Raw genomic sequence first — 72,089 nt, forward strand, 5'->3', positions numbered from 1 at the left:
AGAGAGAGAGAGAGAGAGAGAGAGAGAGAGAGAGAGAAAGAGAGAGAGAATAATCATGTTGTCAGTCTTCCAAGACAATCATCCCTGGCTCCTCAAATTCATTCTCATTTCTTATGATTTCCACTTTCCCAGTATTGCTAATATATCTCTCCCTTTCTCAGTTCCCACAGCTGCTACCCTGCTTAGTACCTCATCACCTCTTGTCTGAACTGTTGCAAAAATCTTCATAGTTGCCATGCTCCTTCAAATCTCTCCTCTCTCTAATCCTTTCTCCACTCATCTAGCAAGATGATTTTTCTAAAGTGTCAGTTTATCCATGTTACCCCTCCAGTCAGTGAAGTCAAATGATTCCCTGCTACCTCCAGGATCAAATATAAACTTCTGTTTGATATAGAAAACTTTTCCAAATCTGAACCCTTTCACCCTTTCCAGCTTTTCTTCATCTTATTCCCTACCAAGCACTCTATGATCCAGCAACAATGGCCTACTGGTAATTTTTCCAGCAGGACAATATATCTTCCATGTCTGTGCCTTTGTGTTGACTGCCCCCCATGCCTAGGATTTCCCTCTCTTCTCACATTTGCCTTTTGACTTCCTTCAAGACAGCCCAAATCCTATCTTCCCCAGAAGGAGTTTTTGTCCCTCCCTCCCTATCTCTAGTTGCCAAAGCTTTCTCCTCTTACCCTTATTGACTCTGAATATATCTTGTATAAACCTAGCTATTCATATATACAGGTTCTGGGGATATGTCATTTGGAAACTTTTTTACCCAATAAACTAGGCTTGAAATACCTTGTCCCTTTCAATAGAAAATTAAAGCACAATCTCCTAGCTAGTTAACTAACGAGTTCATTTTTTTTAAAACATTTACTAGGTGCTACGCACTGTGTGAATGCAGGGGATACAGATACAAGCAAACAGCAGTTTCTGCCTTTGAAGAGCTTATATTTTAATGAAAAAAGGCAGTAAATAAAGAGGAACTGCAAAGGGCAGATGCACAGGAAGTGTCATGGATGCCTGCTCCGTGGCAAGATAAGACAAAAACTTGCCTATTCTAATAGCAGAGCTGGGTTAGTCAGGGATAAAGACCAAGGTGCCAGTAGTGGAGAGATGTGGATAAATATTAGCAGTCTGGCATGGGTATGGCCAGGAAAACCTTTCCTGATCCTTCAATTTATTAATTTCAATTTCAATTTATTAATACTCTTCTTCTCTCCCCTAAAATTTCATTCTGTTTGTGCTTCACATGTATTTTGCATTTACTTACATATACATATATATATTTCATTTCCAACCCCATCCCAACTCCCTTAATTGTGAACTCATGAAGACAGAGATTATTTTGTTTTGCCATTGTATCCCAAGAGTCTGACATCATGCTTAGTACATAGTAGGCACTTGATTGTCATTGGTCATGATAGTCAGACTCATCATGCTCCAAGAAATGAATGGGAAATAAAGATATGTAATCAGGAGATTGGACAAAAGAGAAGGTTTGTTTTATTTGTATCTGATGCCCTAATTCTCTGGCTAAAATCTTGAGTTTTCCACTTCGTCACTTCTCCCTTTAGGGGATTATAGATAACCACTCAGCTAGAATAATGAGCACAGTTCAGAAAAGATGAAGCGTCTGACAATTTGGGGAGGGATTCTTAACTGTATCTGTATCACAGAACCTTTCGGCAATCTGCTGAAGCTAAAAACTCTGTTCAGAATAATATTTTTAATTAGAACTACAAAAGAAAGCAGTTATATTGCAATATTGTTGTTGTTCAGTCATGTCTAACTCTTTGTGATGCCATTTGGCATTGTCTTGGCAAATATACTGGAGTGGTTTGCTATTTCCTTCTCCAGCTCATTTATGTACATGAGGAAACTGAGGCAAACAGGCTTTAAGTGACTTCCTCAGTTTCACATAGCTAGTAAGTATCTGAGGCCAGATTTGAACTCAGAAAGATGAGTCTTCCTGAGGTTACCTGACACTCTATCCATCACGCCACCTAGGTACCTGAGTATTGAAATATAATAATTGATAATTAAAAAAAAAAAGAAAGGAAACAAGCTCATGGGTTCGATGTTAAGGACTCTTGTTACAGGGAATTAGACTCAAAGAAATTTTGATCATCTTTGCAAACATTTAATTATACATAGTTGTGCAAGTTCAAGTTAAATCTTCTCCAAGTCTATGTAAATTGCAATCTATTTTGGTATTAGACAAATATGGGTTGTTTAAAAAAAAAAAAAACATGCTGTTACAGCAGATGCAAGACTTGAAGGTCAGGTTAGCAATTAGTATCGCTGTAAATCTTTGCAAACCCCCATGCAGAGTGCTTCCCTTACATACGTCATATTGTATCAGATTGATTTCTACATTTGATATTTTGAACTTTATACAAATAACACAGTTTGTGTTCATTTGGGAGCATACCACTTAAAATATGGATATGTTTCATTGTAATTGCTCTAACACACCCATTCATTTATTTATTCATTCAGTCACTCAGTCAGTCATATATGTAGGCATTTAAAAAATTTCCTTTTTTGTTGTTCATAAAGCATGTGAACTAAATGATCTTAAAAGTCATAATTAGGAATATTTTCACATAGACTAAAAAAAAAATTGAATGATATTGAGGGGTAAGGGTAGAAGCTGGTAGCAAAAGATAGTCAAACTTATGATGAAAATGCTATCCATATCCAGAGAAAGAAAGGACTGCTAGAGACTGAATACAGATTGAAGCATACTTTTTCATTTCCTTCTTTTTTTCTTTTGTCTGTTTTCTTTCACAGCATGGCCTACATGGAAATGTGTTTTGTATGGGTAAGGAGGGAAGGAAAGAATTTGGAACTCAAAATTTGAAAAAAAGAATGTTAAAATTGTTTTTACATGTAGTTGCAGAAAAATAAAATATTTTTTTTAAAAAGAAGACAGTTCAAAGATAATAGGGAACAATTGCCCTAGGGAAAATGAAATATCCAACCCTCTCCAGGAAGGCAGAAGCCTCAAGAAAAATTCAATAAGAGTAGAAGTTGGGAGTTGGGGGTGGGAAGTGGGCTTATCACAGCTGCACCAGCATAGGCTAGAGTGGACTATAGGAGACAATGCAAGATGTGAGTGAGCATGATGGTCATCTCACTATGACACACTGAAGAAAGTAAGTCCCTCCCCTCACCCCACAAATATTAGTGCCCTAGCACAAAGTGGCATTCATCCTGAATTAGTTATGGCTTTGATTATTCTCTCAGTTCCCTGACAACTTTAAATCTGTGATCCCATGGTTGGATGCATTTGCTTAGCATATACTACACGCGTATCCCTGTGCTAGGTCCTTTGAAGGAATATAGATATTTTTTAATAGCTTAAAACGTAGTTTAAGTTTCAATACCCTTAAAACTGCATTGAGATACCTGATATAACTCAGGCTTCCCCTTTTTAAAGAAGTTCACTCTCTAGTTGGAAAACTTAAGATAGATACATACATACAAAAAGTTACATAGAAATTCAAGGCAGTATATAATTAAATATTAAATGAATCATAAAAGCTATATGCTATATTAGAATTCAACAAAGAAAGTAAAGAAAGTACTGTGGAAAGCAATGGAGGAGATGGGAAAAATTAGACCTTGAAGGGTATGGAAAATTTGGATAAGAGAAGAGGAAAACATGGGACTCTCTAGAGAAGCAACAGCAGGAGCAAAACTGCAAAAGCTGATGTGAACAGGGCACATGTGGGGGACAGTTCCCCGAAGTGGTTCCTGTGTGCAGTGATGGCTTTTTTCCTTTTGATCTCATGCACATTGACCTTGATGTACAAAATCCAGGTGCAGTCACTATTCCCATAGCATATAACACTAGCGAATTCATCCCAGAGACAGAAGCATCCTGCTAGTAAGACTGTCAAGTCTCATATTTGAAATTTACAATTCAGGCATGATGTAAGCAGTAAGCAATCTGCTGAGACCACACCCACTTGGCCTGTCAGAAAGCCTATTATTTCTGAAAGATGGGCACTTATGAAATTTGCATGTAGCAAAATTCAAGTGGTAATAAATTCCCTATGATTCCTTGGAACTCTCTGTACTTTATTGATAACTCCCAACACTAATGCTCTTCCTGTGGTTATTATTCATTGTCAAAAAGAAATTTTAGATGTTTTTCTCCCATATGTCTAGAGATTTCATGGGAAAATGGGTTACAGGGTTTTTCCCCTCCTTTTTTTTTCTCAAAATCATTAAAGTGTTAGTGGGCACAAAAACTATTTATTAGCCATCCTATTCTGATAAGCACAGCTCCCAAACCTATACATTTCCCTCTAAATACAGTCTGTTTGTACAGAATAAAGGACTTTCTTTCCCCTTGGTTAGTTTTTAGAAGTTAGCACAAAACAAAAGTTTCCACTGTAACCACTACTAGGAGGAATATTTGCTTTATGGGGGTAAAAGGCAAAACAATATCTCTCCTTTTGTAGTGAATTTCTAGCTTATTTATTGTTCTTCACTGAACACTGAAAGCCCCTTTAAATGCAATGTGATAGAGCACTGATTCTCTTGTACTCTGGTGATGTAAACAAAGTACACCTGAAAGCAAGATTTATCAGCACTAAAATGTGTTCTTTTTTCCCGTGACCTATAAAATCCTATACACTCAGAGCTTTGATGTCAAAATTCTTTCCCAACCCCACATTACAATTTCAAACAAAAAAGGAAGGGAAAAAAAACATTTCTAAAAAGTTATGTTTCATTTAGCAGGAATAATTAAAATCAGTCCAAGGGTACTCACTAGTCCAAGGGTAATTGATTAATACATCCTTAAAAGACTTTGTATAGAATTAGGCAAATCCAATTGGATTAGATTATGGCATACATATTCCATGGGATGTTTGAGGAGAAAAGTGTTTGCCATACATTTCTAAAAATCTTGCATAATTGCAGAAATTTGCCCATATTACAAAAATAAACACACAAAAATGTTCTTTTAGTTATTTGCTAAGTAACATGCATTTCCAAATGATAAAAGAAGTAATGAGTTGGAACAAACTTGATATGAGATATGTCATCTACTTTAATTAATATAAATTTTAAAAAGAACAACCACCTAAATTCTTCTTAATTGGAGCTCTCCAATCAGTTGTTTGATCTATTTTAATAGGGCCAGTTTTAAATTACTGGCAACAGCTGGGAAGAAGCATGGTGTATATGGACCTTACCTCCATTATACCTCAGCTATTTCCTCCTTTTTACTCACACAGATTTTACCCTACTCCAGGCTCTCACTGCCTCTCATCTCCTAATCTCCAGCCTTGCTTTTGGTCTTCCCTCTTCTAGTTTTCCTCCACATGGTTACCAAATTGATATTCCTGCCCTAAGCCTTGCTGTAAAGATTGATCTGACCTAAGTAGCCTACTACACTTAGACTCTGGCTAATCTTCCCTTCACTCCCCTCCCTAGAATTCTCCTTATCAGCCACCATTTCTGTATCTCTCCCATTCTTCTTCTAGGTCTAGAACTATAATCAAATCCACTGTACCATTACTCTTAGAAAGGGTGTCTCAATCTACTTCCCTATTGGTCCATTCACCATTCTTGTAATTATCCAAACTAAAATATCACTCACTGGCCAACATTCCCCCATAAGTCGTCTACCCCAGTTAGAATGTAAGCTTCCTGAAGGCAGGATTTGCCTTTTCTTCTGTATTTGTATCCCCAGTACATATACTCCATAGGGTACATGACTCAGGGTTTGGCAATAAAAACTTTTTCATAATTAATTGACTCATACATTCACAGACCATTTCTAGATACATAGATCTCATCAACTCACCCCTACTCAGAAATCTTTAAACTTTCTCTAACTTGTAAGATAAAATTCAAATTCTTCAGCCTGACACCTAAAGCCCTCCATGGTTTCCAATGACTGTATCCCCTAATCAGCTGTATGTGCTTCTGGGAAGAGAAATGAATCTTTTCACAACCTGAAGATCAGTTGAATGGTGGGGTCAATCTTTCACATCTTCTCTCAGAGCATTTCAACATTCTCTGGCTGAGTGGGTGGATATTCTGACCCTTTTAGCCACTCTCAGGTCTGGGAAAACTATGCTTTCCATCAGTTTACATAAGCCTATATGGGACTACACCTGACATGCTTTCCACTCTCCATCTCTGCCTCTTCAAATCCCCATCTTCATTCAAATCTTTGTTCAAGGGCTCCCTCCTGCATGATACCTATTTTGATCTCCCCAGTTTATAAGCATTTCCTCCCTTTTGAAATTAGTTTGGGGAGCTCTGTATAATTTATTTGTGTGGTTTTATCTGTATATATAAAATGTACATATTTGTTTATTTCCCTTCAGTAGACTAGAACCTCCTTGAGGTCAGGAATGATTTTTTTTCTCTTTGTAATTTTACTGGATAGTACAGTGTAATCACAAGGTGATTATCACATTTAAAAATTTTATTTACATGAAATGAATCCATATACCCTTCATATGACATGAGGAGGAGAAAACGAGGAAAGATATAGTTGTTTCTCTGCTAATTCACTCTCTCCTTTGTTTTCAGTGGGGAGAAAAATATTGTAAGGGAAGGCTTTCCCCCTCTCAGAGATATATCTGCAACCTCTAACTCCCTGTCCTTTAACAGGACTCCACTAGGAATTTAGGAGGGAAAGCCTTTGACAAAAGTAGTAGCAGAATTAAATTGTTTAGAGAAGTGTAAGTAATAGCGGCCTGCATGTCTCGGTAATGGGCCAAGCTCTGAAATTAGATTGGCAATATAGTTGTTTCAGCAAAAGGAAAGAAGCAATGCACGGATTATGAATCGGCTCATCAAATCCGAGCCGTCACAGCAGAACACTATTTGGCTGGTTTCCAGAATCAGCAATACTGAGGACTCCCTGGCCTAAGCACAGATGTCCTACTTTATCCTCCACTGTGTAATGTGGACCCTTACAAAGCTACACTGCTCCGACCTTTCTGTTGTCAAAAATGCTATGAAATAATGCTAAGAAATGCCCCCCAACCCCTATTGTCAGACAAGCATGAGTCTTGCCAAGAATTTGTGAACTAATTAAGGCATCATCTTTTCTTTCTTTTTTCTTTCTTTCCAGATAGTAAATTTTTTAAAAGTCTCTTGAACTGAATTTTGGGATACTTGAGACTTCACGGCCTTTGTCACTGGTGGTATTAAAACTAAACATATTACCCATAGCTCCAAGCATTCTACTTCACCTGCTTCATCTGCCTTCATGGCCATTGGAACAATTTGTTATCATCTGCCCATTCCACCAGGGGAAATCTTCACATGCTTGGGGTAGACAACCCCCCCCCCCAACTCACCAATGAATTTGAGATCCCCTGGTTACCCTGGTTTGGCCCATATGCCAAAATGGTTTACTGGTGTGTGGCCACTGCACATGCTTCAGCTTCTTGGAGCCACAGGTGATAATTAGGTGGAACAGGTGGACACCAAAGGTGGAAAGAGCCCTATAATGGGCTTGGCAGCCATCACACCAAAGATACTGTTTCTCCCTGAACACACCCTACACCCTACACCCTACACCCCATACATGGAACCATCAGTTATAACAAGTGGAGAAGTTTTGAATGCTGTGGATAAGTTCACTTACTTTGGTAATGTACTTTCCAGGGTTGTACACGTTGACAATGAGGTTGACTTACACATTGCCAGAGTTAGCTCAGTGTTTGGGAAACTCTGAAGAAAAGTTTGAGAGAGAAGAGATATTAGACTGACTAGCAAACTGAAGGTCTACAGAGCCTTTGTACTGACCTCACTGTTGTATGCCTGTGAAACACGGACAGTCTACCAGCGCCATGCCAGGAAACTGAATCACTTCCATTTGACCTGTCCTAGGAAGATTCTGAAGATCATCTGGCAGGATAAGGTACCAGACACTGAGGCCCTTGCTCAAACTAAACTGTCAAGCATTCAAACTATACTTCTGAGAGTGCAACTCTGATGGGCTGGCCATGTTGTTTGAATGCAAAATACACACTTTCCAAAAAGACTATTTTATGGAGAACTCTCATGGGGCAGATGATCACATGGTGGTCAGAAGAAATGATACAGGGACACTCTCAAGATCTCTCTCAAGAACTCTGGGTTTGATTATACACCATGGGAGACACTGGCACAGGACCATTCAGCTTGGTGTGCCCACATCAGAAAAGGTGCTGTGCTCCACAAGCAAAGTAGAATTGAAACAGTACCAAGGAAATGTAGGATTCCCATATTTGGAGTATCCACCCCAGATGTTCACACAGACTATCTTTGCTTAATCTGTGGTAGAGCATTCTTTGCTTGTATTGGTCTAATCAGCCACAGTCATACACATTGAAACTTCACTTTATCATAGTGATATCATTTTGGTTCTCTTTAAGAACAAAGGACAACAACCACCATGACCACCACATTACCCATTCACTCAAGGAAGAAGAGGGATTTTTATGAATTAAACACATTCCCTGGAAGTAGATATACATGACCTTTTTTATGTTTTGTCATGTGTTTTGTCATGTGAGCTTGATTAGTTGTTATCCTTCTTTCTTGAAGAGGACCAAAATTACTATGCTAGAGTCAAGTTTCATTGTGTCCAACTGTGGCTGCTCAGACCAATACAAGATTGCAACGTTCTACCACAGGTCAGGCATAAAACATTTGAGGTGGATACTCTAAATTTGCACATCCTGCATTTCCTTTGAATTGTCTCATTTCTGCCTTGCTGATACAACACAGCACGTTCTCTGTTGTGTGCACTCCATGCTGCGCGATCCTGTGCCAGTGTCTTCCATGTCACACACTCAATTCCAAAATTCTTAAGAGAGACCTTGAGAGTGTCCCTATATCACTTCTTCTGACCTCCATGTGAACACTTGCCCCGTGTAAGATCTCCATAAAATAATCTTTTTGACAAGCATACGTTTTGCCTTTGAACAATGTGACTAGCTCATCAGAGTTGCACTCTCTGAAGCAGAGTTTGAATGCTTGGCAGTTTAATTCCAGGAAGGACCTCAGTGTTTGGTATCTTATCCTGCCAGGTGATCTTCAGAATCTAAGACAGTTCAAATGGAAGTGATTCAGTTTCCTGGCATGGCACTGGTAGACTGTCCTTGTTTCACTGGCTTATAACAATAAAGTCAGCACAACAGCTCTGTAGAGCTTTAGTCTGGTAGCCTGTCTAATACTTCTTCTCTCTCATACTTTTCTTCAGAGTCTCCCAAATGTGGAACCACCTCTGGCAATGTGTGTGTCAACCTAATTATCAATGTGTAGATCCCTGGAAATATACTAACAAGGTAAGCGAACTTATCCACCGAATTCAAAACTTCTCCATTTCCTGTAACTCATGGTTTCACACATGGATGGTGCAGTGCTGTCTGGTGTAGCACCTATGTTTTCTTGGTGCATTTTGTGAGGAGAAAAGACCACTGGAAAACCCAACTGATGTCATTAATTTATTCCACAAAGACATGGCTCTAGCATCTTTGTGTTGGAAGGGGGCATCAGAAGCCCTCTGGTTCAACTTAAATCTGATGAATAACTTTCCTTATCATGTCTCAAGTAAGTAGTCATTCAGTCTCTCCTTCAAAACTTCCATTGAACACAGATCAAATATACTTTTTTTACTTTGTTTTTCTTGGGTTTTTATTTTGGTCTATTAATTTTGGTTCTATTTTATTTACAACATGAAGAATATGGAAATATGTTTAGCATGGCTATGCATTTATTACCTATATCAAATTGCTTGCCTTCTCAATGAGGGGAAGAGAGAAGGAGGGAAAGAATTTGGAACCCAATTTTTAAAATGGCTACTGAAACTTGTTTTTACATGTAATTTGGAAAAAATAAAATGCCAAACTAGAAAAAAAAAAAAAGTTCCATTGAGTTCCACTGAGGACAACAGTTAATGAGTTCTTCCTCAGGTACTTCCTTCTACCTTTGCTCCAAATACTGCCCTGTAGGGATCCATGGAACAAATCTCACTTTTTTATCACATTCCAATCCTTAAAATATTTGTTCACATGTTTGTACATTTATGCATGAGATGTATCATCAATAAGACATTGGGCTTAGTGTCAGAGAGACCTGAATTCAAATACCACCTTAGGAAGTTACTAGTTGTGAAATCTTGGACAAGTTACTGAACCTCTCTTTGTTCTAATTTTCTACTCTGCAAAATGGGAAAAGACAATTTGACTCAATGATCTTTAAGGTTCCTTATGGTGTTAAATATAAGACAATATGTACAGGGGACATTTATGACTATGCCCTCCATAATTGGCAGTGAAGTATTGCAGTGAATAGAGAGCTAGGCTGAGAGTTAGGAAATATTGAGTTCAAATCTAGCATCAGGCATTTCCCAGCCATCTGACTCTGGGCAAAACACTTAACTTGTTTGTCTCAGTGTCTTCCATTGTAAAACAGACATCATACCAGCACCCATCTCTCAAGGTTGTTATGAAGACTACATGAGATAATCCTTATAAAGTGCTTACCACAATGCCTAACATGTGGAAGGCACTTAAGAAATGCTTATTCCAACCTGATCCCTATATCTTTTCTTCTCCAAGCTTATAACCATTTCATGCAAACAATAATCACAAAATACAGCATACAGTTGTCCTCCCCATGTGAGTCACTTTTCTTTGGATGTTTATCAATGTACTTCTTTTTTTTATTTCTGTTTATTATGAATTTATTTGTTTTCAGTTTTCTACAATCACTTCCATAAGTCTTAGATTTTCTCCCCCTTCCTCACTCCCATCTCCTTGAGACAACATATAATCTTATATGGGTTCTACACATACATTCTTATTAAGCACATTTTCACATTAGTCAAGTTGCAGAGAAGAATTATGGGAAAAGCCCAAACAATACATAACACAAGAGAAAATATTCTGCCTCATTCTGTATTTCAATTCCATAGTTGTTTCTCTGGATGTGAATGGCATTTTGACTCGAGTCCTTTGGGAATATTTTAGATCCTTGTATTGCTGTGAAGGGTTAAGTCTACCAGAAAAATTCCTCCCATACTATGGTTGTAATTGTGTACAATGTTTTCCTGGTTCTGCTCCTTTCATTCAGCAACAGTTCACACAAGTCCTTCCAGGCCTGTCTGAAGTCTTCCTGTTCATTATTTCTTATAGCAAAATAGTATTCCATTACACTCATATATCGCAATTTGTTCAGTCATTCCCCAATTGATGGGCATCCCTTCGATCTCTAGCTCTTGCCAACCACAAAGAGAGCTGCTTGAAACATTACTGTATACATGAGATGCTTTTCCATTTTTATGATTTCTTTGGGATACAATCCTAGAAGCGATCTGTCTGTGTTTGTCCTTCATTTTCAAAGAAGATCATGACACCAGAGAAAGGATGACATGACTTGCACTTTGTTTTGAGTGAGGAGAGGTTGTGTGAGGTCAACAGCCTCACTTCTCTCTCCTGAGTCATTTGGATCCAGTGACCAGATATTCATTAAGATGACCGGAGAAGGCCCAGGACCTTGGCCTATTCAGTACTCACTTAGAGTGAGGTAGCTGCTATTCAGTGAATAGGCCTCTTTAAGAAGTAATTAGGGAATGACCCCTTTAATGAGCAAAAGAAAAAAAATAAGTAAATCAAGCTTGGAGGGAAAGAGCAACCGTTACTACTGATAATAACTCTGAAGCCAAGAGAATCCTGAAAAGATATATTAAGTGGAGTTTGGGCATGGACCTATTGTTGTGCAGTGTATGGGCTTCAGAGTGTACTGGGTTTAAAATTTGGGGAAGGAAGAAGGAAAGAAGGAAGGAGGGAAGGAAAGAAAGAGAGAAAGAGAGAGAGAGAAACAAAGACAGAGACAGAGAGACGGAGTGAGAGAGAGAAAGATGGCCATAAACCCCAAGTTAACTGGGCATCCTCTGGCTATCTAAATTTACCTTCCTGTGGGGAAGAAAAGGAAGGAGGGGACAGAAGAGAGTGGATGCGCTGAGTTACCCAGTTAGCTAGGTCCCATTCAGATAGCTCAGGATACTCACAGGTTTGTGTTGATTTGAGGAAGACCACAGGAGGGGATTTTTCTAATGCCTAGAAGCAATACTGCTAGGTCAAAGGGTATGCACATTTTTGTAGCTCTTTGGGAATAGTTCCAAATTGTACTCCAGTGGAGCTCACAGCTCCACCAACAATGAATTAGTGTTCCAACTCTCACACATCTTCTCCAACATTTATCACCTTCCTGTTTTGTCATGTTAGCCAATCTGATAGGTGTGATGTGGTACCTCAGAGTTGTTTTGATTTGCATCTCTCTAATCAATAGTGATTTAGAGCATTTTTTCACATAACTATAGATAACTTTAATTTCTTCCATGGGAAACTGCCTGTTCATATCCTTTGTCCATTTACCAGCTAGGGGATGACTTGTATACTTGCACACTTAACACAGTTCTCTATATATTTTAGAAATGAGGTCTTTATCACAGAAGCTAGTTACAAAAATTCTTTCCCAGTTTTCTGTTTCCCTCCTAAACTTGGTCGCATTGGGTTTGTTTGTGAAAACTTTTCAATTCAGTGTAATCAAAATTATCCATTTTGCACTTCATAATGTTCTCTGCCTCTTGTTTGGTTGTGACTTTCTCCATTCTCTGTAAATCTGACAAATACACTATTCCTCACTCCCCTAATATGTTTATAGCATCACTCTTTATACCTAGATCATGGATTTTATTCTTGGGTATGGCATCAAGCATTGATCTATGCCCAGTTTGCCCCATGCTGTTATCCGGTTTTCCCAGCAGTTTTTTCAAACATTGAGATCTTATCCCAGAAGCTGGGACAATAGAATGCTATATTCATTGGCTACTGTGTCTTGAGTGCCTAACCTATTCACTGGTCTATCCTTCTGTTTTTTAATACCAAGTGATTTTGATAATTGCTGGTTTATAATATAATTTAAGATCTGGTATGGCTAGGCCATCTTCCTTGCATTTCCTTTCATTAATTCTCTTGATATTCTGAACATTTTGTTCTTCCAGATGAATGTTGATATTATTGTTTTGTAGCTCTATGAAATATTTTTAGCAGTTTGATTGGTATGTCATTGAATAAGTAAATGAGCAGCTGTTTTTCCAATTATTTAGATCTGACTTTATTTCTGTGAAAAGTATTTTGCAATTTCTTTTCATGTAGTCCCTGTGTTTGTTTTGACCAGGAGACTCCCAAATATTTTATAATTTTTACAGTGACTTTAAATAAGATTTATCTTTCTATCTCTTGCTATTAGGACTTTGTTGGTAATATATAGAAATGCAGTTAATTTATCTGGGTTTATTTTATATACTGCAACTTTGTTAAAGATTTTGTTATTATTTCAAGTAGTTTTTTGCCTGATTCACTAGGATTCTCTAAGTATATCATCATATCATCTGCAAAGAGTGATGACTTAGTTCCTTCTTTGCCTATTCTAGAGCCTTCAATTTCATTTTCTTCTCATTGCTAAAGCTAGTATTTCTAGTACCATATTGAATAGCATTGGTGATAATTGACATCCTTGTCTTACCTCCAGTCTTAGTGAAAATGCATCTAGCTTATTCCCATCACATATAATGCTTGCTGATTGTTTTAAGTAGATGCTACTTATCATTTCAAGTAAGGCTTCATTTATTCCTATGCTCTCTAGTGTTTTCACTAGTAAAAGGTATTGTATTCTGTCTCAAGCTTTTTCTGTGTCTATTGAGATAATCTCATATGGTTTATGTTAGTTTTGTTGTTGATATGGTGAATTACACCACTAATTTTCTTAATATTGAACCAGCCCTGTATTGCTGATGTAAAAGCTACCTGATCAAAGTGTATTATTCTTGTGATAAGTTGCTGTAATCCTTTTGCTAATATCTTTATTTAAAATTTTCACATCTATATTCTTTAGGGAAGATGGTAGATAATTTTCTTTCTCTGTTTTGGCTCTTCCTTGTTTAGGTATCAGAATCACATTTGTATTATAAAAAGAATTTGGTAAGACTCCATCTTCACCAGTTTTCCCAAATACTATATATAGTAGTGGGATTAACTGTCATTTAAATGTTTGGTAAAATTTACTTGTAAATCCACCTGGATCTGGAGATTGTTTTCCCAGGGACTTCATTGATCATTTGTTCAATTTCTTCTTCTAAGATGGGGTTATTTAATTATTCTTCTTCCTCTTATGTTAATCTGGGCAATTTATATTTTTGTAAATATTCATCCATTTCACTAAGATTGTGAAATTTGTGGGCATATAATTAGGCAAAATAATTTCTAATTAGTTTTAATTTCCTCTTCATTTGTGGTGAATTAGCCCTTTTCATTTTTAATGCTGGTAATTGTCTTTTCCTCTTTCTTTTTTTTTTAATCAAATTGACCAATGATTTATTAATTGTATTGCTTTTTTGTATAAAACTCCTCTTAGTTTAATTTATTACTTAAGTAGGTTTCTTAATTTCAGTTTTATTAGCCTCTCCTTTGGTTTTCAGTATTTCTAATTTGGTATTTAGTTGTGAATTTTCCATTTGTCTTTTTCTAGCTTTTTCAGCTGCATGCCCAATTCATTGATCTCCTCTTTCTTTTTTTTTATCCATATAAACGTGCAGAGACATAAAATTTCCCTAAGAACTGTTTTTGCTGTATCCCATAAGTTTTGGTAGGCTATATCATAATTGTTATTCTCTTGAATGAAGTTATTGATTGTTTCTGTGATATGTTGTTTGACCCACTCATTCTTTAGGATTGGATTATTGAGTTTCCATTTAAATTTTGATCTATCTTTCCATTGTCTTTATTATATATAATTTTTTATTGTATAATGATCTGAAAAGGATGCATTGAATATTTTTGCCTTTCTGCACTGGATTGTGAGGTTTTTATGCCCTAGTACATAGTCGGTTTTTGTGTATGTGCCATGTGCCACAGAGAAAAAGGTGCATTCTTTTCTATCCCCATTAAATTTTCTCCAGAGGTCTATCATATCTAACTTTTCCCGAATTGTATTCACCTCCTTAACTTCTTTCTTGTTTATTTTGAGGTTAGATTTATCAAGTTCAGAGATGGGGAGGTTGATGCCCCCACTAGTAGAATTTTGCTATCTATTTCTTCCTGTAACTCCCTTAAGTTTTCATCTAAGAATTTGGATGTTATACCACTTGGTGCATATGTCTTTAGTGATGATAATACTTCATTGTCTATGGTGCATTTAGCAGGATACAGTTTTCTTCCTTATCTCTTTTTTGATTCCATCTGTTTCAGCTTTTTCTTTGTCTGAGATCAGGAATGCTATCCCTGCCTTTTGTATTTCTGTTAAAGCATAATATATTTTACTCCAGACTTTTACCTTTACCCTGTGTGTATTCCCCTGTTTCAAATGTGTTTTTTTGTAAATAAAATTTTGTAGATTTGCAGTTTTTAATCCATTCTGCTTTCTGCCTCTGTTTTATGAGGGAGTTCATCCCATTCATATTCACAGTTGTAATTACTATCTGTGTCTTTCCATCCTAACCCTCATTTATGTTTTGATTCTCCCTTCTTCCTTCCCCTCATCAAAAGAATTTTACTTTTGATCACCACCTCCCTCAGTCTTCCTTCCCTTCTATCAATCTCCCTCCATTTTCTTTCTCTTCTCCCTCACTATTTCTTCCCTCCCTTCTAACCACCGCCTCTCTTTTCTTTCCCCTTTCCCCTCCTGCAGCTTGCAGGGCAATTTAAATTTCTATACTTAACTGAATATTTTATCCCCTCTTTGAACCAAATCTGATGAGAGTAAAGTTCAAATAATGCTCATCTCCCTCCCTTCTTTCCCTCTGCTATAATGTTTTTGTGCCTCTTCATGTGATATAATTTACCCTTTTCTGCCCCCTCATTTCCTCTTCTCCCATTACAATCCCTTCACACCCCTTAATTAGGTTTTTTTTTATCATCACATCAATTAATTTATGCCCATACCCTCTATCTATGTATATCCCTTTTAAATGTTGTAATAAATATACAGTTCTCAAGATTAACAAGTATCATCCTCTCATATAGGAATATTAACAGTTTACCCTTACTGACTAACAAGCTTTTTTTTTTTTTTTTTTTGCTCTTTTTTCCTGTTTGTATGTCTCTTTTGAACCTTGTATTTGAAGATCAAATTTTCCATTGAGATCTGATCTTTTCATCAGGAAGGTCTGGAAGTCCCTTATTTCACTGAATGTCCATCTCATTGCCTTTAATATTATGCTCAATTTTTCTGGGTATTTGATCTTTTCTTCTCATCAAAGTCCCTTTACTTTGTGGAATATCATATTCCCATCCCTTTGATCTTTTAATGTAGAAGTCTCAAGGTCCTGTGTGATCCTGCCTGTAGTTTCTTGATATTTGAACTGTTTCTTTCTGGCTGCTTGCAGTATTTTCTGCTTTATCTGATAATTCTGCAATTTGGCTACAAAATTACTTGACATTTTCACTTTGAGATCTCTTTCAGAAGGTTATTAGTGGCTTCTTTTGATGACTATTTTGCCCTCTATTTCTGGGACCTAGGACAGGGCAGATTTCCTTGATGATTTCTTGGAAGATACTGTCCAGATTCTTTTTTTATCATGGCTTTCCCAGGAATTCTTAGATTTTTCTCTCCTGGATCTATTTTTCAGGTCAGATGTTTTTCCAGTGAGATATTTTAAGTTTTCTTCTATTTTTTCCATTCTTTAGATTTTGTTTGACTGATTCTTGATGCCTCATAGAGTCATTAGCTTCTACTTGCCCAATTCTAATTTTTAATGAATTGCTTTCTTCAGTTAGTTTTTGTACCTTCTTTCTTATTTGTCACATTGTTCCTTTTAAGGAGTTCTTTTCTCCAGTTAGGTTTTTTTACCTCCCTATTCAGTTGGTCAATTTACTTTTTAAGGAACTGTTCTCTTCAGTGATTTTTTTTTTCATTTTGTCAATTGTATTTTTTAAATCATTGGTCAATTTTTCTTCTACTTCTCTAATTTGGCTTTTAAAATCCATCTCGAGCTTTTCCAAGAATGCTTTTTGGACTTGAGATCAGTTCATATTCCTTTTCCAGATATGGGTATAGTATCAATGTCCTCCTCTTCTGAATTCATATTTTGATCTTCCTTGTCCCCATAATAAGATTCTATGGTCTTTGCTTTTCTGATTTGCTTCTTGCTCATGGTAATTGCCTTTTTCATAGCTTTTAAAGTGGATCTCTGTTTCTGGGGCACAGGGGACTCTATTCCATATTTCTTGTGCTGAGAGGCCTGGTTACTAGTTTTGTGTGCTGTGGCTTTTGGTTCTTTCACCTAGAAGCTATATAATGCTGTAGCTTACCTGATGCTGACCTGACTGATGTGTACCAAGGCTGAGGTCTTGTGAAGACTTTCTGAGTTTCCCCAGGGTTACACTGAAGTTTGCAGCATGAGGTGTGGTCTGGCTGCTGGAGGTCTCCTCCTCTCCTTGAGTTGTGCTAGGACCCCTGCCTGCACTAGTATCTGCCCAATTCCCCTAGCTGTGCTAAGGCACTCCTGGGGTCTTGGTGTTGGTGCTTACTGGCTCCATCCCTGGGGTTCAGGACCTCTTGCTGGTCAGATCAAGTATGGTTTGCTTGGACACCTCTGGTCTTACACTGGTCCCCTTCAGCCACAGCAAGAGAAACCCTTTCCATTGATCTCCCTAATTTCCCAAGCTAAAAGACTACTGTACCCCTTCTACTAGCCCCACTATTCCATGATTTTTCCTGGGGCAATATTCTCTGAGTTTGTCAAGGTCAACAAGGGAAGGATGAGAGCACTTACAGTATGCTCTGCCATCTTGGCTCCCAGAAACTTATGTAGATCTATTCTAATCACACTTATTTGTATATAATCAATTCATTGAAAATTACTAACCAGTTATAGCCTACACTTCTCCATCTTTTAAACACAATAAAGCACTTAACACAGTGCCTGGCATATAGGTAGTATTTAATAAATGTTTATTGATTGACTTTCAAATTCCTTTCTGAAGTCTGAGATTCCATGTCTATCAAATATCCTTGATCTACCAGTTTAGTAATGTTGTTGTTTTAAAAAAGACACTAAGTTAGTCTGGCATGACTCATTTTTGACAACTGTATTGGTTCTTGATGATGCCTGCATGCTTTCTAAATGTTCACAAACATCCCTTTAAAAATATATCCTACATCTTTTCCCCAAAGTAGAATAAAACTCAGAAATTTATACTTTGTTGCTTCTGCTCATTTCTGACTTTTGAAAAGGAGCACAACATCTGCCCTTTTCCAGTCCAATTTCCCAATATTTCTCAACAACTAATAGGATCTCAGTCATAATACTGTTTCTCAGGATCCTGGAATGTTATTCATTTGGACCTGATAAATTTAATTTATTGAGGGCAGCAAGATGTTGTCATGCTGACCCTTATGTATATTGAGTTTCCATTCCCTGCCAATAATTTTTATTGTATCCTTTCCAACATAATTTTCCTTGGAAGAAAAATTGAAATTAGAGTTAAAATTTGTAGCCATTGCACAGTTATCCCTTATTATTATACTATTCCTCCTCACCAGTAATGCTATCACTTCATTTTTTCTCTTACCTCCACCATAGCTAAATCAATTTTGTAGTTTTTCTTATTATTCATTCCTAGTGTGAATACATTCTGAGACCATTCTTCTAACATTATCCATAGATACCTCAAAATTTAGAATTGCAGTGGACCTTAGTAGCCACCTCGACTAATTCATACATGAAAGGAATTCCTGTTATACCATATCTAACTAGGGCTCATCCAGCCACTGCTTGAAAAATTTTTATTATAAAGCCTTATCATTTATCTCTATAACTACATATAATCTTGGAGTTTGCTTACTCCAGACACAAAAACTGCTTTGTAAGATTCATCAGAGTATATCTGTGTGCTTTCTTTTTTTCTCTTCCTAAATTACAAGTCCATGTATTTCTGATTTAGTTGTTTTCCTCCAGCCACCAGTATTATCCAGGACATTCCAAAATAACCTCCTGAAAAAGAAGGTGGTTATATGTTATACAGTTATGTACCATAGATTACAATTATAGAATTACATCCCACAGGTTGTGGCATCTCAGGCAATCATTCAGGGGACATGAGCTCCCTACTCTAGGATGAGAAACAAGTACACAAGATGCCTTGCTTAAAGTACAGGCATATCTCAATTGTTCCACAATTATTTTCCTGGTCAATGTGTACCCTTGTAGAGGACACAAAACACCTAAAAGAACAAAAGACCTCAGTTACCTCAGTTTTGAATACAACTTTTGAATACAACTGTCACATTTCCCATGGCCCAAAGGAGTAATTGAATCAGTTCCTCTGCTTATTGACCCTTTAATTATGCAAAAAAGTAACAAGCTTGTAACCAGTTTTATACTCATCAGCAATACTGACATCCTTATTATTCTTTTTTTAATTAATTAATTTTGAGTTTTCAATATTTACTTCCATAAGATTTTGAGTTTAAAATTTTCTCCCCCTCCTCAAGATGTTGTATAATCTGATATAGGCTGTAAATATATATATTAATATTGAACATATTTTCACATTAGACATGTTGCAAAGAAGAATTAAAACCAACGGGAGAAACCATGAGAAAGAAGAAACAAAATAAGAAGAAGAAAAAGGGGCAAATAGTATGCTTCCATATACATTCAGACTGCAAAGTTCTTTCTCTGGATGTGGAAAGCATTTTCCATCATGAGTCTTTTAGGGTTATCTTAGATATTTGCATTGCTGAGAAGAACTGAGTCTACCAAAGTTAGTCATTTCACAGTGTGCAATTGTGCAAAATTATGTAGAATATTCTCCTAATTCTGCTCATTTCATTCAGCATCAGTTCATATAAGTCTTTCCAGGTTTTTCTGAAGTTCACTTGCTCATCATTTCTTATAGCACAATAGTATTCCATTACGTTCATATACCACAATGTGCTCAGCCATTTCCCAATTGACATGATTTCCCTCAATTTCCAAATCTTGGCCACCACACAAAGAGCTGCTATATACTTTTGTATATGTGGGTCCTTGAATACAAAGCTAGAAGTGGTATTGCTAGGTCAAAGGGTATGCACAATCTTATAGCCCTTTGGGGCTATAAGATTGCCCTCCAGAATTGTTGTATCAGTTCACAACTTCACCAACAATGCATTAGTGTTCTGATTTTCCCACATATTCTCCAGTATTTATCACTTTCCTGTTCTGTCATCTTAGCCCATCTCATAGTTGTGATGTGGTACCTCAGAGTTATTTTGATTTGCATTTTTCTAAGCAAGTGATTTGGAGCATTTTTTCATATGACTATAGATAGCTTTAATTTCTTCAGCTGAAAACTACCTGTCCATATCCTTTAACCATTCATCAGTTGGGGAATGACTTGTATTCTTATAAATTTGACTCAGTTCTCTATATATTTTAGAAATGAGACTTGTCTCAGGGACCCTGGTTATAAAAAAAAAATGTTTCTCATCTTTCTGATTTCCTTTTAATCTTGGTTGCATTCATTTCATTTGTACAAAAACATTTCAATTAAATGTAATCAAAATCATTTACTTTGCATTTCATAATGTTCTCAGTCTCTTGTGTGGTCATAAATTCTTCCCTCTCCATACATCTGACATGTAAACTACTCCTTGTTCTCCTAGTTTCCTTATTATTTCAGCCTTTATATAAAAGTCATGCACCCATTTTGACTTTATCTTGGTCTAAAGTGTAAGATGTTGTTCTTTGCCCAATTTCTTCCATACTGTTTTCCAGTTTTCCCAGCAGTTTTTGTCAAATAGTGAGTTTTTATCCCAAAGGCTACTGTCTTTGGATTTATCAAACACTAGATTACAATAGTCATTAACTACTGTGTCTTGTATACCTAACTTATTCCACCGATCTACCAATCTATTTCTTAGCCAGTACCAAGTAGTTGTGATGATTGCTGCTTTATAATACAATTTAAAATCTGGTATTGCTAGGCCACCTTTCCTTACTTTTCTTTCATTAAACTTTCTTAATACTCTGGAACAGATGAATATTGTTATTGTTTTTCTAGCTCTGTAAAATAGTATTTTAGTGGTTTGATTGTTATGGCACAGAATAAGTAATTTAACTGAGGTAGAATTTTCACTTTTATTATATTAGCTCAGCCACCCATGAGCAACTGATATTTTTCCAATTATTTAGAACTGACTTTATTTGTGTGAAAAGTTCCTGGGTTTATTTTGATAGTTAGACTCCCAAATACTTTACAATGTCGGCAGTAGCTTTGAATGGAATTTCTCTTTCTATCTCTTGATGTTTGGCTTTGTTAGTAACATAAAGAAGTGCAAATGATTTATGTGGGTTTATATCCTGAAACTTTGATAAATTTGTTTATTTTTTCAAGCAGTGCTTTGCATCATTCTCTAGGATTTTTTAAGTATATCATATCATCTGCAAAGAGTAATAGCTTAGTTTCTTTGCCTATTCTAATTCCTTCAATTTCTTTTTCATCTCTTATTGCTAAAGTTAACATTTCTAGTACAATATTGAATAACAGTGTTGATAATGGACATCCTTATTTCACTCTGATCTTATTAGAAATGCTTCAAGCTTATCCTCATTACATGCAATGCTTGCTGATGGTTTTATGTAGATGCTAATTATCATTTTAAGGGAGACTCCATTTATTCCCATGCTCTCCAGTATTTTCAATAGGAATGGGTGTTGTATTTTTTCAAAAGCTTTTTCTGCATCTATTGAGATAATCATATGATTTCTGTTAGTTTTGTTGTTGATATGGTTCATTATGCCATTAGTGTTCCTAATATTGAACTAGCCCTACATTCCTGGCATAAATCCTACCTGGTCAAAATGTATAACCCTCAAGATAAATTGTCATAATCTCTTTGCTAATATTTTATTCAGAATTTTTGCATCTATATATCCATTAAGGAAATTGTTCTATAATTTTCTTTTTCTGATTAAGTTCTTCCTGGTTTAGGTAGCAGCACCATATATGTATAATAAAAAGAATTTGGTAAGACTCCTTTTTTGCCTATTTCCCCAAAAAGTCTATATAGCATTGGAATTAATTATTCTTTAAATATTTCATGAAATTCACTTGGAATTGATCCAGTCCTGGAGATTTTTCCTGTTTATGGAGTTCATTGATGGTTTGTCCAGTTTATTTTTCTAAAATGGGGTTATTTAAGTATTTTACTTCCTCTTCTGTTAATCTGAGCAATTTATATTTGTATAAATATTCACTCATTTCACTTAGATGGTCAAATTAATTGGCATACAGTTGGGCAAAATAGTTCCTGATTATTGTTTTAATTTCATCTTCATTGGTGGTGAATTCACCCTTTTCATTATTGATACTGGTAACTTGGTTTTCTTCTTTTAATCAAATTAACTAAAGGTTTATCTATTTTACTGTGTTTTTCACAAAACTAGCTCTTAGTATTACTTATTAGTTCAATATTTTTCTAATTTCAATTTTATTAATGTCTCCTTTGGCTTTCAGAATTTTTAATTTGGTATTTAATTAAGGATTTTTAATTTGTTCTTTTTCTAGCTTTTTCAGTTTCATGCCCAATTCATTGTTCTCTTATTTCTTTATTTTATTTATGTAACTATTGAAAGATATCAAACTTACCCTAAGAATCACTTTTGCTACAACCCATAAGTTGTAATATGTTGTCTGGTTATTATCATTCTCTTGGATGGAGTTATTAATTGTTTCTAGGATTTGTTGTTTGACCCACTCATTCTTTAGAATTAGATTATTTAGTTTCCAATTAATTTTTAGTCCATCTTTCCATGACCCTTTATTATACACACATACACACACACACACACACACACATATACATATATATATGCATCATAATCTAAAAAGGGCATTTTTAATATTTTTGGCTTTCTGCATTAGGTTGTGAGGTTTTTTATGTCCTAATACATGGCCAATTTTTGTGTTGGTGTAATGTACCTCTGAGTAAAATGTATATTGATTTCTATCCCTATACAAGTTTCTCCAGAGGTCTATGATACCTAACTTTTCAAAAATGTTATTCATATCCTTAACTTCTTTATTATTTATTTTGTGTTTAGATTTATCTAGTTCTGAGAAGGGAAGGTTGAGGTCCCCCACTAGTACAGTTTTATAGTCTATTTCTTCCTGTGACTCCCTTAACTTCTCCTCTAAGAATTTGTGTGCTGTACCACTTGGTGCATATATGTTTAGTAATGATATGACTTCTTTGTCTATGGTAATGTTTTTACGAGGATGTAGTTTCCTTCCTTATCTCTTTTGATTAGATCTATTTTTTCTTGTGCTTTATCTGAGATTAGGAATGTTACTCCTGCTTTTTTTTTTAACTTAAGCTGAAGTATAATATATTCTACTCCAGTCTTTTAGCTTTACTCTGTGTGTCCCCCTGTTTCAAATGTATTTCTTGAAAACAACATATTGTAGGAATATGGTTTTTAATTCACTCTGCTATTTGATTCCATTTTATGTGAGAATTCATGCCATTCACATCCACATTTATGATTACTATCTATGTCTTTCTCTCCATCCATTTTCCCCCATTTATGCTTTAATTTCTCCTCTCTCCCTTTTCCTCCTCACTAGAGTTTTGCTTTGGACCACCTCATTCCTCAATCTGCCCTCCATTCTATCACCCCTCCCTTTTCTTTCCCTTTCCCTTTCCTACTTCTTCCTTCGCTTCTATCCACCCTCCCTTTTTCTTTCTCCTTTCCTATCCTACTTCCTGTAGGGTAAATTATATTTCTATACCTAGTATGTTATCCCCATATTGAACCAAATCTGATGGGAGGCTCAAATAATGTTCATCTTCCTCTCTTGTTTCGGTCTACCATAATAAATCTTTATGCCTCTTCATGTGATGTAATTTATACTTTTATGACTCCTCCTTTCCTCTTCTCCCAGTATAGTCCCTTTTTCATCACTTAGATTTTTTATTGTCACATAAATGTCAGCTTATAATCATGCCTTATATCTGTGTATATCCCTTCTAAATGTCATAATGAAGATACAAGCATCTTCTTGCCATCTAGGGATATAAATGGGTTGCCCTTATTGAATAACATGGTTTTTTTTTTCCTGTTTAACTTTTTATATCTCTCCTGAGTCTTTCATTTGAGGATCAAATTTTCTGTTTAGTTCTGGACTTTTCATAAGGAAGGTTTCAAAGTCCCCTATTTCATTGAATATCGATCTTCTCCCCTGAAAGATTATCACTGGGTAGTTGATCTTTGTTGTAATTCAAAGTTTTTTGCCTTATGGAATATTATATCTCATGCCATCCAATCTTTTAATGTACAAATTGCAAGGTCTTGAATAATCTTGATTGTTGTTCCATGATATTTAAATTGTTTCTTTCTAGCTGCTTGTAGTATTTTCTCCTTGACTTGATAATTTCAGAATGTAACTACAATATTCTTTTCTGTTTTCAATTTCTTATATGTTTCAGAAAGTGATAGGTGAATTTTTTCAATAACTATTTTACATTCTGGTTCTAGGAACTCAGAGTAGTTTTCCTTGGTGATTTATTTAAAGAAGCTGCTCAAGTTCTTTTTTTTGATCATGTGTTTCAAGTAGACCAATAATTTTTAAATTATCTTTCCTGTATCTGTTTTCCAGGCCAGTTATTTTTCCAATGAGGTATTTTACATTTTCTTCTATTTTTTCATTCTTTTGATTTTGTTTGACTTATTATTGATGTCTCATAGAGTCATTAGTTTCCACTTACCTAGTTCTAATTTTTAATCAATTTTTTTCTAATTTTTAATCAATTTTTTTCTTCAATTAGCTTTTCTGCCTCCTTTTCCATTTGATCCATTTTACTTTTTAAGAAGTTGTTTTCTACAGTCAATTTTTGTCCTTTCTTTTCCAAGGTATTGACTCTCGCATACTTTTGATTTCTTTTCCCAATTTTTCTTCTACCTCTTTTATTTGATTTTTAAAATCCTTCTTGAGTTCTTCCAAGAAGGCTTTTGAGGTTTCATACCAGTTCATATGCCCCCTTAAGATTTCAGATGTGGGTATATTGACAATGTTGTCCTCTTCTTAATTTGTGTTTTGATCTTCCCTGTCCACATGGTAAGAATCTATGGTTATTATCCATTTCTCCTTTTTGCTCATGATGTTTGCCCATTTCCTAACTTTTAAAATTGAGCTGCCCTGCTGGAGGACAAGAGACACTGACTAAAGCTTCTTGTGTTGGGGGCCTAGGACCTGGTACCTAACATTGTGTGCTGGGGCCTCAGGTGATGGTAGCTTCAAGCTGTAGGGATCTGGCAGTTGACCTGGTAATCAGTAACACTGAAGCTCTTGGGGGTCTGGCTCCTGGAGGATAGCTACTCTAAAGTACTAGAATGCTTGGGTACTGAAGGATGCCTGCCTTTCTGGACTTGTGCTTCCTGGAGTTGTGCTGAAGTACCAGGAGATTTGGCTGCTAGAATCTACTGATTCCCCTTCCTGTGCAAAAGCACTCAGGGGGTCCTGGTGTTGCTGCTTGCCTGTTCCACCACTCTGAAGCTCAGGATCTCCCACTGGTTTGCCAGGATGGGGCTTGCTCCTGGCTTTCTGGGATGCCTCCATACTGTATTGATCCCTTTTCAGCAGAGCAAGAAGGACTTATCCTGTTAATCCCTCCAACTTCCCAGATTAAAAGATTGCTGAATCCTGTCTTTCTGCTGGAACTGTTCCAGGATTTTTTACTGGGGTGATATTTTCTGGGTTTTTAGAGGTCAAAAAGGGAGAGTGAAAGAGATTTACTTCTTACTCCACCATTTTGGCTCTCAGAAGTCCCACCAACTCTCTGTTATTTTTTACAATACTTACCTAAATAGACATTACCCTGGCATAACAGAAAGATAGCTCAATAAACATCAACTGCTCTTTATACTTCCATGGATCTGTGTATCTTCTAGTTAGTATGCTGAACATGCTTTCCTGTTTAGGTTTTTGTTTTATTTATTTATTTATTTATTTATCTATCTATCTATCTATCTATCTATCTATCTATCTATCTATCTATCTATCTATCTATCTATTTGTTTATTTATTTATTTATTTTTAGCTCATGCCATTTTCTTTACAATGGAAGAATAGATTCAAATGCATTAAAGTAGGAAAAAAATAATATCCTTAGAGTCAAGAGCTGACTTTCCTACTAGGTTTTCTTTGTAACTCTTGCAAAATAGAATTAATTCAGTTTCTTCCTCTGAGTGGGCCAGATGATATCAAAGATACCTTCTAATTCTAATTCTCTGATTATACAATGAATATATATGAAGCAAAAAGTTCCAAATATGAGGAAAGCCTTGGGGCAGCCTTAGCCAGCAGCAACATGGTGGACTGGTGGAGTGGCAGCCCAAGATGGGATATCAGTGGAGCCAAGTGAGTGACAGCCGCTGAGCCCCAGGTATCAGCTGCAGCTCTCCTGAGACTTTCAGCCCGCAGACTAAACATCTGGGAGTCACCTACTTGAACTTTCAGAAGCCAAAACAGTGAAATGATAGGTAAATGCTCTCTCTACCTCCCCTTGTTGACCTCAAAAGAACCATAAAATATTTCCCTAGAAAAATCCTGGATCAGTGGGATCAGTAGAAGGGGCAAACAGTCTCATAGCATGTGAGGTTAGGAAAATAGCTAAGAGGGATTCCTCTTACTGTAGCAGAGATCAACCAGAAGGACAGAAGACCCAGAAGGGCGTGGACACTTGCACTAGGACCCAGGCATGCCTTAGTGCTCCAGAGGAAACAGGAAAACTATAGAGCAGCCAGGATCACTATGCACTGAGCTTGTCTTTGCTCTAGCTCAGCTGAGGACATCTCCCCTCATCAGACCATCTCTCACCCACTCTTAACAAGCTAGCTCCAGGGCTGACCTGGGGAAACACAAAACAAAAAGATAAAAAGGTACCTACTCTTAGCTTTTTCACACCAGTCAGCTCAACACCAGGTTCTCCAGCTTCTAACTGAAAGAAGCAGAGGCCACAATACACAAAGTCTCACCATCCTGAGCAAGAAAAAGCAAAGCAAGAAAGAAAAGACCATTGAATCTTTCTATGGGGACAAGGACCAAAACACGAATACCAAACAGGTCAGTACTGAGACTGTACTCCCATTTGAAACTTCAGAAGGGACTATGAGTTACGCACATACACAAACAGCTCTGCTTAAACAGTTGAAAAAGGAAATAGAAGAAATACTGGCCAATAATTTTAAAAGTATGAAAAAATAATTCACTGAAGAGAATAGTTCTTTAAAGAGGAAAATTGAACAAATGGAAAAGGAAGCACAGAAATTAACTATAGAAAATAATTCCTTAAAAGGAATAATTGAAGAGATGGAAAAGGAGATGAAAAAGTTAACTGAAGAAAGCACATTGATAAACATTAGAATTAGGCAGGTAGAAACTAATGACTCTATGAGACATCAAGAATCAGTCAAACAAAATGGAAAGAATGAAAAGATAAAAGAAAATATAAAATATCTAATTGGAAAAACAGCTGGCCTGGAAAATAAATCCAGGAGAGAAAATTTAAGAACTATCAGCCTACTAGAAAGCCATGATGGAAAAAAAGAGTTTGGACAGTATCTTCCAAGAAATCATCAAAGAAAACTGCCCAGAAGTGCTAGATCCAGAGGGCAAAATAGTCATTGAAAGAATCCCCTATTCACTTCCCAAAAGGAATCCCAAACTAGAAACACCAAAAAATATTGTTGCCAAATTCCAGAACTATCAAGTGAAGGAGAAAATAGTACAGACAGCCAGAAAGAAACCACTCAAATATTTAGGAGCTACAGTCAGGACCACACAGGACCTTGTAGCTTCTGTATTAAAAGATCGAAGGAATTGGAATATGATATTCCATAAGGCAAAGGATCTGGGACTACAACCAAGGATCAGTTACCCAGTAAAGTTCAGCATAACATTTCAGGCAAGGGGATGAACATTCAATGAAATAAAGAATTTCCAGACGTTCATGACAAAAAGGCCAGAATGCAATAGAAAACTCGATCTTCAAATGCAGGTCTCAAGGGAGGCATAAAAAGGTAAACAGATGAAAAGAAAAACTTCTTACTCAATTTAGGCAAACTGTTTGCCTCTCCATAAGGGAAGATGATACTGGTTAATCTTGAGAATTGTACATCTATTATGAAAAATAAAAGGGATATAAAGGAAATGGGTATAAATAAATGATAGGATGATAAAAATGTGATTTAAGGGTGTAAGGGGATTATAACCGGAGATGTGAAAAGGAGAAAGCAGAAAATGGTAAATTACATCACAGGAAGACATACAAAATTAAATTATAACTGAGGAAAAGAGGGGAGAGAGATGAGCATTGTTTGAGAGGTACTCGCCTCTGATTTGGATCAAGGAGAGAACAATAAACTTAAGTATATGTATCTAACTAGCACTATAGGCAGTAGGAGGGGAAGGGGGAAGAAAGGGGAGGGGAAACTAAAAGGGAGGGAAGAAATAGGAAGGGTAAAGGGGAGTAAAAGAGAGTGGAGTAGAAAGAAGGAAAGGAAGACTGAGAGAGGTGGTGGTCAAAAGTGAAAACTATTGAGGAGGGGAAGAGAGATAGAAGAACTAAAAGCACAAATGGTGGGGGAAAGGATGGAGGGAAAGACACAGGTAGTGATCATAACTGTGAATGTGAATGCAATGAACTCTCCCACAAAACGGAGACAGATAGCAGAATGGATTACAAGTCATGATCCAACAATATGTTGTTTACAAGAAACGCATTTGAAATGGGGGGATGCACACAGGTTAAAGGTAAAAGGTTGGAGCAGAATATATTGTGCTTCAACTGATATAAGAAAAGTAGAGGTAGCAATCCTAATCTTAGACAAAGCAAAAGCAGAAATAGATCTAATCAAAAGAGATAAGGAAGAAAACTATATCCTGCTAAAAGACGCCATAAGCAATGAAGCAATATCATTGCTAAACATATATACTCCAAGTGGTATAGCATTCAAATTCTTAGAAGAGAGGTTGGGGGAATTGCAGGAAGAAATAGACAGCAAAACTATACTAGTGGGGGACCTCAACCTCCCCCTCTCTGAACTTGATAAATCTAACCTCAGAATAACCAAGAAAGAAGTTAAGGAGGTAAATAAAACTCTGGATAAGTTAGATATGATAGATGACTGGAGAAAACTGAATGGGGATAAAAAGGAATATGCGTTTTTCTCAGTGGTACATGATGCATATACAAAAATTGACCATATTCTAGGGCATAAAACCCTCATAATCCAGTGCAGAAAGGCAAAGATAATCAATGCATCCTTCTCAGATCAAAATGAAAGAAAAATTATATATAATAAAAGGCCATGGAAAGATAAACCAAAAATTAATTTGAAACTAAATAATCTAATCCTATAGAAGGAGTGGGTAAAGCAACAAATCTTAGAAACAATCAGCAACTTCATTCCAGAGAGCTATAATAATGAGACAACCTACAAAATCTTATGGGATACTACAAAAGCAGTTCTTAGAGGAAGTTTTATATCTTTGAATGCCTACAGGAATAAAATAGAGAAAGAGGAGATCAATGACTTGGGCATGTAGCTGAAAAAGCTAGAAAAAGAATAAATTGAAAATCCCCAAGTAAATACCAAATTAAAAATACTGAAATCTAAAGGAGAGATTAATAAAACTGAAACTAAGAAAGCTATTGAACTAATAAAGAAAACTAATAGTTGGTTTTATGAAAAAACTAATAAAATTAATCAACCTTTGGTCAATTTGATTTAAAAAAAAAGAAAGGAGAAAACCAAATTACCAATATCAAAAATGAAATGGATGAACTCACCTCCAGTGAGGAGGAAATTAAAACAATAATTAGAAATTACTTTGACCAATTTTATGCCTATAAATTTGACAATCTAAATGAGATGGATGAATATTTTTAAAAAACATAAATTTCCCAGATTAACAGAAGCATAAGTTGAACACTTCAACAACCCCATCTCAGGAAAAGACATTGAACAAGCCATCAATAACATCCCTAGGAAAAAATCTCCAGGACCAGATGGATTTACAAGCAAATTCTATCAAACATTTAAAGAATAGTTAATTCCTATACTATATAGACAATTTGGGAAAATTGGAGGAGTCCTCTTAAATTCTTTTTATTATATAAATATGATTTTGATACCAAAATCAGGATGAGAAAAAAACACAGGAAGAAAATTATAGACCAATTTTTCTAATGAATATAGATGCAAAAATTTTAAATAAGATTTTAGCAAAAAGAATACAGCAACTTGTCACAAGAATAATATATTATGATCAAGTAGGATTCATACCAGGAATGCAGGGCTGATTCAATATTAGGAAAACTATTAGGATTATCGATCACATCAACAACAAAACTAACAGAAACCACATGATTATCTCAATAGATGCAGAAAAACTTTTGAAAAAATACAACACCTATTCCTATTAAAAACACTGGAGAGCATAGGAATAAAGGGAATTTTCCATAAAATAATAAACATTATCTACCTAAAACCTTCAACAAGCATTATATGCAATGGGGATAAGCTAGATGCATTTCCAATAAGATCAGGGGTGAAACAAGGATGTCCATTATCACCACTATTATTCAATATGGTACTAGAAATGTTAGCTGTAGCAATTAGACAAGATAAAGAAATTGAAGGAATTAGAATAGGCAGAGAAGAAACTAAGTTATCACTCTTTGCAGATGATATGATAATATACTTAGAGAATCCCAGATATTCAAGTTAAAAACTACTTGAAATAATAAATAATTTTGTCAAAGTTGCAGTTTGCAAAATAAACCCACACAAATCTTCTGCATTTCTATATATTAGCAAAAAAAACCCAATAGCAAAAGATAGAAAGAGAAATCCCACTTAAAGCTAGGCTAGACACTATAAAGTATTTGGAATTTTCCCTGCCAAAACAAACCCAGGGACTATATGAACACAATTACAAGACACTTTTTGCACAAATAAAGTCAGATCTAAATAATTTGAAAAACATCAGTTGCTCATGGGTAGACTGAGTCAATATAATAAAAATGATAATTCTAGCTAAAATAATTGACTTATGTAGTGCCATACAAATTAAACTATCAGATAATTATTTTCTAGAGCTGGAAAAACTAATATCAAAATTTATCTGGAAGAGCAAAATGTCCAGAATATCAAGGGGACTAATGAAAAGAAATGCTAGGGAAGATGAACATACATACCCTTTGACCTGTAACCTTAGAGATCATAAAAATGGGAAAAGGTCCCACATTTACAAAAATATTTATAGCAGCTCTCTTTGTGGTGGCCAAAAACTGGAAATCAAGGGGATACCCATCAACTGGGGAATGGCTGAATAAATTATTATACATGAATGTAATGGAATACTGTTCTGCTATAAGAAATGATGAACAGGAAGACTACAGAGAGGCCTGGAAAGACTTATATGAACTGATGCTGAGTAAAAAAAGCAGAACCAGGAGAACTTTGTGCACAGCAGTGATCACGGTGTGCTAGAGTTTCTTCTGGTAGACTTGGGACTTCATTGCAAAGCAAGGACTTAAAAAAATTCCCAATGGTCTTTTAAGGCAAAACGCCTTCAACATTCAGAGGAAGAACTATGGAATTCAATAGCAGAATGTAACAGATCAATTTTGTGTGTGTATTATGTTTTGGTTTGTTGTGTGATTTCTCCCATTCATTTTAATTCTTCTACACAGCATGACTTTAGTGGAAATGTACTTAATGGGATTGTATGTGTAGAACCTATATAAAATTGTATGCTGTCTTAAGGAGGGAGGAAATAGGAGGGAGGGAGGGGAAAAATCTAAGTTATATGGTAGTGATTGTAGAACACTGAAAACAAATAAAATTAATTTAACAAAAAAAGAGAAAAAAATTTCCAAATTTCCAGATGGGCCCCATCCAGTAGTAGACATCTCTATGATTTAGACAGAACATTTATATATGAGCATTAGAAATCTGACCCACAGGCAGCTTTCCATTATGTGTAAAAGTATTATCTAAGGGAAATTTTGCTTTCAAGTTTTTGAACAGCATCACTCATTGAATCTCCTTAACTATTTCTTTTGTTGACATCTCAAATCCCTTCTCTTTACTTTTATTTCACACCTCTACAGAAAACACTTGACAATCCACCATTTAATAAACATCTCTCCTGATATAATGAAGAATTGCAGAATGAGCCACATATAAACACATATGCACCTAAATTTCTTCCAAAATTTGAGGAAATCTGTCTGGATGTTGTGTGTCTGTGTATGTGTGTGTGTAATGTGTGTGTGTAGACAGATAGATAGACAGACAGACAGACAGACAGACAGACAGACAGACAGACAGATAGATAGATAGATAGATAGATAGATAGACAGACAGATAGATGATAGAGTAATATACATAATACTTAATGGTTTTACTTCTCAATGAACATTTACTAAGTTCCAACTATGGATTAAACCGGACATTTGCTACAGGAAATACAAAGAACAATAACACAGAGGCCTTCTCACATGCCTCATTGTATTGTTACTTAATTGTTCATATGAAAATGTCTTTTCACAGGTTCACCATAGATACTCACCAACAGTGTTATTTTGCCACTGATTTCACTCATGCCTTAAGTTTCGGTTCTATTTCTGACTTACTAGGGACTCCCTTTTCCAGTGCAGGTAATAGGAGAAGCTCACTCACCCATTCAATAAACACTTATGAAGTACCCACTATGTGTCAGGCACTGTACAACAAGATCAGTAATTTGCAGTTCAGATGTACATGATCTACATGACCTTTGCCTTCCCTGCTTCTCAGTACTAGTAGTGTCTTTCTTCAGGGAAAAGACACCATGATGCAGATACTCCACAGGCACAGCTTCTCTACTATAAAGACTAAGTGAGGAATTAGGACTCACCAACCTTTCTCCTTGCCCTATCATTCCTTTCAATTTTCCCTATTCAGAATCACCACTGGGACTACAAAATTCCTTTTTTCTCCCATGCACAGTTCTTAGACACTGTGTTTCTGTCTCTGTCTCTTTTTCTCTTCTGCGTCTTTGTATCTTTCTGTCTCTGCCTCTTTGAGTTTCTATTTCTGTCTTTATGTCTCCCTACTGTCTTTCTGTCTCTGTACTTCTCTTTCTCTATATCTCTGTATCTGTTTGTATCCCTCTGCATCTGTCTATCTCTATGTGTCTGTTCTCTGTCTGTTTCTCTCTCTGCCTCTTTCTCTTTCTCTCTCTGTCTCTGTCTCTGTCTCTCTGTCTCTCTGTCTCTCTGTCTGTCTCTGTCTCTGTCTCTGTCTCTGTCTCTGTCTCTCTCTCTCTCTCTCTCTCTCTCTCTCTCTCTCTCACTCTCTCTCTCTCTTTTATCTTCCCCCATTAGAATATAAACCCCTGGAGTGGAGGGGGACTGTTTTGTCTTTTGAATTTGTAGCCCCAGAGCTTACCACAATATCACAAAGTGTTTAATAAGTGTGTTGTGTTTTTTATTTATTCTTTCATTAAGAAAAAAAAAACTTTTAAAATATCTTTTGGGTGTTATACCACCTGAATTTCCTTTATATTTCTCCTCTCTCCCTTCCCAGAAAGCCACCTCTTATATCAATGAATTTTCATTCATTTGTGCTTATAAACAGCCCCTACTCAACATTCACATAGACAATGGGGACCAAGCCTCCTAACCCTCACACATCAAACTAACTATTCATAGTATTGTTCTTTCCTTACCATTTTTCATTAACTCAATCCTCCTAATGTCATAAATCCCTTTCCATTTCTAAAATTCCCTGTGACTCACATTCCCAGGACCTCATATCTATAACCTAACTTCCTCTAGCATCAAGGACAAGTCTTGATATTTCCTAAATAGCTCAGGGGAGGATAATAAGAAGTTGCCACTGAGATGGGGTCCTTCAGTAGCCTCAGATGTGCATCTGAGCTTCTTCAAACTCAAATTGTCTCTGACTCTTCAATGAGGACACAGGTGGCAAGTATACTGAATGTAAGCTGCTAGTTTTGTGACCATGACAAGTTTTTTAACTTCCCTGAGTTTTAATTTGCTCCTCTGTAAAATAGGGACATTGGAATAGATCAGCTCAGAGATCCTTTTTAGCTCTAAGATTCTCCATATTTCCCATTGTATTTCCTATATATATGACAAATATTCATTAAATGTTTGTTGATTGATGAATTTATTATATAAATAATGTAGAATATGTGAGAAGTAGTTATATCTTCAATGGTTTGTGATAGAAAAATGGAATAAACCCAAAAACCAGCTGATACCCATAATAACATGTAAGAAATCTTTAATCTTGTCCTGTATGTACTTAAGAGAAAGCAAAACACATATGATGCCTTAAAATTCAGGGATGGATGAGAAAGAGAAAGAAGGTGTGAGTTCTTATCTTACGGCTGCCACTAGCTCACTATATGACCTGGTGCAAGCCCCTTAACCTTTGGGAGTCATTAGTGAGTCATGAAGACCTGAGTTTGAATCCTGTTCCCAAACATAGATATTTTGGGTCACTACAGGCAAGTCATTTAATGAGACTCAGGCCTCTGACTTTATTCATAAATCAAATTAATAATATCCATGGGACCTAACCCCTCTGTGGTTTTATGCTCAAAAGAAAGGAAAGATAAGGAAAGGACAGGAGAGGGGAGGGGAAGGGAGGGGAGGGGAGGGGCGGGGAGGAGAGGAGAGGAGAGGAGAGGAGAGGAGAGGAGAGGGAGGAGAAGGGAGGAGAAGGGAGGAGAGGGGAGGAAAAATTCTTAAGCCCTCATACCTTCTTGTGCCCACCAGGACTATAGTTCCTACCATAATCTGTGTATTTTCACCTCTATATAAAATGCCTTCCAAAAAGAGATAGAGTGGAGACTTCATTGCCAATAGAGTATGAATTGGTACCTTAAACTTCTGATCTCTCAGATTGGGATACCCCAGACAATGAATTCAAGAACTGTACTATTCAAAGTCCTCTTCAGAACTCCTGATGACTATGACGAGCCTTCTTCCTGACTTCTGCCTCCTGGAAACCCCAGATTCCTTCAAGGTTCTGGCCTCTTCCTATGAGAACCCTTTCTTAATTCCTCCCTGCTTATTACTTCTCTTACCCCCCCAAAATTATCTTGCATATAATTCTTCTGTTTACATGTTACATCCTTCCAGCAAGAGGTAAACTCTTTGCTGGCAGAGGACTTTTTTTGGAGGGGTGGTCTTTGCTTCCTCAGCTACAAGTATAGTGCCTGTGGAAAATAAGAGTTGGTTGAATTGCATTGGACTGGCTTTTTCTTAATTTGAATTGTCTGAGCATTACGGTAAGATCATTAGTTCAGTCCCCAATTTATTCAAGTGTCTTCATTCTGCTCCCCTGTCACAAAGTGATTTTTTTAACCTCTGTGAACTGCATATTTTTAATCACTAAGAGAAAGTGTGGATAGTATCCATAATTCCATCCCCACTATGGAAAGATGGTAGCCAGTGTCATTTTCCTATTTGAAGGACATCATTTAAAAAATGCTCCAGGTAGGGGAGAGAGAAGGGATATATTCAGAAGTGATGATGCCTCTCCTACTCCTTTCCAGAGAGGCATAGTTCACAGATGTGGAACATTTCATACCCTATCAAATTTTTTTCTTTGTATTTTTGATTGGTTTTGCTAAATTATTTCTCTTCTTCCTCTTCTTTTTTTCTTTTGAAAAAAACTTTGTTATAAACGATGTCCATCTGAGATGAGAATAGAATAAGATAAAGGAGAAATCTAGGCCATGAAATAACTATAACTATAATTAGATGTGTATGTACATAAACACACACACATATATACACATATATATACATATATGATCATATGAAGGAAAAGATGTCCATAAAATTGTTTTGCTGAAAAATATGACAGTGACACCACACTTTGCTTACCACAACTTTGTGAATTATTACAATTATCACCCCAGTTTACCAAGGAATACTTTGAGAGACTAAGTAATTTATACATAATCATAAGGCAATTAAAAGAGCTGACAGTGAAACGCAGGTCACCTGACTTCTGGTTGAGTGACCTTTCCACTACACCAACACCGACTTGTAGAACAGAATTTGAAACTCACCACCAAAGGCACCAAAGGCTTGAGGTTCGAATGGTAAAAGATGCCTTACAGCAGCCCAGCCTTCTCCAGAGGATAAATTAGGAACTGTGTTGGGAGCCTTAATTTTCCTTCCTTACCTATGACCACTGGCAAAGAAATCTCTCAATATTCGTTCAGCAACCAGGGATAGTTTATTGATAATAGAAGCTGCACAGACAGTTTTACTTCTTATTCTGTGCACAGCAAGGACCCTGACATCTCACAGCAACATCCAAGGGGTAAAGAGGAAACTACCTTGTCTCTAGATCTCCCAGGGCTGGCAAGAAAGCACCAAACTGTCATCCTAGGGCAACAAGCCCAGCATGGGGGTATGAATGCCCAGCACAAAACCTGAGGAATAAAAGAGCTTTGAGTCTGAGTGATAGACAAATAATGGACTTAATTCTTTCTTTGGCAAACCTTCTGGTTTCTGTATCAGCAACTGGTTCTGTTTATTATATTTATCACTTGCTCAAATTTCACATTGATTTCTTCCCCAGTATTAATTATCTCCAGAGTCCTTTTTTTGTTGTTGCTGCATAAATCATGAATTTTTATGCATATCAGGGTCTTATTAAATTGGTGTATCATGCAGCATAATTCAACCACAAATTCCCTCATTCTACAATTATTCCTCACAGTGAGTGGTATTGCTTTCTTCCTCACCTCACCTTTCTAGCATTAACTTGAAACATGGCCAGAGTTGCCCTGGAATCAAAATGTAAGGATGCTCAATTGTAATCTCCCTATCAGCAGGGCATGTCTTACATCTTTCATGTGCCCACATAGTGAATAACATAGTGCCTGGTAAATGGTATGTAAAGCCTAAGAGACCAATGAGTTTGGCTATGTCTCTTAGCATGACCCCACTATGCCTTGAACAAAGTAGATATTTAATAACTATTTGTTGGCTCACTGAGTACAAGAATAAGAGGAAGGTCTCTTAAAAAAAAAAGAATGATTCAATAAGTACAGAATGAGGAAGAGTACATTCAGAAAAGAAGAGGGTATTAAATTTTGGCAGAACCTGTGATTTCATTGGTATAGAAAACTCTCTCCACCAATACAGATCAGCAAATACTCTGTCATTTACAGTCTTAGGGAATTGTCTGGGGAAAAGAAATGTTAAAGAGAAGATGGTTTGTCTAAGGTAACATATCTGAGGTCATTACTCTATCTACTACCCCCTGCTACTTCTCAAAAACAAATGATAAAATTTTTTTTAATTTATAAAGAGATCTAAGATTATTGAAAAGGTCATAGGATGATAGGGTTAAGGCCAAAAGGGACCTCAGAGGTCATGTATTCCAAATCATTCACTTTACAAAGGAAGTTGACATCCAGAGAAGGTAAATGACTTACCCAAGGTCACTCAACTCAAAAGTGTCAGAATTCCAGCATAAACCCAGATCATCTGGTTCCAAACCCAGAACCTTTTCAATTATACTACAATAAGCTAACTCACAATACAATGCTAAGTACCCACAAGGAGTAAAAGCAAGTATTACTTAAAATGTCAATTTAGAAGTGGGATAGATTGAATGAAAACAGGATGATCAAAGAGAGCATTATGGAATTTATGAGACGAGCCAAGTTTTAAAGGAGAGGTGGGATTCAGATTAGCAAAGAAAAGAACATTCCAGGTAGGAATAACATTGGGTGCTGGTAATAACTAGCTTTTTGTTGGGGAGAGGGGAAATGTACACATGATACACTTTTAAGGTTAATCTTCACTATTAACATTTTCTTCATTACTTCTTAAGTCTACATAACAAAACAATAAATCAAGCCCTGATGTAGCACTTGCTGAAACTGAAAAAGAATTACCAATTGTCTCTTCTTACATGACAGATAAAACTGTGTCCAGAACATCCCTGGTGCAAATTCACACAAGAACATGGTGTGTTTCAGATTCTGTGAAAAGACCTGGCTGATCAGAACAGAAGGTTCATTTAAAGTTGAAAAAGTTGGAAAGGCCTATGTGGTGTCAGAGAGAGAAGAGCCTGCAATATCAGTTCAAGGAGTTTGGATGCTGTGGATTGCTTCATAGTGTGTTTTATAAGTTAAGAATGTAGGAACCCGCAAAGGGGAGATCTTAGATAAGAATGAAAAGAGACCTTAGAAGCCTCCCTAGTAGAATGGAAATGCTTTGAGGGCAGAGGCTACTGTCATGTTACTTTGGTATCCTCAGGACCTAGCAAACTGACTGGTACATAGTAGGCAAGTTATAAATACTAGACAAATTATATTGTAGTTCAGTTCTGTCATTTTGGAGCAGCCTAGGTAGTGCAGTGGCTAGAGTATCAATGCAAGAGTTATCAAATTCCTCAGTTAAAATCTGGTCTCCGACACTTACTGTGTGAACTTGAGCAAGTCACTTAATCCTATTTGCATCAGTTTCCACATCTTAAAATAAGCTGGAGAAGGAAGTGGTAAAACACTCTATATCTTTGTGAAGAAAATGCCAAATGTGGTCACAGAGTCGAACATGCCCCAACTCTCTCCATTTCCAGATGACATAACTAAAGCTCATGGCATTTAAATGACTTGCCCAGAGTTACACTGGTCATAAGTAGCTGAGCTGGCATTCAAACTCAAGTTGTCTGATTCCAAAGTCAGCAGTCATCCCATTGCACATCAGGGGAATCTTTGGAGTGATCTATCCACACTGAGGTTTCTAGGGCTGCTTCAGTAAACTTAATCTTCTACACTCCTGAGTATCAGTTCCAATTGCTAGTCTGTGGTTGTATGTTTTTCTGTGTGTAGGCATGTATTGCACTAAGAGAAGTGGACACAGAAATACAATCCACTCAGAAGGACCATTATCTTAAGTGTCTGACAAGAAAGGATGATGTTTTTCCAGAAGAAGAAAACAGGTTCAGTAATGGAATCCAAACTGTCCTATCCACTGATTTCAAAAAGCAAAACTTTGGAAGGCTTAACAGAACACAGATCTCCCCCAAAGCTATGCCAGTGGCTATAACTAATGCAGTTTGGGTTCCCTATCTCCAAGCCTGACCTGAAATTAATTAATACTCAACCTATGAACAGAGCTCCTGGCAAGTCACAATATTATAGTGCTTGAAAAGTATTCAGTCTAGTGAAATTTTCATTACAATATTTTGTTATATACATTCCCATGCCTTTAAGGCATTCCCTTAACTTTGTTCCACCACTCTCTTCACTGCAGGATAATGGAAACCTCCCAGGCTTAATGACTTAAAAAAAACTCCTTTGGGAGCTAGAAATCAAGTATCAAGATTTTGTTGTGGTGGTTTTATTTTATTTTTTTTAGGATTCCAAATTGAGGGAGGAGGAACTGGAAAGTGGGAGAGAATTGGACATCATTTTTTAAGCTTCTTTTTAAAAAAAATCATCCAGTATTTTATTTTTCCCCAGTTACATGTAAAAAACCAATTTATTACATTCATTTTTACCCCCCCCACTAAGAAGGCAAGCAATTTGACAAAGATTATACCTGTGTAGTCATGCAAAACATTTCCATATTAGTCATGTTGTGAAAGAAAACATAGACAGAAAAACCCTCAAGAAAAATAAAGTAAAAAAAAAGTATTCTTCAATCTGTGTTCAGACACCATCAGTTCTTTATCTGGAGAGGGACAGCATTTTTCATCATAAGTCCTTCAGAGCTGTCATGTATCATTGTCCTGCTGATAATAGCTAAGTCACATGCGACTAATGATCTTACAATAGTGCTATTACTTTGTACGTAGTATATTTCACTTTGCATGAGGTTATGTAGATCTTTTCAGGTTTTTATGAGAGCATCCTACTCATCTTTTCTTGTATCACAACAGTATTCCATCATAATCACATACCACAATTTGTTCAGCCATTCCCCAATTAATGGGCATGCCCTGAATTTCTAAATCTTTGCTACCAGAACAGAACTGGTATGAACATTTCTGTACATATAGATCTTTTTCCTTTTTTTTTTAATCTCTTTTTGGATACAGACCTAGCACTGGCACTGCTAGGTCAAAGGGTATGCATGGTTTTATAGCCCTTTGAGCATAATTTCAAATTGCTTTACAGAACGGTTGAATTAGTTCACAACTCCACCAACAATGCATTAATGTCGCATTTTGCCACATTCCCTCTAATCTTTGTCATTTTCCTGTCTTATTAACCAATCTAGTTGGCATGAATTATTACTTCAGAATTGTTTTAATTTGCATTTCTCCAATCAATAATGAGTTAGAGAATGTTTGTTTTGAGTACTTAATCTGAAAACTGATCATAATATTTGATCATTTATCAATTGAGGAGTGGCTCTTATTTTCACAAATTTGACTCATTTCTCTATAAGTTTGATAAATGAGATCTTTATCAGGGATTCTTGCTTCAGAATTTTTTTTCACAGTTACTATAATTAATTATATTTCCCTCCATCCTATTCCCTGCCCTGTTTTTTCTATTCTCTCTCTCCTTTCACCCTGTCTCTTCTCAAAAGTGTTTTGCTTCTGACTACCCCCTTCCTCACTCTGCCTTCCTTTCAATCACATCCCCCTTTCACTTATCACCTCCTCCTACTTTTGTGTAGAGTAAGATATATTTCTATATCCAAGTGTGTATGTTATTACCTCTCTAAGCCAATTTTGATGAAAGTAAGGTTCACTCACTCTCCCTTACCTCTCCCTTCTTCCCTTATACTATAAAACTTTTTCTTGCCCCTTTTATATGAGATAATTTACTTTCTCCCAGTATACTCCATTCTCATCCCTTAATTTTGTTTTTTTGGATAACATCCTTTCATATTCAACTCACACCTATGCCCTCTGTCTATATGCACTCCTTTTATCTGCCCTAATAATAGTTCTTATGAGTTAAAGTGTCATCTTCCCATTTTCCAGATCAGTTGTTTTTCCAGTGAAATATTTCATATTGTCTTCTATTTTTTTTCATTCTCATACTAACTCATACCTATTAGATTGTATAATAGGACAGAAAAGGTAAATGACAGATGTTGGAGGGTATGTGAGAAGAATAAAACATTAATGTCCTGTTGGTGGAATTTTGAACTGTTTCCATAATTCTCCACAGCAGACCTGTACAGCTTGTAAACTTCTTCTGGCTGCAGATAGGTTAGACTAGAGACAGAGATGGCTGGTTGCCACGGATCATGTGACAAACAAGAGAGTGTGCGGTGACAATCCTAAATTTTTTGAAGGCTGCCTAAAATCCTTTGGCTGGCCATTAGTGTTGAAATGAATGTTGTGCAGACTTGCTACAGAGCAATTTGGAACAATGTCCAAAGGGCTAGAAAACCATGCATACCCTTTGACAGTACCATTAGATGGTCTGCATCTCCAAAGCAAAAAGAAAAGAAAAGAAAAGAACCTATATGTACAAAAATATTTAGAGCAACTCTTTTCTGGTGGCAAAGAATGAGAAATTGAGGACATGCCCATCAATTGGGGAATGGCTGAACAAGTTGTGGTATGTGATAATGAGACAATACTATTGTGCTAATAAGAAATGATGAGCAGGGTGCTCTCAGAAAAACCTAGAAAGATTTGCATAGGCTGATGCAAAATGAAATGTACTGTGTAGAAAGTAACAGCAACATTGTGAAATGATCAGCTGTGAATGACTTAGCTATTCTCTACAATAAAATGATCCAAGATAACTCTGAAGGACTTACGATGAAAAATGCTATCCGCCTCCAGAGAAAGAACTGAGGGTACCTGAATTCAGACTGAAGCATAATTTTTAAAAAAATTTTCTTGAGTGTTTTTGGTCTGTTTTCTTTTTACAACATGACTATTATGAAAATGTTTGCATAACTAAACTTGTATAATATATATATCTAATTGTTTGCTTTCTTAATGAGTGGATGTGGGGAAGCAGAAAAGGGGAGAATTTGAACTCAAAGTTTTAAAATCAAATGTTGAAAATTGTTTTTTACATGTAATGGGAGAAAATTAAACACTAAATAGCAAAAAAAAAAAAAAGTAGGAAAAAAAGACTTTCCCCAGTGAAATGGATGTAAGAGAAGAATTTGTTCCAATGATCATGAAGATAGCTAAAGTAGGGATTGTGGAGAGCTTAAAGCTTAGTCAGACATCAAAGATGCTGAAGTCATTCATTGCATCCTGGACGATAGCCAACTATCTTGACATTTGTCTAGCTGCTGAACTTCAATCTCTTAGGAAGACACAGTGAGGCTGATAACTTTGACTAACTCTGCTTCACTTACATCAAGTGAAAGTCAAAATATTACCCTCATGATGTCATTGGTCCTTTAAAAACAACTGACATTTAGCAAGGCAGGACAATAAATAAATTGCCCACCAGGTGGGGGTCCAATTGAACAGCCAACTTAATCAAATCACTTCTCCCTGATGCATGACCAGAAGCAGCCTTGTCTTAAGAAGTTTCACTATCTCTGGTTGGCTAGAGGGTGCTCAGTTTGGTCAGTTTGCTGACCTAAGCTGTTCCCCAACTGCTATGCCAAAAACTCCAAATTAAGCCCTCATTTCCTGGGTCTGAATTAATAGAGGATAAAAATGGGATCTTGCTTAGAAGTTAGTATATGAAATCTGCCATCTAACTAACATAACCCTACCCCAACTGGTTCCATTCTCTCAGTTCACTGAGTACCATATTCAGAGACTTACTATGAGACATTCAGAGAATTACTATGCCTTGATCACATAACTCTTTGTACATAAATGAAATTGAAAAAGAATATAATCAAAAGTCAATAAACATTCACTAAGGACCTACCATGATCCAGGTACTCTTCTAAGGTCTGGGGATACAAAGAAAGGTATAAGATTGTTCCAACCCTAAAAGATCCTACAGTCTAATAGGGAAAGATAGCACATTAAAAAGATGAAAAGTTCAAGATGATGGAGTAAAAGCAGGGAGTTGCTATAGCTCTCCCCCCAAATCAAGCCAAATACCTGTAAAAAATGACTCTAAACAACTTCTAGACCTGCAGAACCCACAGAATGATGGAGTGAAGCAAATCTCTAGCCCAAGACAGCCTGGAAGGTCAACATGAAGCATTTATCACAACAAGCAGGGAGCAGAATACTATCTACTGTGGGCCTCATAAGCATAGAAGGGTCTGAGCAGGTCTCAGAGGACTGAATCACTGGAACCTGTGGCAGTTTTCAGATTTCATGACCCCTTAAAACATTGAGTACATATTGGAAAATCAGTGGAAAAGGCCTGTGGGACCTGTATGAGAAAGTAGAGTTGTCCAGCCCCAGTCCATTGTGGGGAAGGGGATCACAGGAACCTGCAGCAGCCACAGCAGCAGCATGGGCAGGGGCAACTGTTATTTCTGGAACTCTAGGTCCATGGATTTGGGGGGAATTGAGTGACAAAGAGCTCTTGACAAAGAGCTCAAAAGTCAAGTAAATGGCTGGGAAAATTAGCAAAAACTGGAAAAAAAGAATCAAACTATAGAATCTTACTTTGGTGACAAGGAAGATTAAAATATATAAACATAAGAAAACAACAAAGTCAAAGCTCTTACATCCAATGCCTCCAAAACACTATGAATTATTCTCAGCCATGGAAGAGCTCAAAAAAGATTTTGAAAAATCAAGTAAGAGAAACAGAGCAACAGTTGGGAAGAGAAATTAGAGTGATGAAAGAAAATCATGAAAAACAAGTCAGCTGCTTGCTAAAGGGGACCCCAAAAAGTGAAGAAAATAACACCTTAAAAAGTAGACTAACTCAAATGGCAAGAGATCCAAAAAGCCAATGGGGAGAAAGGTCTTTAAAAGCATGATTGACCAGATGGAAAAAGAAGTCTAAAAGCTCAATGAAGAAAATAATTGCTTAAAGATTAAAATGGAGCAGATGAAGGCTGATGAATTAATGAGAAATCAAGAAATTATAAAACAAAACCAAAAGAATGAAAATATAATGGGCAATATGAAATATCTCATTGGAAAATAACTGACCTGGAAAATAGATCAAGGACAGAGAATTTGAAAATTATTGAACTACCTGAAAGCCATGATCAGGATAACAGTCTATACATCATTTTTCAAGAAATTATCCAGGAAAACTTCCCTGATATTCTAGAACCAGAGGGTAAAACAGATATTGAAAGAATCCACAAATCACCTCCTGAAAGAGATCCTCAAAGGAAAACTCCTAGGAATATTGGAGCCAAATTCCAGAGCACCAAAGTTAAGGAGAAAATATTGCAGTCAGGAAGAAACAATTCAAGTATTGTGGAAATGCAATTAGGATAACACAAGATCTAGCATCTTATATAGTAAGGGATTGAAGGGTTTGGAATATGATATTGCAGAGGTCAGAGGAACTAGGATTAAATGCAAGAGTCACCTACTCAGCAAAACTGAGTATAATACCTCAAGGGAAAAAAAATCATCATCCAATGAAATAGAGGACTTTTAAGCATTCTTGATGAAAAGACCAGAGTCAAATAGAAAATTTGACTTTCAAACACAAGAATCAAGAGAAGCATGAAAAAGTAAATAGGAAAGAGAAATCATAATGGACTTACTAAAGTAGAACTGTTTATATCCCTACATGGAAAGATAATATTTATAAATCTTGAGAATTTTCTCAATATAAGGGTAGTTGGAGGGACATATATATATATATATATATATATATATATATATATATATATATATATATATATATATATATATATATATATATATATACATATAATATATATATACATATAATATATATATATGTGTGTGTGTGTGTCCCTCCAACTACCCATACTACTATGTGTGTGTGTGTGTATATGTATATGTATATATATATATATATAATATACATATATATATACAGAGTGAGAGAGCAACATATTAGGAGGAGGAGAAGGGGAGAGATTTAATAGGTAAATATCTCTCACATAAAAACAGAAGCAAGAAAAATTTTTTCAAAAGTGGAGATGAGAAGGAAAGAGTGAACCTTAATCTCATCAGATTTTGCTTAAGGAGGGAATAACATGCACAATCAATTTGATATGAAAATCTGTCTTAAACTACAGAAAAGTAGGGGGAGAAGGGGATAAACAGGGGCTGGGAAGGGGATAGAAGAGAGGGTAAATGTGAAGAGGGGGTAATTAGAAGTAAACATTTTTGAGGAGAAACAGGGCCAAAAGAGAGAATAGAATATATAGGAAGGGAGGATAGAATGGAGGGGGAAATATAGTTAGTCTTTCACATCATGACTGTTATGGAAGTGTTTTGCATGCCTATACATATATAACCTAAATTGAATTGTTTGCCTTCTCAATAGGGGTGTGTAGGGACAGAGGGAGGATAAGAAGTTGGAAGTCAATGTTTTATAAATAAATGTTAAAAATTGTTTTTTACATGCAACTGGGAAATAAGACATATATGCAATACGATATAGAAATATATCTTGCTCTAAACAAAAATAGAGGAGAAGATGATAAGAGAAAGGAGGGGTGTGATAGAAGAGAAGGTAGAGGGGGGGAAGGAATAATCAGAATGCACAGTGTGTTGGATTGGTCAACGGGGAGAGAATGAGAGAAAATTTGGAACTCAAAATCTTGTAGAAGTGAATGTTAAAAACTAAAAATTAATTAATAAAAAAAGGAAAAAAATAGATGCAAAGTTTATATAACAAAATATCCTCTACTAAGATACTTACCCCCATTTACCCAAACATTTCTTAGTGTATATATGCGTGTTTCTGTGTGTATGTACACACACATACATACCGACAGACAGACAGACACACACACACACACTCACACTCACGGGTCATGAATAAGACAAAATAATTAAGTCCTAAAGAGGAAAAGTTATAAGGAATGCTAGCATTACCAAGGTCATCTTGGAATATGGGAAATTATTTCTCTTCACTTCATTTATTGTCTTCTTAATTCAATGAATATTTCAAACATATTACTACATAATAAGCAACACCTTAAGCAAGATTTTTGCAAAAAAAGTTATTATTACCAAGTGTCTGCCTTCAAGGAATTTTTAGTTTAATAAGGTAGATAAGTGTGAAATATCTAGAATACAAGATAGGATATATAGTATAATGAAAAAACTGTTAAGGAAGGAGTTTAAGCAGTACCTGATCTTAAACTTGTAATTTAAGGGAGTAATTATCAAAACTATCTTCTACTGGCTAAAAAGTAGAAAGGTAAATCTATCAAACTGAGTAAACATACAATTACTGGAACAAATCATCATAATAAACTTGTATTTGACAAGTGTAAAGACAACATTTTGGGGAAAGAATTCATTATTTGGTAAAAAATTATCAGGAAAATTGGAAAGTAGTAATGGCAAAAATTGGACATGGAACAATATCTCACACCATTTACTGAGAAAATGCTATGTGCTTTAAAGAAGAGATATAAAGTACTTTAGGTTTTGAGAATTAGGTCATGTAGCCCTTTTTTTCAAAAAACTTTCTCACCAATTCCCATTACTCTTAGCCCTTTTCTGAGATATTTTGATTTTCAGGAAACTACACAGTCTATCTCATCAAAGAAAGCCTATCTACAGATCAGGCATACTGCGGGAGAGAGATAGAGACACAGAGAAAGACAGATCCAGTTACAGACAAACAGAGATAGAGAGAAAGAGAGAAACAGAGACAGAGAGAAAGACAGAGAGAGAGAGAGACAAAAATAGAGAGGTAGAAACACAAATATAGAAAAAGAGGGACAGAGACAGAGACAGAGAGGGCCTGGTCTATGATCTGACACTGTAGGGGATGAATGGAGCATCATAGCAGTGGGAGAGTGATCAAGGAAGGAAGTGTACCTCTCTGTAGAGAAAATGTGTTCTGTGACCACCATGCTAGTTACATCCCATTCTCTTCTTAATGCATATTCTAGGAGAGTGTTTCTTCTTAGAAGGTCTAAATCGCTAATCATCAGGGTAATTCATTGTTCCCCAAGCCCATTACCTGAGCCTCATGCTTTACTTAACTCCATAGTGCACAGTGTCAGCTTCATTATGTAGAGAATTAATTAGTTTCTGCCAACTTTCTATACATAGCCAGCCCACATAAATCATTGTCATCTCTCCAGACAACACATCCACAGCAATAGATTTTCTCTCTTGTTTTTGGATTTTTTTAAAATTTTAAACTTAAATACAAAATGAGAAAAGAGAAAAATTGTCATGGCCACAGCAGACCATAAGAGAGGATTCACTATAAAACAATAAATTTCCGTTTCAAGAAAACCTATAAAATAAATACTACCCACTGTTTTCAAAGCTGCCCAGATTTTCTAATAGATCTTCTTCTTTTCCCAAACTGACTGCAGCTGCTCCATTGTCAGATGATCCCAAACATATGGGCAATTCTTACTGAGAATGAGAAAATGAGTTTAAGAAAGGCCTTTGATTTGCTTTTTCACTAATGAAGATCTAAGGTGGCAGTTGCAGAGAAGGTACTGGGATCCCTGAAGTGTGTTGTATTTCCTTATTTATAACAGCTTCTACAACCTGTATGAAGGACTATTGAGTCAAAATTAGGGGGAAAATTCTCTTTCCAAAATAAAAATATTCATCAGTTTTGTTTTGTTTGTGGCTAGTGGCAGTGGTTTTATTACTGTGTGGGCATGGGGGAGGATGAGGCAGGTGATGGCTGAAGAAGATAGAAACCAGAAATCCTGAATTTGTGTATTTGTTTTCAAAATGCCCATGAAATTCAGACACTCTAAGAAAACCTCTGTTGGAGAAGCAAAATGAGCTTTTCTCCTTCAGTGAGATCACGATGCACAAGCATTCAGAAGAGTCATCAGGGTACAATGGAAAGAATACTGAATTTGACCTCTGAGGCCTTGACTTCAGGTCCAAACCCTGCATTTGCACCTTACTGTCTGTGTGACCTCAAGCAAACCATGAACCTTTCAAAAAGTTAGGATGGAGAAATTGGAATATATGACCTCTGAGCTCTAAATCTATAATCCTATGATTCTAAGTCAAAGCAGAGAGAAAATAGGTGATCACATATATCTGTAGCTACCCTTGTGTATGAGGGTAGCTGTTCTATCAGCACCAGCTTCTTAATGCTACCACACCAAACATACATTGTGTGTTTAGTCACAGGATCTCATAACTGCAAAGGGCTTCAGAGCTCACTTCTAACTTATACCTAAGTGAGAATTCCCTCTAGGTATCACCAAAAGGTACTCAGCAACACTCAGTTGATCTTTATGAGTGAAATATGATGATTGCTGTTTTCATTCTGGACATGATTGATTTCTTAATGCAAACTAAGAAGGTATTAATTGTCTTGGCTTATATATCACATGCCTTGGAGTCATAGAAATCTAGCAGACCACTAAAACTCTCAGATTTAAATAAATAAGTAACTGATGAGCTTTATTCTGTCCATCTGATGCTTGTGATATTTTTTAAAATGTAAGTGTATAACTTTACATTTATTTCTACCAAGTTTCATCTTATTAAACTTGACACATCATTCTAGTCTGCCATTGTCTTCTGGGATCCCAATTCTGTCATCCACCATGTTAGCCTTCTTTCTAAGCTTTGTGTCTTTTGCAATTATGTGAAAGATAATATACTAGATTCTCTGGAGCATCAAAGCAATATATGACAGGATCTCTATACTTAAAAAACTTACAATCTAATTGAGAGGATAAGGCTCTCAGGCAGGCAGTCAATAGGTGTTTATTAAGTGCCTGCCAGGAATTGTACTAAATTCTGGGGATACAAAGAAAAGTAAATTATTGATAGAGAGATAGATACATATATAGATATATATATATATACATATGTATGCATGTATATATGTATATATACATGTATGTATATATATATGGATTGTGTAGGTATGTATGTACACATATAAATGCACACATACTGATATGTAGGAGCAGACATTCAAATGACAGGGGCAACATGTGTATAAATAGATATATAAGATATATACAGATTAGATCAAAGTAATCTTAAAGATGAAGGCATTGTAGAGGACTAGGAAAGGTCTGCAAAATGTGATGCTTGAGGTGGGCCTTGAAGGTCTCTAAGACAAAGGTGAGGCATCAAAGCATCTCAGGCATGGGCAACAAGCCAGGGCAAAAGCACAGTAATAGGAGACGAATGTTGAGTTCAAGGTATTGTAAGTAGGCCAGTGTAGTTAAATCACAGAATGGGTGAAAGTGAAGTACAGCATAGCCGGAAATAGGAAGGTAACTAGGCAGATGGTGCTACCCTTGATAGTAACCAGGAAGTTTGGAAAAGTGGAGGGTTTGAGGGAATGACGACAAGTTCTGTTATGTATATTTTGAGTTTGAAATGCCTAGAAGACATCAAGTTTGAGATGTCGAAGAGACAGCTGGAGAAATAAGACTGGGCATCATTAGAACTGGGATCTGGGTATATGGATTTGGGAATCATCCACAGAGAGTTGGATAATTGAACCCATGGGAAGGGAGGAGTTCACTAAGTGAGGTAGTTTAGAGGGGAAAGAAACGAGAAACTAGGTAAGAGCCTTGGGCAAGGAGATTTCATGGACGAATGACTAGTAAACGACAGCAAAGAGAATAGGATAGAAAGGAAAGTAAGTGAAGGGAATAAGCATTTACATAGCACCTACTATGTGCCAAACATTAAGTGCATTTTTTTTGACATAAATTATAAGCACAGAGATCAGTAAATAGGCCAATTTGTCCAGAAATATAAGGAAGCAAGATGAAACAAATATGAAAATATAGACTGGAGTCAGATTATGAAGGATTTTTTTAATGTCAAGCTGAGGAGCTTGTCTTTCTTATCCTAGAAGAAAGAGTGAGTCACTGATGATTCTTGCACAGGGAAATGACAAGATTAAATAAGCCCTTTAGAAAGATAATTTTGGTATTGATTATAAACAGAAAAAACAAGCAGTTGTGAGAAAAAAATAGCAGGCTATGCATAAACTCCAGACAAAAGAGGATGAGAGTCTGAATTCTCTCAGGAGCTGAAGGAGTGAAAATAACGGGTCTTGTGGGACAGTTATTGTGGAGAAAGAATTGACCAGGCTTAACAACTGGTTGAATATGGAGGATGAGGGAGAGGGAGAAATTGAGGATGACTGAGGATGTAAACCTGTTTGATTAGAAAGTTAATTGTGCCTTTGTCTAAAACAGGGAGGTTTGGGGGCAGCTGGGTGGTGCAGTGGATAGAACACTAGCCCTGGAGTCAGAATCCAAATTCGGCCTCAGACACTTACTAGCTGTGTGACTCTGGGCAGGTCACTTAACCCTGATTACCTCCAAAAATTAAAAATAATGAAATGAAGAAGTCTGGAGGAGAGAACTCGGGGGATGTTTTAGTTTTGACATATTAAGTTTGAGGCACTGTCTGACACTCTAGCAAGATGAAGATATCTATCTGGCTGTTGAGGACTTGAGACTAGAGTTAGGAGGGATTTGGGGGGCTGAATTTTGAGATTTGAGAGTCGGTTTCACAAAAGTAATAATTGGAGAAGTGCAGAGAGAGGTGAGTTCAGCACCAACACTTCAGGGATAGCCACAGTTAAGGAACAGGAGATAGATATAGGTAATGATCCAGAAAAGGGGACTGAGAAGAAGCAGACAGACAATTAGAGCTAGGACAGAATAGATTCAAGAAAATTGAAGGGATGAAAATATCCAGGAAAGGGGCATGATCAACCATGTCAAAAACTGCCGTGAAGTCAAAAAAACTGAGGATTGAACAAAGGTCAGTGAATTTAGCAATTAAAGGATCGTTGGTAATGTTGGAGAGAATAATTTTAGTTAAGTAGTGAGGGCAAAAGCCATACTGTTTCAACAATAAATGGGAGGTGAAGGAGAAGAGTTTAAATGAAAGAGAGCTATAGGATGATGGCTTAAAGGGTATGGAGAGCCAAGTAAATGTTTGTTTGTTTCAGGATGGAGGAGTCCAGGGCATGTTGTTGAGCTAGTAGACAAGGAAGGATTCATAATCCATGTAGAAGCAGAGGTTGTTGAAGGGACAAGGTCCTGGGAGAGAAAGAAAAGGATGGGATTAGAGGAACAAATAAGACTAGCTTTGTCAAGAAGAAGGGTTACTTCTACCTAGGTGACTGAATCAACGGGAGGAGAAACTAAGGACTAATGTGGCAGGGATTTGAGAAGGAGGAGAGGGAGATCGTTACTGATGGCTTCTGCTTTCTTATTTAAATGGGAGAGAATGTACTCTGATGAGAAATCATGGGACTGAGAAGAGAGAAGATGAGTTTTGGAGCAACCACTATTGGGATGGAGATAGACTCAATCAGAATATTAGGATATCATATAGCAATGAAGGTCTAACTGAGATAGGGCATGGTATATTCCTAGATTTCATTGGTATAAGGAATTCTAAGCTGATGAAACTTTTTATACCAATGCAGGTCACACTTACAGTTCTTAGAGAGTTTTTCTGGGCAGTGAAAAATCGAAGTATATACCCAGGGCTGCACAGCCAGTATATGTCAAAGGCAGGACTTGAACCCAGGATTTCCTGTGCCAAGGCAATCTCTATATCCATCATGAGATAAGACAGCATAAATAAGATAGCATAGTGACTTCCAAATAAAAAATTGCAAAGAGTATGGGAGATAGCCTTACAGGCAGGGAATGCATGCGTCAAGGCATAGGATTAGGGATGTACAAAATCTCCTTTAAGGACAGTGAGTATATTAATCTGGCTAGAGGCCATTTTCTTATAGAGCAATAGGAGGTACCTACTCTAATCTCCCTCCATTTCTCTTTATCTTCAGAGACTTAAGTCAGCTCTGTACTGATGGGCGAACTAACTGCATAGTCTTAATTGTTAGAATACAAAAGAAGACAAGAACAGAGCTACATGTCAAGCAGACATTGTAGCAGACAATTGTAAACAGACAAAAATTGAAGAAAAGTCTGACCTGTAGGTAGTGTGTTTTTTTTTCTTTTTTTCCTTTTTTTATAAGGGAAAAACACAACAAATATGTATATACAGTCAAAACAAATACTCACATTAGATCTATCCATTAGAGATAAATAATAGAGAGATAGAGATGATACAAATAGGAATGTGGATATACACACAGATATAGATACAGATATGGATATAGGTATGCCTATAGCTAAAGCTATGAATATGGATAAGGATATAGATATAGACATAGAGATTGAGATATAAATGTAGAGATAATCATACAGATAGGCATAAACATAGACATAGTTATAGATACAGATATATTGATATATCTCTTTCTGCACCCTAAGTATATCAGCTCTCTGTCACATTGTGGCTTGCATATTCATTATTGTCTCCATGGTTTAATTTAAGGCAGACCAGGAAGTCCCTTCACTAAACTCACCATTGATCTGTCTCTAAGTGTCTTAAATTCTATCAACAAAGCACCATTCCTTTAGATTAAGATACTATCCCCTATGAAAATGAAAATGCCTTTTGTGAGGGGAACCCAGTGAGCTATTATAATAGGTCATTAAGATCTTAGCAGCATAGGACACTCTTTCCAGTGGGACAGAGAAGTCATCTATGGAAAGAGCAATTGGGCAGTCAAGAATGTGGGATGTTGGCAGAAACAGCAAAGTTGAATTAGTGGCTGACTAGGGAGAGACTTCTGGGTAGAGAGGAATCTTGCATAAGGATAAAGGAAACTTAGGGGATTGTGTTTATTACAAGGTGAGAGGTATAGGAAAATGTTTAAAAGAGAGATAGAAATGTGCCAAAAATAGAGTTTCAATTACTACACAATTTACCTGGGGCAGGGTTGATAGGAGAGGGAAAGGAGAGAAAGAGAAAATGGGAAGTAGAAAGACAGGAGAGAAAAGGGAGTCCATCATACTTACAATAGCTACCAGCAACTTCTTTTTAGTTATCACACAGGATTTTTTTTATTTTACTGGAGGAAAAATAGTTCTCTCCCTTGTCAAAGTTCTTTATACCCTGCTGTCCAGGAAAACAAACTGCCTCATTAACTCCTGGTATTTTTTTCTTATAAAGACCCTTTCCTGGATACACTCCATTAGGATTCCATCCCACACATATCTAGCATGAAAGGTTACTAAGGAAACCTGTATCCCAAAGCAGTCATTTGTCCTGAGCAAGAAAGCTCTACCAGCATCACTTTCTTTTGATAGAAAGGCTGGATGAGCCTGTCTTCCATTTCTCCAGTCACTGTGACTGAGCAATCTCAGTCTATTTGCCATCCCAGAGAGTTGGCCCATGGAGTCATAAAACTATACTGTCAAAAGGGAGGTTCTCAGGTCATGTGGATCATCTCTCTGTTGCAAAAAAATAAATAAATAAAAGTGTTATGACACCTAAGCCTTACTTCAGGTAGGTATGACTCTAACCTTTGTTTAAGATCTTCCAAAGAAAAAGAAGTCAGGACTTTTCCAAGTAATTCAAATGTAGGCTTCACAATTTCATTGCCAGTCTTCTGAAGGATACCATAGAGAGAGTCTCCTCAGCTTGACAATTACCCATTGCTAGGCATGCTAGAAGCAAGGATTAGAATTGACTGGGAAGCCATATGCAAACTCCTTTACTCCACATTCTTCCCTCTAGCTGTATTTCCAAATGATTCTTTGATTAGTTTGTCTAGTATTTTCCTGTGTATAGAAAATGAGCAAACAGACCTCTATGTTCTCCCTTCCTCTTTAAAACACTGATGGCCCTGTCCTCTGACTTTAGGATCTCTCCATTCTTCTAAAAAGTTTTCCAAAACTTATGAAAACTGAAACATCTTATAGACAGAGGGGAACGTTACATCCCTTAGGATTTTCTTTCAATGGATACACTGCCCAAGTCAACTCTAAGCAAATGATGAGATGAATAAAGTTTATTTGGGAGTGAGTAAATCCCTTTTTTATCTCCTGCTTCCTGCTGCTCATACATGCTCCTCTCTCCATAGTTCTAGATCCAGGACTTCCAAGTCTCCTGCTCACTTCAGTGTCTCATACTAGAATGTTTCTCTTCCTCCCTTTGTACTATCAAAACTTATCTTACATATGCTTGAGTCCCAAACCCTGAAAAAAACAAATGAGGTGATAGGTAGGTTATAAACTCTTGGCAGGCAGACAATGGAAACTTATTAATCTTTGTATTTCTTTTAGGGCCATGCATATGTTGTTCAGACTGAAATCTGATAAACATTATTAAGCTCCTACTATAAAAAGAGCACCATGTAAAGCTTGGAGGTAAAACACAAAGTTTAAATAAGATGTGATCTCTGTCTTCAAGACAGAGATTTACAAAATGTAAATAGATAATTTTAATACTTGAAATTACATGATAAATGAGCTATACAACGTCAAAATAAAGACCTCTGTGAGTTCTGAGGGGAATAAAAGTCTTTAGTGACAAGAGCCATCAGAAGATAACCATGAAAGAGATGACATTTGAGTTAGGTTTGATAAGATAGGTAGGAAATTCAGCAGGAGAAGAGGGAGAATAAGGCCATTCCAGAGACAGGACAAAATACGACAAAAGCACAAGCAAAGCATGGAGGTTTTCGGGGTCAGATAAAAGTTATTCAATTTGTAGGAGCAGAGAATGAGTGAAAGAGAGTAAGTAACAGGGGAAGGGGCATCAAGACCTGGGGAGGGCTGAGAATTCTAGAATAATGAGTTTGACACTAAGTAACAGAGAGGCATTTACAGTTCTTGAACTAAGGAGTGGCATAGTCACACCAATCCCTAGGAAAGGAAGGATGGTGGTGACCAACTGCCAACAGATGCTCAACTCATACTGACTGAAAATCATAGTTTCATTATCCCTTGTGAGTGCAATATTTGAATTTAAGACTTAGAATGTTAACTCATAGGAGTGACCCATGGGCAAGACCCCTGGAGGAAAGTCCCTGGGTGGGGGGATTTCTGAGAAGTAGCAGAAATTCTAACTCTGTCCCTCATGGACAACTGTGAGGTTGGGGGCTCCATTCAACTTCCCCTCACTTCACTTCATCTCACTTGAATTCCCTTTATCTCACTTTATCTACACTTCATTTCACTCCACTTCATTTCAATTCACTATATTTGACTTCACTTCACCTCACCTCACTTCATCTTTCTTCATTTAACCTCACCTTATTTCACTTAATCTCACTTCACTTCCATAAGCATAAAATGTCTATTATGTATAAAGCACTGTAATAAGCATTGAACACACAAAGATTAAAAAAAAAATTCACCCTTAGAACACTTTACTTTCTGCCAAAAGAATACTGGTAATAGCTTGCTAGCATCCATACAGGGCTTTATAGCTTGCATGACTCACAGTTGACTTAGATTTGAGTGATGGAGGGCTGTGCAAGGTCACCAACCTCACTGTCTTCTCCTGAGCCATCTGGGTCCAGTGGCCTGGTATTCATCAGGATGACTGGAAATGGCCCAGGAGGCAATGTGAGACCCTGGCCCTTTCAGACTTAGGTCTTAATCACAATCTTACTTTAAGTGAGATAACACCCATTCAATGAATAAGCTTCTTTAAGTAGTTACTCAAGGGATGGCCTCTTTAATCAAAAAAAAAAAAAAATCAAACTGGGAGGGGAGGACCCTCAGGGTTCCTGAGTAAAAGTGAAATAATTACTATTAAGTAAATACATTCACTCTGTGCTAGATGGGTGGGGACTTTTTGTCCAATCTGTGAGCTCCAGAGTGAATTTGGTTTGAGGCTTGATCTTTGAGCAAAAATGGTAGGCTGTAAACCCAGAGGCAAAAAGGTAGCTTTTAGGCATGAAATGTACCTTCCCCTGGGTAGAACACTAGAGGAGCAAGAGGAGGAGGAGAGGAGGAGGAGAGGAGCTGCTACTCCCTCACAGGTAGTGTTTGTCCTTCATTCTCAAAGATTACCATGTTAATTCCTATTTATCCTGTATATAGTTTGTTTTGTATTGTTGTTGTGTTTGTCCTTCATTCTAGAAGAGGACCATGACCTCAAGATGATGACAGGACTTGCAGTTGATTTTGATTTGAGTGAGGGAGGGCTGATCACTGCCCTCTTCCAGAACCAAGGACAAACACAACCTGTGAGTGAGTAATAGCTACTCTTCTCCTCCTCCCCATTCCTCATCCCCCCTTCTGCTCCCCTTCCTCTTCTTCCTCTGGTGTTCTACCCAGAGGAAGATACACTCCATGCCCAAAAGCAGCCTTCAATCCTATGGGTTTACTGGCCACATTTCTTGCTCAAAGATTAAGCCTTAAACCCAATTCACTCTAGAGCTCATAGACTGGGCAAGAAATCCACATCCATATATATTAGCAACAAAGTCCAACAGCAAGAGATAGAAAGAGAAATCCCATTTAAAGCTAGGGTAGACAGTAGAAAATACTTAGGAGTCTACCTGCCAAAACAAACCCAGGGATTATATGAACACAATTACAAGACACTTTTTGCACAAATAAAGTCAGATTTAAGTAAGTGGAAAAACATTAGTTGCTCATGGGTAGGCCATGCTAATATAATAAAAATGACAATTCTACCTAAATTAATATACTTATTTAGTGCCATACCAATTAAACTATCAGACAATTACTTTCTAGAGCTGGATAAAATAATATCAAAATTCATTTGGAAAAACTAAAGGTCCAGAATATCAAAGGGACTAATGAAAAGAAATGCTTGGGAAGGTGGCCTAGCGCTACCAGACCTCAAACTGTACTGTAAAGCAGCAATTATCAAAACCACTTGGTATTGGCTAAGAAACAGAGAGGTAGACAAGTGGAATAGACTTGGCACTCAAGATGCAGTAGGCAAGCAATATAGCAACCTTCTGTTTGATAAACCCAAGGACCCCAGCTTCTGGGATAAGAACTCATTGTTTGACAAAAATTGCTGGGAAAACTGGATAACAGTGTGGCGGAAATTAGGCATAGACCCATACCTGACACCGTACACAAGAATAAAGTCCAAATGGGTACATGATTTAGGTATAAAGATTGATACCATGAATAAACTGGAGAAGCAAGGAATAGTGTATTTATCAGATCTATGGAGAAGGGAAGAATTCTTTACTAAAGGAGAGATAGAAAGCATTATGAAATGCAAAATGGACAACTGATTACATTAAACTGAGAAGTTTTTGCACAACCAAACCTAATGCAACCAAAATCCGGAGGGATGTAGTAAATTGGGAAAGCATTTTTACAGCTAAGCTCGGGGATAAAGGCCTCATTTCTAGAATATATAGAGAACTGACCCAAATGTATAATCATACAAGTCATTCCCCAATTGATAAATGGTCAAAGGATATGAACAGGCAATTTTCAGAGGAAGAGGTTAAGGCTATCTATAATCATATGAAAAAATGCTCTAAATCACTATTGGTTAGAGAGATGCAAATCAAAACAACTCTGAGGTACCACATCACACCTGTAAGATTGGCAAACATGACAGAACAAGAAAATGATAAATGCTGGAGAGGATGTGGGAAAGTTGGAACACTACTTCATTGTTGGTGGAGCTGCGAGCGCATCCAACCATTCTGGAGAGCAATTTGGAACTATGCCCAAAGGGCTACAAAAATGTGCATACCCTTTGACCCAGGAACATCGCTACTAGGACTATATCCCCAAGAGATCATAAAAATGGGAAAGGGTCCCACATGTACAAAAATATTTATAGCAGCACTCTATGTAGTTGCCAAAAACTGGAAGTCAAGGGGATGTCCATCAATTGGGGAATGGCTGAATAAATTATGGTATATGAATGTAATGGAGTACTATTGTGCCATAAGAAATGATGAACAAGAAGACTTCAGAGAGGCCTGGAAGGACTTATATGACCTGATGCTGAGTGAAAGGAGCAGAACCAGGAGAACTTTGTGCACAGCAACGACCACAGTGTGTGAGAGTTTTTTCTGGTAGACTTGGAATTTTGTAATAACGCAAAAACTTCTTACCAAAAAAAAAAAAAAATCCCAAAGGTGGTTCTCAAGGCAAAATGCCTTCCACACTCAGAGAAAGAAATATGGAAGTCACTCACAAAATGTAGCAGATCATGTTTGTGTATGTGTATGTGTTTGTGTATCATGTTCTGATTTGTTATATGATTTCTTTCATTTATTTTAGTCTGACTACATAGCATGACTATAGTGAAAATATACTCAATAGGAAAGTATATGTAGAATCTATACAGAATTGTATGCAGTCGTGGGAAGGGAGGGGGGTAGTGGGGGGTAGGTGGGGGGGATAAAATCTCAATTGTATGGCAGTGATTGTTAAACATTAAAAAATAAAAATAATAAAAAAAAAGAAATCCACATCCATCTAGCACAGAGTGAATGTAATTACTTAATAATAATTGTTTCACTTTTACCCAGGAACCCTGAGGGTCTCCCCTTCCAGTCTGATTTTTTTTTTTTATTAAAGGAGTCATCCCTTGAGTACCTACTTAAAGAAGCCTTGAATGGGTGTGTCTTACTCAGTGAGAATGTGGTAAGACAATAGCTTGAGAGGGCTAGGGTCTCACATTGTATCCTGGGTCATCTCTGGTCCTCCTGATGAATATTAGGTCACTGAACCTAGATGGCTCAGGAGAAGAAAGTGAGGTTGGTGACCTTGCACAGCCCTCCTTCACTCAAATCAAAGTCAACTACAAGCTGTGTCATCATTTTGGTGTCATGGTCCTCTTTGAGAACAAAAGATAAACACAACAATATGGCTTGTTAAATGCTTTACATGTGCTGTCTCATTTGATCCACTTACCAACTATGTGGGACAAGTGCTTTTATAATGCCCAGTTTACAGATGGGGAAACTGAAATCAAAAAAAGGATAAGTGATTTGGCTAGAGTCCCACACATGTCTGAAGCTTAGCTACCTAGTTGCACAATTAAGTTAATTCAAAATATATACAAAAAGCAAAACCAGATAAGCCCATGGGGAAAAGGAGTACAAATAGCAGGGATGGATGAGGGATGGGCAAGAGTTGGGAAAAGACTCAAATAGGAGATGACACCTTTTAGCAGAGGAAGTACAAAGAATATCCCTGGTGTAAGTCTGACCATCCTTCTAGAGTTACTCAGTCCTAGGTTCTCTTTTGTAAAATGGTATCATCGCGTATTATTGGATAATCTTTATTAATTAAAGACAGTGCAATATAGTAAACAGAAATGCTGAAGCTGGAACCAGGGAGATCTAGATACAAATTGTCAAATTCTAACTAGCTGGGTAATTCTCAGCAGTTCAAATAATTTCTCTGATCCTCAGTTTCCTCATGCATAAAATGGAAATAATAATACCCTCTTTCACAGGGTATAAGTGAAAAACAAATGAGATACTATGTGTGTGTGTGCATATAATTTGTAAATATTAAGGGGCTAAATAAATGAAATTATCATTAGAATACTATGTGACAACTCCTTTCCTCTTCCCCATCTTAATGTCAATAAATCCAATATCTCCTACTTTGTCATCCACTTATCAAGAAAAGAAGGTAGGTGTTTCCTATGCTTCATGATCCACCCAGGTCTCTGATAATCTGCTGCTGCATTGAATCTGTGACTCAAGATATTCTAGATTTGAGACTCTCACATCCACTCTCATTTACCTGCTGTTGTTTCTAAGTTGATTGTTGTAATAAATCAAGTTAGAAAGATAAGCTCCTTGATGCTGGCAACAAGTCTTTTAGTAACAGCTTCTGGCTGTTTTCTGCAACATGTGGGCTGCTAATTGGGAAATGAAAACACATACACACAATCACACACACATAAATAAAGAATTCATCTTGGAAGTAGAAAGAAAAGGAGAGGGAAGGGAAAAGGATGTGAAATGGGGATTGGAAAAGGGGAAGAGAAAAATCTAGGGAGGAGTAAACTAGAAGAGTGTCCCTAGACAAAACAGCAACTGAGACTGAATAGGTCCAACTCATCCCACCACCACCCACTCTCCTTTCCTCCTTTCTTTTCCTTCCCTCTCTCTTCCTCCCACTTTCTGTTCTCTCTTTATATCCTATCTCTGTGCATTCTGTCCCTCCCTCTTTTTCTCTTTTCTGTTTTCCCTCTCTCTTTTCTCTATTCTCTATCCCTCTTTGTTTCTTTCTGTCTGTCTCTGTCTGTCTCTGTCTCTCTCTCTGTCTCTCTCTCTGCCTCTCTCTCTGCCTCTCTCTCTGTCTCTCTCTGTCTCTCTCTCTGTCTCTCTCTCTTTCTCTCTCTCTTTCTCTTTCCCCTCTCTCCCAGCAGGCATTTACAGGCTTATCACTCAGTGTTGAGTTTGGAGGGAAAGATAATGTAATTACATTGTGATCCAAATCAGAAAGCATTCATGCCTCTGAGGAATGTATAACTGAATCAATTTCAGCACAAAATAAAAAGAAGAGAACACCTTTTATTCGCAAGTTACTGTTTTTGAGTACAAGACCACCCTCTGAGGTCACCTTCAGCTGCCATATAGTGATCTTTGGGGTAAGGAGCAGAGGCGTAATTTTCCCCACACTACTTGCTGCTATGGGTAACAGGGATCAGAAGGGAGAAGACTGGAGTTCTAAACAGTAAAAGGATGGGCATGGTACAATAGGGTTGGAGAAGAAAGGTAGGTGTATTGTATTAGAGATAAGCCCCATAGCTGCCTATCATAAGAAGGAGAGAATACAGCCCATCTTCCACCATATGACTGGTTGATTACATATCCTTTAAGATTGGTAGAAATACTACTGCCCATTCTCTTTTTTCTTTAAAGTTTCTCCCCATCCAGATCACCCCCCAGATAACCTAAGCCTCCACTTTGGAAATTATTGATCTATTTCACATATTTAACAATTAGTCATATACTACCTTACAACTTCTCTTGAATTTTCATCTTAATTAATTTAATGATCATTTGATACATACCATATGTAAGGTTTTGTGGCATACACTGGAAAGAATATACAAATGTCCCCATACTTAAGTAGGTTGGCACTAGGATTTATGTGGCACTTCATATAGCTCATTTATGTGATGTTTAATGGCTTAAACGTTCTTCCCTGTAATGAACAAGTGAACTACATAATGCAAATATTATTCATATTTTTTAAATGGTAAGATTGAGTTTCAGTGAGATTGTGATTAAATGAGTTAATATATGTAGAGAGTTTTGTAAACTTTAAAGCTCTATCAAAATGCTAGTTATTGTAATTATGTCATTATCATTTGACATAATAACAGTAGCAGACACTTGACACTCACTAGCTGTGTGACCTTGGGCAAGTCACTTAACCCCAATTGCCTCATCCTGGGTCATCTCCAGTCATCCTGATGAATATCTGATCACTGGATTCAGATGGCTCTGGAGGAGAAGTGAGGCTGGTGACCTGCACAACCCTCCCTCACTCAAAACAAAGTCAAGTGAAAGTCATGTCATTATTTCTCTGATGGCATGGTCTTCTTTGGCAATGAAGGATGAACACACACATTATCATTTGATTCATACAACTATTAAGTAATGAAACCACATAATGTTAAGTTTAGAAAAACTCCTAAAATCCATACCCTTCATAAATGGGTATCTTCCTTTTAACATTCCTAATATCCATCCTTTATTTGAAAACCTCTGGTGAGGGTGTGCCCACTACTTCTTGAAGCTGTCCATTATATTTAGTGAATAACTCAAATTGTTTGAAATTTTTACAAATATCAGACCTGAATCTGTCTCTGAAACTTCCACCTCCTCCTTTAAGAATGATCTGATAATGGGGGAGAGGAGAGTCAGAAGCTAAGCGCTTTTGAGGAGTGACAAAGTGAGAGAATAGAATAGGGTGAGAGGGAAATAGGATGGAAGGAACCACAACTAGCAATAGTAACTGTGAAAAAAATTTTGAAACAAGTCTCTCTGATAAAAGCCTCATTATTCAAACATATAGAGAATTACATCAAATTTATAAAAAAAAGAGCCATTCCCCAATTCATAAATAATCAAAAGATATGAGTGGTTTTCAGATGAAGTAATCAAAGCTATCTGCAGTCATATAAAAAATACTCTAACTCACTATTGATTGGAGAAATGCAAATTAAGCAGTTGCGATCCGTTCCCGTCAAAAATCTAAGAAAGACAAACTAAATTAGGTTGTTTGTGTCTCTCACTTGCTGACTTGACATGCATTGATTGCATGGGAGTCACAATCCCGAAATGGAACCCCACTAAAGGGGCCAGTTCAGATTGGGCTCAATTTGGGATTTTGGCATGCCCAGTTATCTACCTTTTCAACAGGGGGCTGTTATTATCCCATCATAATTGTAATTTCAGAGAAACTATTTATTCTATCAGATCTCATGTACCTACCATACCACACCACTCACAGTCTTGGGCTATCTGAGCAGAAGAATCTAATGCTACCAAACCTGAGTGGCTTCCAATGCAATTTCATGATCAGTAATGTCTTTGTGAAGAACTTTAGAGAAGGGGCTGGCTGGGGGAGGGTGGGAAACTTTAAAATTCATTTTTCACATTCCCCCATCTTATTCTAATGAGAGGTATAGCCTTCTCAATAAATCACTAACTGATGTAGTCAACACTTCATCAAGGGTTTTGGAGTAGAAATATGAAAAAGCAAGAGAGGGAAGAAATTGATCATCACATTGACAAAACAAAGGGGCAGTTGCAAAGCAAAAGGGTAAATGATGAATAAAAATTGTCCATTTAAGGCTCAGAAGTTTCATCTCATACAGCTGTCTGTTGTTCAGGACATCATCTGATGAAGTTTCTTGGTCAGAATTTTGTTACGCAGTGTGCAGCAGACTATCCTCTTAAGATCACTTGTAAAAAGAGATCGTATTTCTTTGTTTAAAATCTCCTACGAAACTGATTTCAACACAATTTTAAATTGCCTTTCCAATAACCAGGTCAAATAAAACAAGGTAACTCAACCTTTATATCTCTATTATAATAAAATCAAAATCAGAACCTTGGTCAATTGTCATGTTTGTTGTTGTTGTTGTTGTTTTTATAATTAATTTATTTATTTTTAGTTTTCATATTCACTTCCATAAGATTTTAAGTTTTGAAGTTTCTCCTCCACACTTTCCTCTCCCCTCCCCAGGACAGCATACAATCTGATATAGTCTTTGCATATACATTCTTACTAAACCTGTTTTCACACTAGTCATGATGCAAAGAAGAATGGGAGGAATCATAAGAAAGAAGAAATCAAACAAAACAACAAACGACAAGAGAGGAAACAGTATACTTCGATCCGCATTCAGACTCCAAAGTAATTTCTCTGAATGTGGATAGCATTTTTCCATCATGAGATTTTCAGAGTTGTCTTAGATCCTTGCATTCCTGACAAGAGCTAAGTCTGTGAAGGTCAATCACCACACAATGTGACTGTTACTGGGTAGGCTGTTCTCCTAGTTCTGCTCATTTCACTCAGCATCAGTTCATATAATTCTTTCCAGGTTTCTCTGAAGTTAACCTGCTTATCATTTGTTATAGCATAATAGTATCCTATTACATTCATGTAACCACAATTTGTTCAGTCGTTCCTCCATTGATGGACATTCCCTCAATTTCCAATTCTTGGCCACCACAAAAAGAGCTGCTATAAATATTTTTGTACATGTGGGTCCTTTTCCCATTTTTATGATCTCTTTGGAATGCAGACCTAAAAATGATATTTCCTGGGTCAAAGAGTATGAACTAATTTATGGACCTTTGGGCATAGTTACAATTTGCTCTCCAGAATGGTTGGATCAGCTCACAACTTCACGAAGAATGTATTAGTGTTCCATTTTTCCCACATATTCTCCAACATTTATCATTTTCCTCTTTCTTCATATTAGTCATTCTAATAGGTGATGTGTTACCTAAGAGTTGTTTTGATTTTCATTTTTCTAATCAGTAGTCATTTAGAATATTTTTTTCATGTGAATACAGATAGCTTTAATCTCTTCCTCTGAAAACTCCCTGTTCATATCCTTTGACCACTTATCAATTGGGGAATGACTTGTATTCTTGTAAATTTGACTCAGTTCTCTATATATTTTAGTAATGAGGCCTTTATCACAGGCACTAGCTGCAAAAATTCTTTCCCAGTTTTTTGTTTCCCTCCTAATCTTGGTTGTATTGACTTTATTTGTGCAAAATCTTTTCAATTTTATGAAATCAAAATTATCCATTTTGCATTTCATATTGTTCTCTACCTCTTGTTTGGTCATAAATTCTTCCCTTCAACATAGATCTGACAGGTAAACTATTCCTTATTCTCCTAGTTTGCTTTGTAGTATCAATCTTTATATCTAAATCATGTACCTATTTTGACACTATTTTGGTGTAGGGTATAACATATTGGTCTATGCCTATATTGGTTTCAGAAACCCCAGAATCAAAAAGCATGAACAATTTAGTAACTTTAAGGGATTAATTCCAAATCTTTAGCAGCTTTCCCAGCTGGGTGACACCACAGTGCATTAATGTGCCTATTTCTCCCACTTGGTACCTTTTATGGCTACCTTTTGGGACTGCTTAATCCTACTACTCCATGTTAGTTCTCAAATACTTGCAGAAACTTATCAGGCCCCCATTAATTCTTCTCTTTTCTAAGCTAAACATTTCTAATACCTTCATATAGTCATCAAAAGGCCTTGTGTCTAGTCCATTCAGTTGTCTTTCTGAATGTCCCAAAGCACACTGTGGCCTGACCAGGACAGTGTACAGGGAACATGGAGTACACAAGCACCGCAACACCCTCACACACACCCCTGACTGAGCATTATGTTGTTCTTAATGTAATTTAAGATTGTATTAGCTTTTTCTGGCTACCATTTTGTGCCAGTGGCTCACACTGAGCTTTCAGTTAACTTAAACTCCTTTTCAAAATATCATCTTGAACTTGTGAAATTGGCTTTTTGAACCCAGGTTTAAGATATTATACGTATCACTAGTAATTTTCATCTTAGTAGAATTGATATAAGATTCAAACAATTAGTGATCCAACTTTATCAACCTCTCAGAGCAGGGCTATCTGTACCTTTTATAAATATGCTGTAAATCACCCCTTTTAGGGCACTGAATAAAGAGGTTAAAGGGTCAATGGCAGATCTTTGAGGAATTCCACTACAGATATCACTTCAAGTTGATATTTACCCATTAATTAACTTTTTTTAATCTAATCATTCAACTAGTCATCACTCCACTTAATTGTAAAATAATTTATTTAACTTTTCTCCATCTTTTTTTCACAGAGACAGCAAAAAGGGAATTCACATGCAAATGAAAGTTCTCCTGCTTACTACCTATGAGACCATTGGGGAATCATTTAATGCCAGTTATTTAATTTAGATCTTTTAACGACCTTATGACTTCCTTGTTACCTAGAGAAACTGGATCTACATGATTTACAGATCTACAAGTTAGTTAACCCATCAGAAAAAGGAAATTATGTTAGGATAGCATGACTAATTCTTGATGAAACCATTTTAGCACTCAGTGTTGATTGCTTAGTTTTCCATATATTCCCAAACCAGATTTTCTCAAATCAGTAATCTAGATTGCTAAAGCAATCTAGAATGTTGCCAGAAATCTAAACTCAGCTTACTGGTCTGCCACTCCCATTTTTTTAAAAAATGGTGACATTTGCCCCTTTACATTACTAAAACTTCTCTGTCGATCTTAGATGCCAATTGTGTGCTCCAGTGACCTCCAATGCTATTTTTTCTCCTAGGTCCACTTAAACCTGTTACACTTCTCTCAGTCAATTTTACTGTGCCTTATGGAATCCTTGTTCTAATCCTAACCAGCATTCATTTCTCTGCCTAGATCAAAATGAAATGTTGTCTAAGAACACTACCTCACAGTAATCCTCTCTAGATGTAATGTCAGAATGATCCAGGTTTAAATTTTGCCTCATAAGCTTACTTCCTTTATGATTCTGGGCAAATATCTTTAACTATTTGGACTTCAATTTCCTCATCTATAAAATGGGGAAGTGGACTTGCTTGGTGACATCCCTTTTATTTCTAATCTATGATCCTATGTCAATAATCAAATTTCATGGCAACAGAAGAAGAGATTGTCCTCTGTTTTCTTTCTACCAGCCTCAAGACTACTCTTCCATGTTCATCCTTCAGTAACCTCCTTCTTTGGAAATTAAGTTAATCCATTTATACTACCTTCTTCCATTTTATTGGGATCATTAACCAACCTGTAGTATTTCATTCAACAGGGAGCTCACTACCTCACCCAACAATTCTCTAATTAAGTCATTTTGATCTTCATAATTACTAATTTTTTTCTGTGCAATTATCCATTCCATATCACAGAATTTAGGGGTGCAATGTCCTTGCAATCTGGAAAAAAATTGTCCCTCACTTCAGACCAAAGAAGAATTCTGAATTATTGTGGTATTGAAAAATAAAAGGGAGGAGCCAAGATGGCAGAATAGAAAGATACACATACGCTTAGCTCTTACCCCACAGCCCATAAAATACCTGTAAAGAAGAACTCTCAACAAATTCTAGAGCAGCAGAAGCCACAGAACAATGGAGTGGAGGAGATTTCTGTTCCAGAGAGACCTGAAAGACTGACAGGAAAGCTTTGTCATGTACCGGATGCGGAGCTGAGCCCAGCCCTGCCTTGGCCACGTGGCCACCAATAGGAGCAGATCTGAGCAGGTCTCAGGGATGGAATCTCCAGCAGTAGTGCAGATCCCTCAACCCACAGGCACCAAAGGTCAGTGACAGGGTCTTTTCAGCTGGCCAAGAATGGAGCATGGTGTCCCCACAACTCAGACCCCCTCAGGAGGCAGCAGCAGAGGCAGCAGCAGACAGGAACTCCCAAAGCAAGCAGTAGCTGGCATCCATTGTTGAAGGTCTCCTACCAGAGGGAACTGAGCCCCATGTGGTAGCCCTGCCCCCACCTAAGCAGCTGAACTTAATCTCACACTGAATAGCAGCCCTGCCCTGCCCAAAAACCCCTAAGACTTGGGAGAAGCTCATTTGAATCTCAGCCCCCAAGCACTGACTGGGCAGAACTGGAGGTGAGGTGGTTGTGGAGAGGAAACTCAGAAGTCAAGTAACTGGCTGGGAAAACGCCAAAAAAAGGGGAAAAAAATAAGACCATAGAAGGGTACTTTCTTGAGGAACAGGTGTCTCCCCCCCATCCTTTCGGATGAAGAAGAACAAGGTATACTGTCAGAGGAAGTCAAGGTCTCTTCCTCCAGAGGGAAATTAAAATGGGCTCAGGCAATAGAAGACCTTAAAAAACAAGTTAGCAACTTATGAAAGGAGAACCAAAAAAATGCTGAAGAAAATAACAGCTTTAAAAAGAGGCTAACTCAATTGGAAAAAGAGGTCCAAAAAGCCAATGAGGAGAAGGAGGTTTTAAAAACCAGAATTAGCCAAATGGAGGAGAAGGTTCAAAAGCTCAATGAACAAAATAATTTGTTGAAAGAGAGAATTGAGTTCAGGGAAATGAATGACTATGAGTTAAAAAAAGAACTTAGTAAACAAAACCAAAAATTTGAAAAAATAGAAGATAATGTAAAACAGCTCATTGGAAAAACAACTGACCTGAAAATAGATCCAGGAGAAATAATTTAAAAATTATTGGACTACCTGAAAGCCATGATCAAAAAAAGGGCCTAGACATTATCTTCCATGAAATTATCAAGGAAAACGGCCCTGATGTTATAGAATCAGAGGGCAAAATGGATATTGAAAGAATTCACCGATCACCTCCTGAAAGAGACCTGAACAGAGAAACTCCTAGGAATATTGTGGCCAAATTTCAGAGGTCCCAGATCAAGGAGAAAATACTGCAAGCAGCTAGAAAGAAAGATTTGAGTACTGTGGAAATACAATTAGGATAACACAGGATCTGGCAGCTTCAACATACACCACAGGAAAGTATGAGAGGAGGAGGCAAGTGGAGCGAGGGGAATGTTAGAAGGGAGGGCAAATGAGAAAAGGGAGTCACTAGAAAGAAATACTTTCAAGAAGAGACAAGGTCAATTGTAGGGGGGAAAAGAGGCATAGGGTAGGTCAGAGGGCAATATAATTAGTATTACACAACATGATTACTATGGAAGTCTTTTGCAAAACAACACATATTTAGTCAGTATTGAATTGCTTGCCTTCTCAGTAGGGCTGGGGAAGGAGGGGGGTAGGGAGAGAAGTTGGAATTCAAAGTATTAGAAACAAATGTTGAGAATTTTTATTGCATAAAATCGGGAAATAAGAACTACAGGGATAGAGGTATGGAAATTAATCTTGTCCTGCAAGAAAAGAGAGAAGATGGGGATAGGAGAGGGGTGGGGTGTGAGGAGGGGAGGGTACATTGAGGGAAGGAGTAATCAAAAGATAAGGTATTAGGAAGCGGGGGAGGGGAGTGATGGGGAGAAAAATTGGACATGTTGTATAGCTAGGTAAAAGCAATTAGTATTAAAATAATAGACTGAATTAATTACTGAGAATAAATCAATGACATGTTTAGTTTGGAGAAAAGAATTTCAGTCTAAATTTTGCAGAGGAAGGTAACCTCTGATAAAATTTGGCATTGATGGAAAAGTCAAAGTTTTAATGGTAAATTTGATTTTACGATTGCCATTTAATCAGAAACTAGAATATGTATAGAAAAGCATGTAAGCCACTTAAGACTTGCCTCAAAAGATGTTCTTGAGCCAAAGTGAAACTATAATCATATTTGAATCCTGGTTATTGGAACTTGCCATTTTTAGATGCTATGGGACTATTAAGTGACTGTTCTTCTGAGTGTAATTCCAGGTATGGGTAGCAATAAAGGTGATCTGAGCCTCCAATCCATGATGCCAGTAAGCTGATGAGATGCTGTTATGAACTGCATAGGTGATCTCAAGGGAAGGGTGGGAGAAAGGCTGTTCAGTATGGGCTGAGGTGGGATTCTCCTGACTCAATCTCCCCACTGACACCTGGCAGATTTTAAGCCTGACTGAATGCAAGTGGATAATCTAATCCTGCCTGGAACTGACATGAAGTTGGGGAGATATTGTATCCCTGCAATATCCTTAGTATTGGTGGCAATTTCATACAGTCAAAAGGTTTGTAAGCTTAATACGAGATCTATTCAATTACAGATTATGGGTAGGGGAACATCCAAGTTTGTCTAAAATTAAGCTATTAGGCATAGGACTTTAGATAAACAACAATAAGTTAGGGTCCTTTAACTTTTAGTAATGCTGTGGAGACAATTAGGTCAAGAGCTTGTGAAGTTAGCAACATAAATATTATTTGTGTCTCAGTTGGTTAATGTTTAAAAAAAATTTCTTTTGTGGTCTATATTGTAAATTCTTTTAAAAAAAGTATCACCTGACCAAAAGTTGGAATTACTTTATCTGTTATAAATTTTGTTAAAAATAAATAAGAAAAAAATAAAAAGAAAATATGAGAACTTCTGGAAGACAAGATGGTGGAGTGATGTGTAAGTGCTCTCCCCCTCCCCATGTTGACCTTGAAAAACCCTGAGAATATTTCCCCAGGAAAAATCCTGAAATAGAGATATCAGCTAAAGTGGTAAACAATCTCAACTGAAGAGGCTAGGAAAATCACAAAGGGGGTTCCCTCTTAATGTGGTTGAAGGGGACCAGTGCAGGAACAGTGCTGTCTAAGAAAGTCCCACTTCAGCGATCCAGGAGGAGATCCTGAGCCCCAGGAAGGTAGAGCATGTAAGCGCCAATACCAGGACCCCAGGCATGTCTTACCAGTCAGGGGAATCAGGAAGACATTAGTACAGATGGGAGCTCACCAAATGCTGAGCCTGCCTGTGCTCTAGCTTAGGCAACAGGTGGCCAGATCACAACTCCCCACACCTCATGCAGCAAGCTCCAGTTAACTCCAGGGAATCTCAGAAAGACTTCACCTGACCTCTGCTTTTGAAACACCAGTTAGCCCAGCACCAGGTAAGCTGCAGCATTCTGTCTTCTAATTGAAAGAACCAAAGGTTGAAGTGCAAAAAAGCCTCAAGTTCTAAGCACAAAAATCATGAGGAAGAGCCCCCTGTGACCCAGAAACAGAGATCCACTTTAAAAGACAGGAAAAAGGCAATCATTATGAGCAGGAAGCAAACCAGAAAAGAAAAGACCATAGAATCTTACTATGGGGACAAGGACCAAAACACAAATACCAGAGATGTCAGCATTTAAACCTCAGAAGGGAATATGAACTACTCTCAAGACCAAAAAGCATTTTTATAAGAGCACAAGAAGGATTTTAAAAGTCAAATTTGAGAGGTAGAAGAAAAATTGGCCAATGATTTTAAAAATATGAAAGAAGAATTCACTGAAGAGAATAGCTCCTTAAAAAGAAAAGTTTGACAAATGGAAAAGGAAGGACAAAACCTAACTGGAGAAAAAAACTCCTTAAAATAAGCAACTGGGGAAATGGAAAAGGAGATGCAAAAGTTAACTGAAGAAAACAATCTATAAAAAATTAGAATTGGGTAAGTAGAAGCTAATGATTCTATGAGACATCAAGAATCAGTCAAACAGAATCTAAAGAATGAAAAAATAGAAGAAAATGTAAAATATGTCATTGGAAAAGCAACTGACCTAGAAAATAGACCCAGGAGAGATAAATCTAAGAAATATTAGTCTACTGGAAAACTATGCTGAAAGAAAGAGACTGGACAAAATCTTCCAAGAAATCATCAAGAAAAACTGCCTTGAGGTTCTAGATACAGAGGGAAAAATAGTCAAAGAATCCACCAATCACCTCCACAGAGAGATCCCAAATTGTAAACACCAAGAAATAGTGTTGCCAAATTCCAAAACTATCAAGTTAAGGAGAAAATACTGCAAGCATCTAGAAAGAAACAATTCAAATACTGAGGAACTATACTCAGGGTCACACATGACCTTGCATTTTCTACATTAAAAGATAGGAAGGATTGGAATATTATATTTTGTACGGCAAAGGAGCTTGGATTACAACCAAGGATCAATTACCCAGAAAAAAAATGAGCATACTATTTCAGACAAGGAGATGGACATTCACTGAAATAAGAGATTTCCAGACCTTCCTGAAAAGGCCAGATTTGAATACAATTTGATCTTCAAATATAAGTCTCAAGAGAGGCATAAAAAGGTAAACATGGGGAATAAAACCTTGTTATTCAATATGGGCAAACATATAAGGGAAGATGATACTTGTTAATCTTGAGAATTGTTTATTTGTTATGTTATTTTAAAAGGATATATATACATATGTATCTATATACATATATATACATATATATAGTATCTATATACATAGATACATATATATATGTATATATATATATATATATATATATACATATATATATACACAGAGGGGGAGAGAGAGGAGAGAGAGAGAGAGAGAGAGAGAGAGAGAGAGAGAGAGAGAGAGAGAGAGAGAGAAGGAGGGAGGCAGTGGGTATAAATTCAATGATGTGATGATAAAAAAATGTAATTTATGGGTGAAAAGGGATTGTAACAGGTAATGTGAAAAGGAGGGGGTATAAAAAGGCAAATTATATCACAGGAAGAGGCAGAAATATATATATCACAGTAGAGGCAAATGGAGAGGGAAATGAGCACTGTTTAAGATTTACTGGCATGTGATTTGGTTCAAGGAGGGAACAACAAACTCAGTTAAGTATAGAAATCTAAATAGCCCTATAGGCTGTAGGAGGGAAAGGGGGAAAGAAAAGAGAGAGGAGGTTAAAAGGAAGGGAAGAAGTAATAAGAGAAAAGGGGAACAAAAGGGAGAGGGGCTTATAGAAGGGAAGGAAGACTGAGGGAAGTGGTGGTCAAAAATTAAAACTCTATTGTGGAGGTGTAGGGAGAAAGGAGAACTAAAAACAAATGGGGGGAAATAGAATGGAGAGAAAGTCACAAATAATAACTGTAAGTGTGAATGGGATGAACTCTCCCATAAAATAGAGGCAGATAGCAGAATGGATTAAAAATCATAATCCAACAATATGTTGTTTACAAGAAACACATTAGAAATG

The sequence above is a fragment of the Notamacropus eugenii genome, chromosome 3, assembly GCF_028372415.1.
Source record: "Notamacropus eugenii isolate mMacEug1 chromosome 3, mMacEug1.pri_v2, whole genome shotgun sequence".
NCBI classification, from domain to species: Eukaryota; Metazoa; Chordata; class Mammalia; order Diprotodontia; family Macropodidae; genus Notamacropus; species Notamacropus eugenii.